Here is a 72,089-nt window from a genome sequence, read left to right on the forward strand (position 1 = left end):
AAAACCCACAGAAAACTGTGGATGCTGGCCATGCCATGAAAGCTTTTGACTTCACTTTCAGTTATATGGCATTCCCTCACAATTTCCTTAAAAGTAAAGGGTAGGTTACTTCATGGTGATTGTTAGCCTAGCTGATTACTTTTTGGACTTCATACTTTCCTTCCAGACCTGTAGTACTCCTTCTAGAATACTCTTCCTTAATGTGGTTTTGAGTTGTAAGCAAGCACCATACAAAGAATTGACCCTTTTAATGTTTTCTTTTGTCTTCCTTTTTACCAGTTTCCTCATTTGAGAAAAATTTCCTCTTCTGATATCAAGTGCTGTGCTGGAATTCCCTGGTGTTTCCAAAGATACTAGGAACAATTTGGGGCTTCAAGGGGCAAGGAATTTTTCATGTTTACCAAAGTAAACAGTAGTTTATCCTTTTCCTACACTCCCTTCTACACAGCAAGAGTGCTGCTAATTAGAGGAATAAAGGACCTCAAGCTTTAGCCTTAGGTTATCTCTTAACTCTGATTGTAAGCTTCCAGACAGAATGTTTGCTATCAGTTGTTTCCTGGGGAAAAGCATTACACACAATAAAAGCAAGACAAAAACAAAGATGAAATAAATCACCAGGACATCATTATGCCAACATTGTAAATCTCTGCATATTTTATTTGAGAGAATATGTTTGTTGTAGATGTAAAATATGTATTTTGTGTTTGTATTTCATGTTCAATGGCCAAAAAATAAATAGATACATTTCCTGTAGAAAGGCATCCAGAAGTGGAGCTGAATTCCCTTTTAAGTCAATTTATGGATTCATCAGCAGAAATCAGTGGTGGCATACATGCATACAACTGAAGCACATGGTCACTCTGACAACATTGATTCCCACATGCTGCCAGTGTAGACAATTTAGAAACTGGAAGGGGAATTTTACAGTACAAACATGGTAGAACTAGTGCACTGGCAGGAGGTATAAAATCAGATACTCTACAACACAAACACTTCATGACTCAGTCTGCCCTGCTTCCTAGCTCAGTTTGTAGTAATCCTTCCTAGCTCAGTCTCTGTGCACAAAATCTATTATTTGCTCAAATAAGCCCTGTGTGGTGTTGAAAACATAGAAGCATGAATGAGAACAGGAATGCCTCATCCAACCTACTCTTCAGATTGAATGGACAGAGATGTCCAAGTGAATCTCCATGTGCATAATCTCTATGCACATACACACATTTGTCTGTGTGAGTGTATGAGAGAGAGAGAGAGAGAGAGAGAGAGAGAGATCAGACAGGAGTCCAAAACACACTGCAGAAATAATCCATTTCACAACTGCTTTAACTGTCCTGCCTCAGTGCTAGGGAATCCTGGGAACTGTGGTATACTGTGGCACCAGAGCTCTCTCTGACAGAGAAGGCTCAATTTTTAACAAAATTGCAGTTCCCCAGATTCCCTAGCATTGAGCCAAGGCAGTTAAAGCAGCCTCGAATTGGATTATTTCTGCAGTGTGTTTTGGACCTAAATTGGATTAAAATCAACATAGGTTTGAGGCAAATTATTTGCTTCATTTAATTCTGCAATAACTGTAGTCATTTGAAGTGTCAGTGCTATAAGAACTACTGGGGCATTTTTGAATTAACATTGATAAATTAAAACTTATTTGCAATGGTCTAATTTTCCTTCCTGAAACAAGGAGTCCTGTATCTGCATATAATGTAGAGGAATTTTATTTCTTTTCAGGTCTCCAGATTGGGCAAATCCCAGGGAATTTTGGTGGTGATCTGTCTGTCTGTCTGCCTATCTATCTGTCTGTCTATTTGCCAATCTATCATTGTCTATCTATCTCCATTTGCCATTCTGCTGCCCCCCCCCCCCCCAAAAAAACTTCCAGTGTTAACCTCAACTTGTTATTTTTACTGTAGGTTTTTCCTCCCTCTTCTCCTGGAAGTTTCTAATAGAGACCAGGGTACACCTCTCATGTCTGTATCCATTGATTCAGTTCATCTCTCTATAATTTGGGCATTCTCACAGATAATGATTTGAAAGGAAAGAGATGGAGACAGAAAAACAGGGGCAGCCCTCTGTTTTCACTTAAGCTTTCAGATTTATATGGCCAAGAGCTAAAATTTCATGTCTATGTGATATAAGAACCAGGACCCAACTATTAATTGTTCAAAATGAAATATAACATTTTAATGTTTGGTCATTTTTGCAACTCTGATTTTAACTATGCTGTGATGGCAAAGCAACTAAAGCCCTTCCCCATCTTGGATTGGTTACCTAACAATACTAGATTCTTATGCTTCCATACCTCTTGCTCATTCCAGTGTGGAGCTCTGAGGACCAAGAAGCCAGTTAAATATTTTTAACCCATTAAGGACAAATTAAATTAAATTAAATACAGCAAAGTTTTAAAACAAATAAATCTCTGGGCCCTGACAGCTTCACAGTGGCATTTTATAAAACTTTGAATTAGAACTTATTGACCCACTGTATGATACAATTAACAGAATATATCTTGAGGAAAAACCAACATCATGGAATAATGCAGAGATAGTTCTGATTCTGAAAGGAGGAAAGGACAGTACAGAGGTATCAAACTATAGACCTATATCTCTGTTAAACATTGATGATAAAATCTTTGCTTTAATACTCGCTAGTAGACTGAAAAAAAATTATGACAACAATAATTCATGAAGATAAAAATGGCTTCCTGTCTGACAGACATATCAGAAACAATACAAGAATGATTTCGGACTTATTAGAGTATTATGATATTAATATAGATTTAAAAATTGTAGTTAATTTTTGTGGGCATGGAGAAAGCTTTTGATAGTGTGTCCTGAGAATTTATGTTAGAGGTGTTGGAAAGAATGGAACTGGGGGATAGCTTTATTAAGAACATAAGACAAATTTATAATCTACAATATGCCTATCTTAAATTAAACGGTGATAGATTACCAGAATTTAAAATAAATAAAGGAACGAGGCAAGAATGACCACTATCTCATTTGCTATTCATTCTAATCTTAGAAATCTTTATGAACGCAGTAAGAGCCAACACAAAAATTAAAGGTACTAAAGTAAAAGGTAATGAGCATAAAAGACAACTAATGGAATGAACTGCATGAAAGTCGAATTAAAAAGTCTTAAGATGGTAACAGTATGAAATGCAGGCAAATATGGCAATTCATAAAGAGGAAAATTCAACTATTGGAAGGACAGTGACAAGGAATTAAAAGAACCTCATCAGAAGACGTCAAGGTGGAAGTTATCTGAATGGAATATAAGACAATATTTATATTTAAGATAATAAGAAAATGAAGAAATTTAAGTTTAACTCATTCTTTAAGCTATATTGTTGTATTACTGTAATTAGGATATATGAAAGAGCATATTTTAATGTAATAGATTACATAGATGATTTAAACTGGGTGTGTGGTTACTTGTAAACATATAAAGATTAAGAATGAATGAATGAATGAATAACAGCAGAATCATTGCAACAGCAGTACGGTTTACCCAATATGCAATGAATTAAAATGTCATTAAGAATCAATAAACTGTCAGTTACACAAATTTGAAGTTCATCTGTTATTGATATGCAGAATTATTTTTATAGTTGGAAAAATGAGTGTGGGGTTTTGGGGGGGAAATTATGCAGAAAGGATCAATAGGAAATACAGCAAACAAAAGACTGCACAATTCTGTATTTCTAGAAAGTGCTATGACTGTTTCTTTTAAGTTTGACATTACCAAGTGCTGCTGTGTTAGAGACACAGTTCATTGTTTATCATATAATTTCAGACAAATCAAAAGCTTCCCAAATGCTATGTAAATCAGTCCCTTTTCTTTGCTTTCTAATATAGTCATTCAGCTTATGCACGTCTTCCTTTAATGATTGAAGAAGGAAAATATCAAAAGGTGTTTTTTACCCCCTTGGAAGGAAATGAATAATGTGTATTCAAAACATTTATATGTTGATTTCATGCTCTGCTGTTCAGTGCTGTTGGCTTTCTAGAAGCCCCTGGGAACAAGGCAATGTTATTCGTTTGCCCACAACTGACACAGAGTGCCATCTTGAGAATGGTAAATTAGTGATAAGAGATTTAGTATAGCATTTTCCTATGTATTATTGGGGTGTCTTAGAAGCATAATAAAGTATCTGTCTATGTACTGTTAAACATACATGAAAGGAAGACATCTCTAGAAGAGAACTTGTACAATTGCATTTTTTAAAAAAAAAAGAAAAAAGGAAAGACTATATAGAACTGGAGCTCTCTGTATGCTCTTCTTATCTGATAACCACAGATAAACACAGAAACATCAACTGTTTAAAGTAGAGCTGTAAAAGAAAGCAGGAGCAACACCAGGAGGTGTTTTCTGCTTCCTATCTATGCAATTAGCCTCTGCATGTGTCAATATTGTCAGGATGGTAAAAATTTACTGTACATACCATCCAAATAAAATTCAATTTACATATCATTCAATAACATAAGAAGAGTCATGGTGGATTGGACTGAAGGTCTATATAGTCCAACTTCTAGTTTCCCACAGAAGTCAATTGGAGCCCACTATTTCCCCCTGTAATTGTGGCTCCATCATCTTCTAAGGAGATACATCCAGGAATTCTGCTACACAGATGTTTAATGTCTCAAAAGATGAGAGCCCAGCTTCTCCACCCTGCATGCTAGCCTAAATTCAGGATAACGATAAAGTCATCTGGATTGTCCCAATAGGGACATTAGGATCTTGTAGGACCTTACTCTCCTTTATCTTAGTTCTCAGCCTGGTCAGGGTGATTGTGAAGGTTTGTTCAGTTTCAAGCCCTCAGGTTCACTTGCAAATACTGACACAACATGTAAGTTAGCCAGGCCCCTGTAGGGGCAGAAGGACTTTTCTTCAAGGTCTTTAGAGATGCTATAGAGGCAGGAGAAGGAGGCCTTCATACACACACAATTCCCCGACGATCCAGGGACAATTTACTCACGGTAAGTCTTAGTGTGCTAATCCTCACTATTTTGATTGTCCTGGAGAGGCTGGTTTATTCAGTCTGTGAGAGGCATGAGGAAAAGAGAATGGCAGTGTGATAGTCCCTGATACCTTCTCATAACCAGCAAGTGGTGTTCACAGTCATACTGCCCTGGATGTGTGTGTGTGTTGTGTGCCTTCAAGGTAGTTCTGATTATAACTTTAATAAGATAGCCTATGATAGTCCTTCATGCAGTTTTAAAGTCCATTTTGAAATATGATTGAATTGGTGACCCTCAGTACCCTTTCTGGTACAGTAGCTCCCTATAGTATATTATGAGCCAAAACAGATTGGCTCAAAATGCTGGCTTCCCTGAGGCTTGGGGGCATGGCAAATGCATGATGCATGTCCTGACATTGCCCCAAAGCTGCATGGAAGCCACTAGGCTGTCTAGAATCATAGAATCATAGAATCATAGAGTTGGAAGAGACCGCAAGGGCCATCCAGTCCAACCCCCTGCCATGCAGGAAATCCAGATCAAAGCATCGTCGACAGATGGCCATCCAGCCTCTGTTTGAAGACCTCCAAGGAGGGAGACTCCACTACACTCCGAGGAAGTGCATTCCACTGTCGAACAGCCCTTACTGTCTACACATGGGCCAGCTTCACCGCACTCCAGTGGTGTGGCATTTCCAAGCCACACTCAGTAGGAGCACTATAACATCTTGGCAGGGAGTAAAATACTGGCTTTTTGCCAGCTCAAAACAGAGTGGTATTTTGCTGCTTCTTTTTGGGTTAGCAAAAAGCCAGATTGGGGCCATGATATGCATTTGTCACAGCCCCAATCCAGCTCTCTCAGGGGCAGCTTCAAACTGCCACCTTTGGGGTGGTCTGTTTCAACATTTGATATTAGTAGAGGTAGTTTCTTTTAAATGTCCAGAGTGCCCTATCATTCAACATTGCTTGTTTAGACAAAGATTTCTACAGTGCTCCCTTGGGTTACGAAATTAATTCGTTCCGCGGCCGCTTTCGTAACCCGAAAAGCCTTCGCAAGCCGAAAACCCATAGGCGCTAATGGGGAAAAGCCGCGTTTCGTGCGAAAAAGCGCCGAAAAGCACCAAAAATTTTCTTCGTAACCCGAAAAAACATTCGTAACCCAGAACAGTTATTTCCTATGGGATTTTTTCGTATCCCGGAAATTTCGTAACCTGGGTATTTCGTATCCCGGGGTACCACTGTATATTAAAAGGAGAAAAATAAACCCTTCTTGACTATTTTGGCTACACTATAAATTATTTTAGATGACTCTCTCATGCTCCAAATATTTATCTTTTTTCTAAAACCAAAATATGTTAAGATTTCACAATTTTTAATGCATAATGTTTTTAATTTCTGAAATTGTTTAATTGGTTTTTAAAACAAGTTATGCTATGTAGTACTTTTGTATTGTTTTTAAAGTGTACTGTTTTAAATTACTTGGTAGCCACCTGGAGTTTTGATATTGGGAGAAAGGCATAATAATAATAATAATAATAATAATAATAATAATAATAATAATAATATAACCTTGACTGGTTTCTCATTTGCATTTGCTGAGTCCTGGTTTTGGTGTTCTTCAGGACTGGTAGCCAAACTTTATTTAGTTTAAGGGTTTCTTCTTTCCTGTTGAAGTTGTCCAAGTGTTTCTGGATTTCAATGGCTTCCCTGTGCATTCTGACCTGATAGTTGTTGGCATGGTCCAGAATTTCAGTGTTTTCAAACAGCATTTTGTGCCCAGGATGGTTTATAATGTGTTCTGCTACTGCTAATTTTTCTGGCTGACTCAGTCTGCAGTGTCTCTCATGTTCCTTGATTCATGTTTGGACACTGTGTTTGGTGGTCCCTATGTAGACTTGTCTGCAGCTGCATGATATATGTAGGGACCACCAAATGCAGTGTCCAAACAGGGTCAGGGGCTTTCCCAGCAGACAATGTTCACCAATTAGCAGACACTAATCCTCCTTTGCAAATCCTCCCACCCTGAGGCCCTGCCATCAACAACAGAACAATACACAGATTAACATGGGAATCACCCTCCTTACCCAGAGTAACACAGTATATATATACCCAAGTCTCTTCCATACCAGCATTCTCTGAAGATGCCAGCCACAGATGCTGGTGAAACATCAGGGATATATTCTAGAACATGGCCACATAGCCCGAAAAACCCACAAAAAACTAGTGAAATTTATACTTGGAAGTCTGATTCACATATCTCAATAATGGTGCCTGTCCCTTTTCTTTGGATGTCTAACTGTGTATCTCAACTGAAATTTTTAATTACTGCAATGTTAGAAATTTAAGGGTAAAGGAAAATTTAATTGGGAGGGCTGTGCCTGTTGAAGTATGGAGCAGCATGGGAAACATTCAGATGTGGCAGAGAAGCTAATGGACACTCACTGTCCTTAACCAGGAATTGGTTGCAGCTGTGGCTCCAGACAGCAGGTGATTGTCCAAGGTCGCAGAGTGTGCCAGAGAGCAGCACGTATGTAAATATGTTGTGTAATTTGGAATGGTGGATAGTAATCCAGGTAACACAGGAAATTGTACAGGAAGGGGTTGAGCTAGATTGCCACATGGCAAAAGTGTATATAAGCTCACATCATCATTATACAGTTTTGTGGGTTTGTAGTAGGAGGAGTTTGTCTGTATAGCTTTGTTCTCGCGTGTGTGTTTGCAACAAGAATAAACAGTGCCTCTTTGGAGAAAAGCCAGCCTATGGTGCTTTAATCTAGCGGCTGGTTTTTTTTTCCTGGCAAAGCTCAAGTCTGCCAGTTTGTCTATCTACTACTCACAAGCTTCCAAGATTACTCTGCATTTATCTCTGCATATTTTCCCAACAGCGCCTCCATCCTCCTCCCGCATAGTTACACCTCTGCATTACTGGTATCTGAGGCTGCATCTGCACTGCACAAATAATCCAGTTTTTTGCCACATTAACTGTCATGGCTCAATGCCATGGAATTTTGGGAACTGAAGTTTGTATTTCTGCAGTGCGGATGCAGCCAATGTCAGCATCATGCCCTCCATCTTTACAGTAGATGTGAAAATGGATAGAGTGGGCACAGTTTTATGCCTCTGGCTAGCTCCCCCCCCCCCCCAGCAACATGTTACATTCTCACAATCTAACATTGCATTATGGAAGTGTGTGGGATTCGAAAGCAGGAAAAGAATCACACTATGTGTTGAATTCGCAGGTATATCACTGAATTTCTTGCCATTTTGCATGCATTATAATAGACTCTTTAGTCCATGTGGAAGCAATTTTTTAAACATGTGCTGTGCATTAAATATCACATAAATATTCACCGAGGCAAAGAAAACAGATTTTAATGGGTATAGTAATTTTACACTCTCTGGTTTCTAATAAATTTTTACATCAGTCCTAAACCGCATTAGCAAGTTCCAGTTTATTGTCAAGCTTCTGCACAACATTGTTCAATGACATGTCAAATCTTTACCACCACTGCTGAACTCCTAAAGCTATCCTCCATTGGCAGGAAACTTGTCAGATTAAAGTGCCAGCTCTTGTCAAGTGAAGATATATATCCTGATATCCCTTGGCTCCTGATAAGACAAACAGTAGCATCAATTTGGGTAGAGAGAGAGAGAGAGAGAGAGTGTGTGTGTGTGTCACACTTTACAACCAGATACAGAGCTGGCCAGCCATCAACACAGAACAATACACATGCAAATCACTCCTGCATTCCCAGGCTCACACAGTATACATACACCCAATTTTTCCAGTCAAAGCATTCTCTGAAGATGCCAGCCACAGAAGCTGGTGAAATGTCAGAAAGAAACTCTGCTAGAACATGGCCACATAGCCCAAAAAACCCCCACAAAAACTATAGATACAGAGCTCATGGTAAAGGAGGATCTGTAATTTATTGACCACTTAAGATACCTGGTTCATTATAGATTTCTAATGTTCTCACTTCCTCTTGACTGTTTTGTATTCAGGCACATTTTAGAGGCCAAGGAACAGGCAAAGTATAATGGTTACTCTGTCTGAGATTAGACAGCAAAATGTTGTCAACAATCTCCACCTCCTTCTGGTGCACCTCTATATAATCATTTAGCTATCTACATATTTAGTATTTTCAGTATTTGCCACACAAGACTGCTACATCTTTCTGCTATTATTGGCAATAAGATTATCATGGCAGAATCTTTTGTGACTAAGCAAGTAGTATTTAGAACATGTGTTTTATTACATAGAATGAGAGCTGGTACAATGGGCCCTTTGTATCCACAGGAGTTTGGTTCCAGGACATTCTGTAGATACCAAAATCCTTGGATACTCAAGTCCATTAACTATAATAGCATAATAAGATGGTGCCTCTTATATAAAATTGCAAATCAAGGTTTGCTTTATGAAATTTATGGATTTTTAAAATATTTTCAAACTGTAGATGCTTGAATCCATGGATAAAAACATCCATAAATATGGAAGGTTGACTGTAGACTGTTTTAGCAAACAAAATAGGATTTTTTTTTTATTAAGGGGTTTATTTACATTTCAAAGTGCTATGTATTGTGAGTTAAATACTTTTATTTACTAATAATAGCACAACACTACACAGCTGATTTTTACATTTAAGCTTTCACTTTCAGTGTATTATTTTATAAGCTCCACAAGACTGAATCTATTGGCCTGTTGGCCATTCTGATTCAGTGATCTCAATGAAAATTTTAACTCAGCTTTGTTGCATTTCCCCCCCTGAATCTCAGATCTCAAAATTTCTCATACTTTCTGCCCAAAATATTTTGTGTATTTTGGTGCCCCACCACCACCACCACCAATGAACTGAAACAATATTCTCATTTATCTTTAATTCTGTTTTTGTTAATGAAGCAAATGTGAGTGTCAACAAAATGAGAAATCCAACTTTGGCTGAAATTCATGATTGCAGAATTACTATTTCATAACTGATTTGTATTAACAATCACCACATATTCAGTGGTATAAGGGCTTGTAAAAGTCCCCCAATCCTGACTTTGCAAGTAGTGATGGAAGACTATTCTCCAGGTAGTGATGGAAGACTAAACACCATGTAGCAGATTGACATTCCTGTCCTACTCCTGTGAGCAATCTCCACCACAAGGAGCAACCTGAAGAGGCATCCAACTTCTGACTGTTGTCCCAGAAAATGCTGAAGGAAGAGGGTTGCAAGACCAGTCTGCTGCACCCCAATCAATAGGAGAATAGATACCCATCACTTACAGCAGCTTCTGTCCAGTAAATCAGCCTGGGAGATGCTACTTAGCTATGCTGCTAAGGTAGTTATATAACTGAGTAGCATGTCTGGAATACCTGCTATTATTTATATCCCACTTTTTTCTCAGTATAACACAACATCAGCTAAAATCAATCAAAATAGAAAAAAATCAAAACTGTTAAATAAACTAATTAAAAACAGTTTAAGAGCATCTAAAATATAACAGATAAGGAAAAAAATAGAGCCCCTTCCTTTAAATACAGCAAGCAGGTAATGGCCAAAAGCCTGTGTTGTTGAAAAGATTTTTGTGTGCCAGCAGTGGGGCCAAGCTAAAACTCCATGACAACACATTCCACAGCCTGAGAGAACCACTAAAAAGACCCTCCCCTGTGCCTTCATCACATGTGCCTTGGATAGTGGTGGGATTGAAAGAAAACCTTTCCCCAAGGATCTCAAAACCCAAGAATACTCATAGGAGTAGAGTCAGTCTTTCACATAGCCTGGACTCTAGCCATATAGAGCTTATCTATATTTTTAAATTATGCCCAGAAATAGATTGGTAACCAATTAAGCTATTGTAACTAGGAAGCCAGGTAGTTCTTGTAACAAGCTGCTGTAATCAATCTGGCTACAGCATTTCACTAAAGTTTCCACTTTCAAGAAGAACATAAGACATATTGGTGCATGAGACAACAATGTTGCAACTCCATATGACCTGGAGCAAAATAAAACTTTTCAAAGAGTAATGAGACTTTGTTGATAATCCAGTGACATACACAGTATTGATAAAAAGTGAAATCACTCAGTGTAGGTAAAGAATATTAAAGAATACAGGTCTTGCCATTGCAGTAGATAAGTGATACTGAAAAGTGTTGCTTTCAGGACCAGTGTCATTCTCTGAGCCAATGGTTATTGGTCCCTGACAAGTTTTCAGGAAACAAAACAAAAAACACAACTGTACCGAGCGAGAACAAATTTGGTGCTGACTTACCAATGTGACTTAACATCCTGGCACATTGAAAAACACAGATTGACAGCCCTCGACATCAGATAACCTGAGAAGTAGTGTACTAAAAGATCACATGTTTTGTGTGGAAAAATGGCTAAAAGCTGTGGAAGTGGTTTTTCCTCCACTATTTGCCACAAATGAAACTTGGGATCTGTTTTTTTTTAAAGAGATGTGATATATTTAAAATGCACAAACTAATGTTACCTTTTTAAAATCTGATCTACATTGAATTACTATAAATATGAGCAGATAAGCCATATGCTACTACATCTGCTGGTATGAATGAATAAAGAGACTGTCCCCCTGCAGGGCTTACAAAATATGCATTAAGATGTTTATAATGTACATGATATTTCTGGACTTTATGATTTGTAGGTAGATAGACAAGACTGTGATCACATTATTGTTTTCATACTCCATGTCAGCTTTTAGCTTTAGTGTGAGTGAGCCATGATTATACCTAACTGTACTAATATTAACAACTATGTGTCAAGTAATTTGAAACATTCTTATGTAGGTGTGAAACAACATGAAGGTTACACATCAAAACGGTGTTAAAAAATCATCCCACTGTTTAGCACCATCAAAGTTATGAATCACACTTTCCTTGTTTTAAGTTGAGCTGGGGGTGGAAATACACACACCCTCTCTCCTAAATCTATCTCAGAGTGGCAAAACTTCCTCCAGAATTATACTTTATTTCCTTATGTTTTGCTAAATGTCAATGAGCAATGTTCTGCATTCATTTTTATCTTAAGGTTGGCTACATAAATGAACGTACTGAATAATACACAACATACTCTGGATACATCCAGAGTTATCTTAATGAAACATTCAAGCAGTATGTGAACTCATTATGTTGATTTATATAAAGGAACACAGCACTTCAAGAACAAGTATATAAAACATGTGTGAAACCCTTAAAAGACTCCATAGCATGTGACTATAGCACATCACACTACTTAATCTCTAGCACAGATGATTGGCCAAGGCTGCATCTGCACTGCAGAAATAATGCAGTTTGACACCATTTTAACTGTCAAGGCTCAATGCTATGGAAATCTGGAATTTGTAGATTGTCATAGCACCAGAGCTTTCTGATAAATAAAGTTAAATATCTTACAAAACTATAAACCCCAGGATTCCATAGCATTGAGCCATGACATAACTGCATTATTTCTGCATTGTAAATACAATCCAAGGCACTGTAAGATCAAATCTACACCCATACTGATACCTAGAGGTCAGCTATTCACTCCAAAACTTTATTTCTCTGCTGCTCCTAATGGTGTGGAATTCTGAGTGTGTTTAAACCACTCAGTTACAAGCGGTCAGACTTCATCCTGTGGAATCCTAGGATTTATAGTTTGGCAAAATATTAAGAATTTCCTGTTACAGAGCTCTAATACTGTACTACTCTAGTTTTCTGCACTACTGTATTTCTTTACGTCTCTTCTGTAGTGGTAAAGACTTATAGTGCTGCATTTTGAGGAAACAACAAACAATTATAGTCCAGCCCTACTCAGTGCCATCAACATTTTCTAAGTTCAGAGCAGCATTCTAATCACCCCCACCAAACTACAAATCCTAAGATTTCATAGGATGGAACTATGGCAGTTAAAGTGGTATCAAAGTGTTATCATTGTGTCAGGCAGCTAAATGATGCAGGCTGAAAGATGACCAGCCTTTTGTCCACTAAGATGCAGGGGTCTTGCTGAGATAAAATCTATATCAGATTTTATCAGGCCAGAATGTTAGCAGAAAAGAGAGACAAGAAGCATACAAATCTAAATATTATGAATTTCCCAGTGGACAATGGATTGCTAATTAAATAGACACAATCCTCCTCGCATATCCTCCCACCCTGAGGCCTTGCTATTCAACAACAGACCAGGACACAAATTAACATGTAAATCACTTCTGCTCTACCAATAGTCACAGAGTATATAGACCCCATTCACTTCCATGTCAGCATTCACTGAAGATGCCAACCACAGATGCTAGCAAAATATCAGGAATAAATTCTTCCAGAACACAGCTACATAGCTTGGAAAATCTATTTTAAAAAAAAACTGGGATGCATAGTTTCATGATCTATTTATCATTTCTTTTTAGAGATCCTGAGTGGCTCCTGAGACTATAAGTTAAATAAGTCCATCTGCCTTGGTCCGGGCCTCAGAGGGAGGGAAGAACCACTGGACCGCATTCCCTTTGCCACCACCATTCCCTTCTCCTTTTGTGTCGTGTCTTTTAGATTGTAAGCCTGAGGGCAGGAAACGATCGAATTAAAAATAATAACTGTAAGCCGCTGTGATAGCCTTTAGGGCTGAAGGGCGGGGTATAAATATCATAAATAATAATAATAATAATAATAATAATAATAATAATAATTTCAAGAATTCCAAAATATGCAGCCTTGACTCTTAAAATAGTACCAAACTGGTCTTCATGGGCCACATTCTGAAACAAAATTAGATATGTCTTACCTCCCTGCCATCTACTATCAGAGAAATTTCCCCCCCTCACAGTGGTTTGGTAAATGGCTAGTGGCCATGACAGTGTTTCATACACATCAAGAAAGGAAGAAGGAAGTAACAAATGAGATCAAGATTCTTTTGCTGCTACCAAAGTCTCCTCAGAGGTTAGAGTGTCCAATAAGCAGAGGAATAAGGAACAGAAAAATCTGTGAGAAAAGAGTTCTACTAGCACTGGGGTCAGAAGAAGAAGCACACTGTTGATACTGGCTGTTTGAGTTTCATAGATCACTAAGGTTCATATTCTGAGCCAAGGAATTATAAACTTCAGCAGCAGCAATAATGACAAGGGCATGATTTTTGCACACTCTAATCATCAGATCAACTTCTATTCAACAAGAGAAGAGCAGCATGCTGCAAAATATTACACTGAAAATGTGCCATGCCACAGTAGTAGACCAATTATTATGAAAGACAGAGACACGTTTGTCATGGAGACCATGATGTTTAGAAGTAGCCCAACATTTCAGCCTTGGCACATATGCTGAAACCTCCAACTAGAGCCAATTAATCCTCAGTTTGGTAGGTTTATTGGCACACTAATGACTATCAGTTTATTATGACCTTTTGATTCTGGTGGCGTACAATTCATGTTGGTTGAATTATGCACTGGATTCCTCCCTCGTACTTTGCTACTTCATATAAGACAAACTGTGTACCAGATTCCTCCTTGGCTTTACATTTCACCACTACTATGACTCCTGTTCTGAATCCTTGAGTGATATATCCAATAGGAACTAGTTGGAACCATCTGTTTAATTATTGGACCAAGCACACAATTTCTTCCAGCTTTGGGCCTGTTTATGAGTTGCCTGACAAGGGAAAAGGTAGCTGAATAGTTTCTACCTGTGTCTTCACTAAAACATCTCTACTATGGGTCACATTCTTCACTAGATAGTACTATTTTTGCACTGCAAGGATCATACTTCAAGGATCACAAGATCAACAATATCACTTGCACTTTACATTGATTAATTAGGGTTTTTTAAAAAATAAAAATATTTTTTATTTGCTGCACTGCCTATGTGTTGCTGCTTTATAGAACTCTTTTGTTGTAAGCTGCCTTGGGCATTCAAGAAAGTTGGACAGAAAAGCAGGCTGCAGATATCCTAAATAAAGGAAGAAATAATCAGAAATAACTGCCTCTGTTGCTTTTGCACTCCAGATATTGCTACAGTAATCAGTTAGTCTCTTAGTCATGCTGACTTGCTCCTGCTGTGTAACCACCTATCTTGCAGGGGAGTTGATGTGTTCACAACAGGCAGAATCCCAAGGCTTTAGAATTACCCAATAAACTGGGCATCCTGTTAAAAAAGAAAATGGCATGATTACCAACAGTGAGCTTTGGGACAAAGTAGCTCTGCATCTGCTGGTTTTTAATACAAATATTGCACTTGTTTTACAGGTATTGAGGTATGTTTTTTCCAAAATGAATCCCCAGTTATTTTCTTCCTGCTTCAAAAGCACTAATACACAAATGTAGTTAATCTTTTATTTTGCTAGATGTTAGTACCCTCCCTACTGGCCTTGTTGTCATTAGGCAATCATCTGGCAGAAAAACCATTTATGGATTAACCAAGCATAACTTAAGATAGTGGATATTTTGTCAGCTGTTCTGGGCTGTTGTTGTTGTTGTTCTTTTAAGCTGAAGTTCCATGAAATGAAAGCATATTAAACAGACCTAGCCTTATCTGCAGAAATACAAAAGCATGTCTCCCATACGCTAACATTGTCCAAACTGCACCATTGTCTCAAACACAGTTGCATCACTCAATTTCTCTGTCCATAAGAAAGAATCACAGTTATTCTATTAAATGAGAAGGTCAGAAAGGTCAAAAAGTAATGCCAGCGGCGGGGGGCAGCTTAAGGTTGGGGAATTGCTACACTTTTCTGGGTCTTCAGCAGGAGAGGCAAATTTCAAGACAAATAACACAAGAGGAATCATAGAATTAAAAGGGATCACAAGAGCTATCTAATCTAACCCCTGCCATGCAGGAATACACATCTAAAACACTACTGAAAGATAGCCATCCAATTTCTGTTTAAAGTCCTCCAAAGATGGATTATCTACCACCCTCCAAGGAAACTTATTTCATGGTCAAAGAGCTCGTACAGTCAAGATGTTCTTTCCAATGTTTAGGTGTAATACTTTTCTTGTAATTTGAATTAATTGATTCCTGTTCTAGTCATTATCTAGAAACCTCCTTTAATATGAAATGGCATTAAAGGCTGGACACTTGTCTCCATTTATTCCCAGCTGGTTACCTCAGCCTGAAGGTATTTGTATGTCTGTTGTGCTTGTACAATGTTAATGCACCTGAAAACCAAAAGCAAGGGAGGTGGTGGATGCATACATGTGGGCCCATCACACTATCTGAAGAAAGGCAGCAAGTGGGGTTCATCCCAGCTCGTGAATCTTCTCATTGTACAAGCCCTGAAGTAGGGAGGTACCTTTTGTACATTGTACAGGTTTTGGGTCTTTGGGTTAAGGTCTTGGCTCTGAGGCCTTAGTGAGAAGAGAGATTATGACTTTGCAACCCTAGAATGCATACAAGAACACCACTGAGAGCATCTCTAGAGCCAACAGGTTTATCCAGTCTCAGATAATTTCTAGGCTACAGGCTATTTGGCCTTACAGTGCTCAGTAGGAGCTGCTTAGAACTGAGTCAACCCATATTTGCTGACTGGATCCTTTTCTTGGTAGTTCTGATCTGTCTGTCTGTCTGTCTATCTTTCTAATCTGTTGCATTATCTCATCCTCTTTAACTCTGCAAGATTATAACAACTCTTTTCTCATGTGGTTTCAGTCCATGTATGATGACTTTCAGCAACAGTTGCAAAATATTGTAATGACAATGTGCATATGATGAACATTTTGTAGTTAGGAACACATAAACTACTTTGTAATGATATAGAAGATCTAATCCCCATGGAATTCAGGATATGGCATAGTCATTTCAGAAATGACTGGACAAGCATATTGTGTTTAACTGAAAACTGTAGTTTCCAGATTCTAAGTGGGTCACATGTCAATGTGGAAGTAGAATAAAGCAGAAGAGGTACCATGTTGTCCCTAGTGGTTCAGGAAACAGAGAAACTCTTGTACCAGGTTATGTGAGGTATCTGAGGGATCATTTTCTGTTCAGACTCTTCCAGCTATCCTGAAAAATAAGTGTACTTACTACTACTACTACTACTGCTACTGCTACTACTACTAAATAAAAGTCTTGCTGACATCTACACAGCAATATTTTCAGTGTCAAGTGAAGATCATTTTTATTTACATTGTTTTCAGGTCTTTCATTTTGTTTTATTTTTTAAAACAGAATTCAACAAATATATACCAAAACAAGCTATAATTCTCAGTGCTTTAAAAAAACTTTGCACTGCTATTATGTTTTATGTATTTATTCATCAGCTTTTTTCTAGGCTGTAACATTATATTTTATTACACTCTGATTTGATGGGTTTAGACTCTGTTTGGTGAAGTGCCCAGAGAGTTTAGGTTGGTGTTTATCTAAGTGTAATGAATGAATGTGTATGTGGGAGTCTCATACTGGAATCAGGATGATCCCTATGCCTTTGTATTGGAACAGATATATGTTTAGTGAGAAAGGGTATGATTTTTTTTATTTTAACAATAGATCCAAACTAAGAAGCCAATAATACACTTGCACAGACAAACATGAAGATCTGCAGCTTAGCTCAAAATGTGTATTTCAGTATATATATGTGTGTGTGTGTATATATATATATATATATTTGTTACATCAAATTTCACCAACTAAAGACAAATGTTATTTCCAAAAATAATCACATGCAGAATTACTTGCTGTTGTACAAATCACTTCTTGCCTAGATTATCTCTCTATGAAGCTGACCCCCCTCTATATATCCAAATACATTTGGATGCTCCCCTGTATGTAGAACTGTTTAACAATGCAATTTATGAGATTTTTCCCTGAGTAGATGTGTTTTTCCCAACACTAAGTACCATTGATAGAAATGATATTCTTGCCATAATGAATAAGATAAAAAGCAGCTGCTCTACAAGTATTCATTTTCTAAATATATACAGTTCAGTCCACTGATGATAATTAACTGCTAAAAGGGGATGTGGTGAGCAGATCTCAAGATAAATTGCTTTGGCTTATCATTAATTTATAACAGCCCTTTCCAAACTCCAGAAGTAGCTACAAGAGTCATATAACAAGCAAGTGTAAATATTCTGATCAAAACAACAGCAGCAGGTTAAACATCTCCACAGGGCTAAGTTAGCTGAATTGAAATGTCTACTCTCAATTGCCTGTTGCTGTTTTATGCTTTTTACTGGCTGACATGAGCAAACTTCTTTCCCTGACAAAAGACAAAACATTTCTGCCAGCTGAGGTGACATTGTGCTCATTCAATAATGATACAAGGCCCAGAGGTCCTCCAGCAAGATAGATAACAAAGAAAACCCTCATTAGCTAACTGCAGAAGAATGAAGGTCAACCCACAGAGAGTATTTCGTGCTTACATGTCAGTTGGAACATTTGTTCTTCATTAATTCTTTAAACCTAAGCTGGGATATCATCACATAGCATTTTAATACGCTAGTCCTCTGTTAGGACTCTCTTGGTGAGTGTTGTTTTCTTTGTACTCCACTTAAGAGGCCATTTTTAGAATCACTTGACTCCACATCATTGGGCACTAATAGTGTTTTAGAACTGTGACATGACCGGATTTAATGTGGGCAATAACTGTTTGGAATGTCAAGAGAGGAATATATAGCTGCAGTCCTCATTCATTTCAAACAGGTTCTTACATTGCTAAATAAATAAATGCTATCATTAAAGCTATGTTTGTTTTGTTTTGGTTATAGAGACTTTTAAAGGGCTTATGGAGGCATGACTCCAAAATAACATTTTCCTCACCCAAAGAGTCACTGCATCACTAAGGGCTCTTTCAGACTACAGCAAAGAGGTGAGGTCTTTTGCAACATAAAGTATCACTTAATAATAATAATAATAATAATAATAATAATAATAATAATAATAATAATAATAATAAGTTTTATTTATAAACCGCTATTCCGTGTTGATCATAGTGGTATACAGGTAAACATTGCAATATCAAATACAAAATACAGGATAAAAATTGCAATACATAAATAAAACTTCAATAAAAACATTTCAGAATCCAGACTAAAACCATTACTGGTTGTTATCTCTTGATATTGCTTTTGCATCCACTCTCCACTCCCTGCAGAAGCTACCAAGGAGGGAGGGAAGGTATAGGAAGTTATATGATATTGTAGACAATTTGACTAATCATGATTTATAATAATAATAATAAACTGTTTATTTATAGCCCGCTTTTCCTTTGCAGATCAATAATCATGATTTATATCTCATGACTGTAGATAATTCTAGCTAATGAACAGTCAGATCTCTTCAGTGTCTTTATTCATGATTGGCTCTGGATGTTATGATACCCATATGGGCATATCTTTTTTTTTAAAGGAACAATGTTATTAAAATCTTAATTTTACTTTAACAGGTGTTAACAGAGTGAAACATAAGTAAAAGGGAAGGCCAGATCGATGCTTGAAATCTATCTTGCCTTCTAGTCTCCCTGTTACCCCTAAAGAACCAGGGAGTGTGCCATCCATACCACAGAACCTTTCCCTGCTCTTGTGCAATGCCAAGTCAGTTAAAAACAAAACTCACATAATATACGATCTGTTATCAGAGGAAAATGCCAACCTGGCATGCTTTACGAAACCTGGCTGGGCACGATAGCAGTGTATTTGGGCTCAGGTCCTCCCTGCTGGGTATGCCGTCAAGGAGCAGGTTAGGGGAAGTGGGTGAAGGGGGGGAGTTACCATGGTCCACAAAAACAACTTTACTTTGAGCAAGATACCTGTCTGGAAAACAGACCACACTGAGTGTATTTACCTGAGCCTGAAGGCTAGGGATAGTCTAGGGATTCTGTTGGCATACTGTCCACCCTGTTGCTTAACAGACTCCCTAGCTGAGCTGACACATGTTGTCTCAGAGTTACTATTGGAGTCTCCCAGGCTTTTAGTCCTGGGAGGCCTGAGCATTCCACTTGAGGCCAGCTCTTCAAATCTGAAGAATGGTTTCCTGTTTGCATTTGCTGAATCCTCAGAGTCAGGGACTTTCCCAGCAGATAATGATCACCAATTAGCAGACACTAATCCTCTTTTGCATTAGCCTCCCAGCCTGAGGCCTGCCATCAACACAGGACAATACACATGCAAATCACCCCTGCATTCCCAGGCTCACACAGTATATATATACCCACTTTTTCCAGGTAAGCATTCTCTGAGGATACCAGCCACAGATGCTGGTGAAACGTCAGGAAGAAACTCTTCTAGAACATGGCCACATAGCCTGAAAAACCCACAAAAAACTATGGATGCCATACATGAAAACCTTCAACTTCACGTAGAGATAATCATTCCCAAGTGTCCTTTTCTGCCCACTTCTAACTGTGAATCTTGCTATTCAGAAGACCTTTGGAAAATGAAGTGGGCTGCACAATGACTAGAGTGCTGCTGGTGAAAAACTTGACTTTTATCTGACAAGACACACCATAGGGACTTTCTTGATTCCTATGGAGTGGCAATAGATGCAGCAAAGAAATCTTTCTTCTCTGCATGTATTGTGTCTATGAAGTCTTGTCCAGCTCAGCTATTCAGGGTTGTTAAAGAGCTAATACATATGCCTTCCACCCTGAACCCTCTAGTGGAGCCAACTAAAGCCAGCTGTGACACATTTAATGACTTTTTTGCAAATAAAATCTTTCAGATAAGAGCCGACCCGGACCCAGACATTATTGTAAAATAACAAGAGAGGTGTCATAGTAGCTCAGTGGATAAGGTTAAACTGGATCAGTTTGAGTCTGTGAGTACCAATGAAGTGGACAAGCTTCTTGGTAGTGTGAAAAAGACTATCTGCTCCCTTGATCCTTGCCCCTCATGGCTGGCCATCCAGGGAGGTGATGCAATAAAGGTGCTCCGATATATAATAAATGCATCCTTCAGGGAGTGATATTTTCCAGCCAGCTTGAAAGAAGCTATGGTTAAAGCACTATTAAAAAAAAACCTCTCTTTACCCCCTGGGCAGAATTAAATACAGGCTGGTTTCTCTCCTTCCATTTCTGAGCAAAGTGATCAAGAGAGCAGCTGCCATTCAACTCCAGGCAGTCTTGGAGGAAACCAATTATCTAGATCCATTTCAAACTGGCTTCAGGACAGGATATGGAGTTGAGACTGTTATGGTCGCCTTAACCAATGATCTCTTTCTGGTACTGACAGGGGAAGTGTGACCTTATTAGTACTTTTGGATCTCTCATCAGCCTTCAATACCATCGATCATGGTAACCTTTTGGAATGCCTGAGAGAATTGAGAATTGAGGGCACTGTGCTCCAGTGGTTCCGTTCCTATATCTCAGGCAGATTCCAGATGGTGATGCTGGGAGATAGTTACTCTTCTAAAAGAGAGTTAAAATCTGCCATCCCTCAAAGCACCATAAGACTGTGTACTATGTAATTATTTTAACTATTTTGATTTTTTTTAATCATAAGGATGAGAAGGATTAATGTAATGATTTACTGTGTTTTTTGTATTGTATCTTGTGTTGTAATTCTGCCTCGATCTGTAGGGAGAGGCAGGAAATACAAATAAATATTATAATTGTTGTTGTTGTTGTTGTTGTTGTTGTGTTGCAAGGAACTTCTGTGCTTCCTGCTGCTATCCATCAAGAAGGTGGAGGAACCCAGTATGAATCACAAGTTTTGAACTATACAAATCATTTAGGATGCCCCCATAACATATCTTGGCATTTGTTTTGAAAACATTTTCTTGGGGGGAATAAAATGTTATAGCTGGAGCCTGGAATTGCAACTGAATTTTCCAGGACAAGAAAAATGTTGTATTGTTATTTAAAAACAAACAAACAAAAAATAACCCAAGAACCACAGCAACAAGTTCAGCAGCCAACAGCAGCAGCATCTGAATATCTGCTATGTCTATTATTATATATTGTCAATCAAACCTAATTTTATTCAAAAGGACATATTTAATGCAGCATAATAGTGTAACAAGAAAATCACAAAGAAAAACAAAAGCCCAACCTAATATAATAAATGGTAGCAAAAAGTATGGGAGAAGAAATTTGATAGCTGAATGGAACATCTTCATATCATTTCCCATAGAACAAAATATGAACTTTATCACTAGAATCCACTACAATCTAATTTTAGTGTGATCTTCATAAATCTCATGTCTCCAGATGTGTAATGTTCAAAGTTGATTTCTGGGGTAGATAAACTGAAAGGAATTAGATTGTTTTGGAGTGGAAAAGTGAAGTAAATATAATGCAACAAACCTGCAAAATTGACAAAGCAGCCTCAATGGATTATTTTTCTCATATGGTATGACTGTTCACTACACTAGCTAACACTTTGCTTTCATCTAGGAGAAATGCCTGACAAGGACTCTTCAGTTCAATATCGTACAATAGTCCCCACTTTGTGAGTGAGGGCAACAACTCTATGGCAATAGTACACTCCCTGTGAAATGTCTTTGAAAATAAAGAAAGCAGTAATAATGATACATATCCTGCCCCTGCATGCTTGTTGTCACACATACATTCTGCTCTAACGCCCTGTCCCAGATGCCAATTTTATTTACTTTTAATTGTTTTCCTTTTCAAATACCGTCTAAATCTCAGTATTAGCTGAAATGTTGGCCTGTTACAGACTGCCAAAATAAAGCTGCTTCGGGTCTCTTTGGGGGTATGCTATTTAAATGATGCATGCATCCTAAGAATCCGGAAGCTGCACCAAAAGCTACCCTCCAGTGCTTAGGAATGGAGTGTGGCTTTGGTGCAACCTCCGGACTCTTAGGACCCATGCATCATTTAAATAGCGTACCTCCAAAGTGACCCGAAGCAGCTTTATTTTGGCAGTCTGTAACAGGCCATAGTATATTTTTGTGACATATCTCAGTGGAGAAACTGGGCACCTTTTCAGTGGCTATCTCTTTGCTGTTACCCTGCACCAAGGCTGAGTCCTATTTGTTTTGCATGGAGAATACAATCTACTTCAGGAAAAATGTCTGGTGCACATTTCTGCATTTTCTAAGGGTAGGCAGTTAGAAGCTCCCACTTTTCCCATATCAAAGTAATTTCCTTTCCTGAATTAATGATTGGATATCTTTAAGAAACTGGAGAACAAGATGTATTTGAGTGTAAATCCCATCCCATGACATGCAAACACTACAGTCCTAAAAGCTGCTAATACAGTTTTGTGACGTAGAGCCAGAACAGACCAGCTCTAAAAGCCAGCTTTCTAGTAGCTTTGTGGTGTGGCTGTTTACACGTGAGTGGCTTCAAGATGCTTTGGTGGCACGGCATTTATACACTACATGTCTCCAAATTCCTTGCAGATGGCTTCAAGCCATTGCAGGGAATGAAAAGCTGGGGAAAAAAGGACTAGACCTTTGCTGCTACTTTTTCAGCTGGGTAAAAGGCGGATTGGGGCTGCAACATTTGTTCGTCACAGCCCCAATCCATCTTCAGAAGCAGCTATTTAGACATATTAACTTTTCCAGTACTTAACAGTTTCAAGGTCAATAATATAACTAGTCTTTTTTAATCTCAGTGAAATGGAACTTCCAAAAAATGTACCAAACCTTTATTGTATTACACTATAAAACAACTTACAATTCACCATGTTACATGGTGTAGAGTTCACACAAGGCACTGATGTGAATGAAGGGGGATACAATTTTGATAAAGCTATATTTATAGATTTTTCACTTCTGTCAAATGGAATATGACCACAGATGGAACTGGAAACCATTGCTTGCTATTCTTGCTAACATTCAAAGGGAATGAATCAGTACAGGTTAATGGAATCATTAGAAGGAAAACTGAATCATTTATTTTGTAATAATTATTCTTATTCCAGTTTATATGTGGGCCCTAGTCATGTGCCTTAGTAAACCCTAGTGCTAAAGATGCCAAAGACTTCCCTGAAAGTCTTGGAGGAGGTGTGACCATGTTGCAACACAATTATCACAAACCTCCCAAGACATTTTTCATCCCTGTGGGTTATAAAAACTTCTGGGTATCTGGTATTATTATCTTTCTCAGCATAACTGTTGCAAGATGAATGTGTGAATCAGCATGACTGCTCCTTCTGTACCCAGGCCTTGAAACACTGTCTTCAAAGAACTACATGAGCATTTCATACAGCAAAAATAATATATCAGGGGAAATTCCTTTCCCAGTTTAAGTAAAATTTGTAATTAAATTGGAAAGGAATTATGTTTCTCCACAAAAAAATATTCACTCTTGTCAGTTATGAAAGCAAATAGGACAAGGTAAGAACCCCTTTCTAAGCTTCTTGTGATCTGAAACTGAGACATAACTAGCCCTTTTAGAAGTATACATATATGTGTAACAATTAGAAGTTCTAAATTTTATCAAAGTGTTTCTTTGGGTTATACATGATAATCCCAGATCATTATTGTAGGGACATGCCACCATGCATGTTTTACAGCTGCAGAATTTAGATAAAGAGAAAAGGGCAAACAACCAAAGGATTAATACACATTAAACCTCTCCTCCCAGTCAAAGAATGGTTTCTTTACTATAAACTACATTATAAGAGGAGTTATATAATATATTCTTTAGAATTAACATGCTTGTTATCCCACTAAAATCTTTCGACACTAGGCCCTTAGGAGACTGAGAAAATAAATGCTGCAATCCCAGATTTATTTGTCTAGGAGCAAGTTTATTCACTTTGGATGGAAAGAATATTAAAAAAAATATCCAGAAAATGGTCAACAACATGGTTTTCCAGTATTTAGAAACCCTGAGAAGAAAAATCCTGGACTGATGAGAATCTTCACACAAAATTCACAACAGGTTGATCTGCACAGAAAGTAGCACTTCTGCATAGAAATTAATATTTCTACATTGAAATATTATTTTTATGCATAACATTCTGCTTTCTACGCAGAAAATGTTGTTTTCTGCACAAAACAACCACATGCAAATTTTGTGCAAATGAATCCTGAACTGCCATTCAAGACAACAGAACTTGAGCATCCACATGTTTTTATATCTGTGGGGGGTGCGGGTGGAGGGTGGAACGAATCCCCTGCAAATATTGAGGGCCAACTGTAAATGGGAACAGTAATTCATTAACATCTGAAGAGCCAAAGATTCCCCAACCCAGAACTAATATAAGACAGTAGAAATTTGGGTTCCTTTCTTCCTTGTAAATGTGAAGAATTAACTAATCCATATCCTTTCTCTCTAGTATACCCTCATGATTTTCTCATCTCATCCAATTCATCAATCTAAGTCTATTTACCTAGAAGCTATCAAAGCAGAAGAGCTACCAATTCTTTGTGTTTAGTCTTCAATCTACATTACATTTGAACATCTTGGCTGTAAATGATTTTAGCTGTTGTTCCTCCCAACCCAAGGAAATTAATCTCACTGTGAAAAATAAAGATTAATATGCTTCATAATCAGTCTTTTCTGCTAAAGCTGATTGGAATATAAGGGGAACAGAAATTTGTTCCAAATGTGACATTACATAACTGCAAGTGCCTAAAAACACTATAACTCTATTTGATATCATATCCATAAGAATGATACTAGCAACATGCTTGGTTACTTCCTTTTCTGGAATGGCAAACACAGTATACATTTTGCTATTGATTACTGTGTTGCAGTCAATAAATGTCTTTGTGAAATCTAGTTTTTGGAAGAAGAGACAGTGATAAAGACAACTGGGTTAATCAAAGATGTATTTCTATGTTTTAATACCATTTAGTCTTACTGTAAGAAGTCTGTAGTACAGAGTGTGGAGCTAATGTAGACTGATGGCAGATCCATCAGTGTGCCATGCTATTCTCTTAGGTGGGATACAGATCGCCCCAAAAGGGTGGTCTGCCACCGCCTCCATTTCCACCAGCGGGAAGCCTCAGCCTCAAAACGGTGAGGCTTCCTGTCAGCAGAAAAAGAAGCCGCAAAAAGTGGCTTCATTTTGCGGCGGGCATGTGATGCTGCAGTGCGCCATTGGCGCACTCGCGACGTCACCTGGGCGCCGTGACGTGCAGATGCTAGGCGTCCATTGCATCAAAATGGCGGCGTCTTTACATCAAAACAGGGCACCACCATTTTGTACATACTCTGTACGTACTAGGGTTGCGGGCATCTAAAAGAGACTGCAAATTGTTAAGTAGCATTGTCAGGATTAGAGTTGGCTATACCACCCACAAACATGCATACAATATTCCTGAAATCAAAATATCACCCTGATTACTTTTACATTTTGTTCTGAATTTCAATTGTATGAGTTCTAAAAATGTCCTGAAAAAAATTATTTCCTAAGTTGCTTTCACTGTGAATCTGTGTCCAGTTAGATTTCTTATTTTACTCAAGGGCATGTCCATCTATTTATTTATTTTTTTTCATTTTATCAGGTCACAGATCATATAGTTCATATATGCACATTTCAGTTTCAATAACCGTTCCACACCATTGCATAGAACACAACTGAGTGATGGCTCTGTGAAAAGCCCGCCATTACAGCTCTGTCAGAGTCAGAGTTTAGCATTGATCTGGAGGTATATGCCTTTTCCCTGATAACAAGTCAATACATTTCCATCTGCCACTTTTTTCTGCTTTAATTTAAAGCTTGTAATCATTGCTATACTGGGATAGAGTGAAGGAATGCATACATCCACATCTTGATAATGTTCTTTTGGCATCCAGTTATCTGCCTCTGCATCTTTTACAAAAGAAACCTGCATCTTTTGTAATAAGATAGGAGTATTGCAGACTAATCTCTCTTGATACTCCTGCTTGCAAGATGCTTCACTTAATTTTGCTTGCTCAAAAATAGCAACAAAGATTGCTGCACACGCTCTATTTCCTATAATTTAGATAGCTGTGATTACAAGCAATGCACCAGCCTGTGAGACACATGAATATTTTACTATTTACAGCATCTGGCATTTGCAACACATATCTTCCTAATTTATGTCACATGAACTGGTTTCATCTCCCATAATCTACAACAGTGTATAAGCTACCTTGTTCAGTAATGAAAATGTGTTTGTGCTCTTTCATCTTAGGAAGCAGGCAGTGTCAACATTCTCTTGTGACTAGATCTTCCTACTTTTGGAGTTACTTGCAACCCTGCCTCACCTCATACCAGAATTTTTCAATCTAAAGTGAATGATATTGGTGGGTGATATTTATAAAACACCGATCACCTAAGCAAAAGGGCACAGCACTAATTTAAAATGTCTGTTTCTAAAACAGACTTCCACACAGCACAAACAACTTTGTTCTGTTGATATTATCACCCTTATAGGTCAATAACTTATCTTTCCTCCCGGTCTGTGTATACATTGTGCCTCCCCGCAACGCAAAAAAACCCCTAGATTTCTCTCAGTAGCAGCAACAAAAAAACTCAGAATTCTGTCTCAAATAAAGTGGAATTCCATGATTTGTATAAATCATGGAAATGAACATTATTGAGTGGGGAAGTGTACATGATTTATTCTGTTTCTGGGAGTGAAGGTGGGAAAAGCAATGAGCAGAACACTGAATCATCTGAAGTCTTACTAATCCTCTTCTTTTTGAAGTCTTGCCCTATTGATCATTTAAAATCTTACCTGTGCTCTCTTCCCATCTATAAATGCTCATTTTCAATAAGGAAAACAAAAACATACTAATGTTTTCAGCTAAGCATTAGTTATAAAAATCTCCAAGAGCACAAACAATTTGAAAAACTTAACAAGGTTTCTCTTTTTGTCCTTGTGGTAGTGTTGTTGTCTTTTTGGTGGCTAGTACAACCTTACAGGGCCAGGATTGTCCTGTACATAGTCACTGAAAAAAAAGAAAAGAGAAGCACTTAAATGGGCTTACCTTGGAAGTCCCAGTTTGTATCTAATGTTTCTCTCTGATGTTATGCCATCTCTTTGCAATAACAGGGGTTATAGCATTATAAAAGACCTGAGGGCATGAGTGCCCTTAACCCCCAGAAAGTACCAATGCGAGTTTTTGCTTTTTGTGGAACAAGAAGAGGGGGAAAAATGCAAGATTTATAAGCTGACATCCACTGGAGAAGTGTGTTTTTATGGGAAAGCCCTTCCTTCGGCCTAGTAACATTATGCCATTTTTGGCCTTTTGATGGAAAGAATAACCCTTCTTTTGCAGAGGCCTCTAACCTAACTTCTGTATATCTGCAGCAGCCAGGAAGATTCCATCTTCCTATCTGAGCTCTTGGGATCACAATTTCTACATGGCTAATGCCAAATGCTGAGGAGAATGACTCTCTGAAATCCCATATAGCTATGTAACAAGGTGTTATTTTGCATTCCTGTTGAACGGCACATTTCCATGCATCAGAAATATTTACTGTGTGTATTAATATGGGGCTCTAGACCAGAAGATAATTTGGATTGAAAACATCCTGCAAATATTTTCTATCTCTTTGAAACTTCTGGGAAGCTGTGACCTGAGATTTCAGGGGAAGTATGAGAGTTAAGCAGCATTCACAAACTCACATTCATCAAAAGAGCTCCTTCCTTGTAATGTTATCTGAAGGCTGAAATAATAAATTGGGGGCAGGGGCAGGGGGTATTACATTCTGAATCTACAAACTGTTATCACTTAAAGGACATGTCCTCAGTACATGTACCTCCTATATGCATTATTATGTCACAAAAGGTAACAAGATGATCCTAAACATGATATTCTGGTCATCCCAAAAAGCCAGGCAGCAAAATGTTCTTCGCCCTCCACTGCAGTGTTTTCACCCCCTCCCAAAACTGTTCTATGGGTTTCTCCAGCACTCTGAAGTAGGGTTTTAGGCTGCAAAACATGATGGGTGAAGCAGTTCAACGAGGAAAAAAACACCTATAGGGTCTTGGCCTTGGGCAGTCACAGAAGGGAATAACAAATATATTTAAAATGAGCATCACTATTAAGAATACACACAAACATATAAAAAAGGGGGCAAGAAACAAAATAGAGATGAATCATTAAGACAAAAAGAAAGACATGGAAACTTGAAGAAGAACTCATTATAAGGGTATAAAGAAGGTTCTGCATTACTCAAGAGGATTAGTCCAAGAAAAAGAGAGAAATAATATGGATAAGGCTGCAGATGCATTAAGCAGAGCTGAAACTAGTGAAGAAGAAAGAAAGGGTTATGTTCCCAGAACACTAAGATGAATAAATATAGTACCAAGGATGAGATAAAATGTGCTGTTTTATGGATATCTGCTCAAACGTGGCAGAATCACTGAACTATTTATAGCATTAAAATGGATCTAATATAAATAGTTCAAAGTCTTTTCTAGTAAATCACTTGACTGTCATTTTAGGCACTCAGATTTCAGTTGCAGAGATGGCTATCCATAAAATTCAATGATATCATGTCCTTGATTTATATGAGCTAGTGCCTTTCATCAGAGCAATCTTCATTTTAAGATTAACAAACATAAAATTTCAAACATTACATTACTATATTTTAAAAGCATTTTTGGTATCTAGCATCTCAGTCATGACAACACATAGTTGGATACATGTGGCACAGCTATGAGTGGCATGCCACTTCCAAGAAACCACTGGGATTCATGGTTTAGTAGTGTAAAAGTAGTAGCAGTTTTCACTGTATCAGGAAAAAGACCAGGATCCATATTCTATATTGTCAAGTGAGATCCACTGCATAGGCAAGAGATTTTATCCATATGGTACAAAAGTGTATTGTAAAGTCACATTGGTATTTATAGTACAATTGTTTTGACCCCTCTCTTACTGCATGCCAGACATAGATACAACTTCTAAGTACTAAGGAAATACATTTTTAAAAAACAGCAACAAAAACACAACAGCATCTTTTTCAGTATATTAGAGGAATTTCATCAGATGAATGAATGAATGAATGAATGAATATCTCCCCCAGCCATTTTCAGGTTTTTGTTTTCTATTGTGCTTGGTTTGCAATACCAGTCATCTGTAATCATGTATATGTTTGATTAGACCATAAAGCTTTTTCACATTAGATTGTGTTTGCATATAGGAGAAGGGGAATGGAATTATAACTTTGCTTATGAACTATTTTAATCTTATATTATACATAATATAAACATTAACAGAGTTTTATAGAGGCATCTCTAAACATTTTAACTGTCATATTATACATAATATACACACTGTCTAAACTAGTGTCACTCTAATCCCTGAAGAAGCAGCATATGTTACAAAGCATATGTGAATACAGCACAACATTTCCATCTATGCAAAATCTTTGCAGTAAAAGTGCTACCAGAAAAAAAAAAGGGGGGGGTCACAATTGCACTATAAATTCATAATGCTGCTTCCCATTTCATGAACAGCGTTTTTATTAATGCCATCGACGTGCTTCAACAGGTGACATTTTTATCCCCTCAGGCTGTCCATTATCCAAATGATAGGCCATCTGGAAAGGGATTCTGTTCACTGGAAAACGTGACAGGGCTGATGGTTTTTTAACTGCTAGTCATCTATGATTGCTAGTAAGCACAAGAAATTAGCATTGATCCCCAAAATGGAAGAGGCTAGAGAATACTTAAGACAGGGCTTGTGGAAACACCTTACCAACAGATGTGCCAGCTAATTAATAGCTGTCGTCAGTAACCTTTCCTCATGATTTGTAAATTAATACCAATTCTGTTTTCTAAAACAAACAGACAAACATCAGTACAGCTGGGAAGCAATCTGTAAAGGCCCACCACCACAGCATATGTGAACTGGGGAAATGAGGGGGACTCTTTCAGTCTCAGTTACTTGACTACTGTCTTTAATACAAAACTATAAACTGAAACCAGAAACTCAGCTTTTCAGTGAAAGCAACACCACCACCAACAACAACAAAAAATACAACAACAACATTACAGTGGTACCTCGGGATACGAATTACCCAGCTTACGAATTTTTCGGGATACGAATAAATCCCATAGGGATTTATTGTTTCGGGTTACGAACGTTTTTTCGGGTTACGAAAAAACGCCGGCGCTGTTTTAAATGGAGCCGCGGCAGAGCCGCGGCTTTTTTTCCCATTAGCGCCTATGGCAATTCGGGTTACGAAGGTTTTTCGGGTTACGAAATTAGCCGCGGAACGAATTAATTTCGTAACCCGAGGGAGCACTGTATAGCCAAGATGAAAGGCTGTCCCTATAGATTTTATAGAAAAACAAATTCAAGGCAAAACAAAAGGAGGTACCCCCCAAAACCTACCAAAAATAAAGGACAAACACTGAGGTAAAAACATAGGAACTGTCAGAAACAATGTATACAGTGCAATTTCCTGGACTTTCTATGTGAATGTGCAAAATTGTTCTGATGTTGAGCAAGACTGTTAAATTACTCCTTTTGTTTCTAGAAAACAAACTAAAAATAATGAACTGCTTTCAACTGATGTTACTTTAATATGATACTTAGTACCATCACAGGTAGGGATGTGGTGACATAGTGGTTAAGATGCCAGTTCTGATGCTCGGAAGATTGGCAGGTTGGCAGTTCAAGGCCCGAGTGCTGCATGATGGAGTGAGCTCCTATCACTAGTCCCACTTTCTGCCAATGTAGCAGTTCGAAAGCATGGAAATGAAAGTAGATAAATAAGTACTTCTTCTCAGTGGGAAGGTAACAGAATTCAGTGCAGCCACATGACCACCAGAGCAGTCTTTGGACAATGCTGGTTCTTCAGCTTAGAAATAGAGATGAGCACCACCCCCTACAGTCAGTTATGACTAGACATTCATGTCAAGGGACTACCTTTACCTTTTTTACCTTTACCTTTGCTGGTTGTTCAGCTTAGAAATGGAGATGAGTACCGCCCCCCTACAGTCAGTTACAATTAGACATTCATGTCCAGGGACTACCTTTACCTTTACCTTTACCATCATGTGTAGACACTATTGGGGTCCTTTTGAGGCTTGCACCTCAGGAACAAGCCTAGTTCCAGTCTTTGTGCCCTCTTTCTCTTCCTCCTTCTCTTTTTCTTTACTATTGCTGCCTGTTCACCTGCTTCTTCTAACTTCACAAACAATGACATAAATTGCAAAACTGCATGTGATTTGGGAAGCTTCGACACTGGCTGCTCTAGGAGTACTTTGGCCCTGAAGCTGCTCCAAATTCCCTTCAGTTACCTGGACATTCCACAGCAATGAACAGCTGTCTACCCAGCTCCCTGTTGTACCACCCACTGCCAGTGATGTTGGCATGGGTGACTCACTCTAAGGTTGAAAATGAGGCACCCAGGGTCAATTACATGGCTGGGCACCTCATTTTGATCTCAGAGAGATTGCCCCATGCCAGTGGCAGCAGCAGTTTGTAGCATAGCCACCCAGCATTTTTGAAGTTCTCTGGATCAGAGCAAAAGCTAAGTTTTTAAAAAGTTTTAAGGGAGGAATGGCCCAGATTCAATGTCTTCCTATGTGAGGACAGTCCACCTCTGAACTGGGGCTTTGGCCCCACATCATCTGGACAGGGTGATGTAAGGGTGGGGGGGAACCAGTTTTAATGGCCCCTGTGGTTCTGTGGTTAAATGCTGATACTGCAGCCACAATATTGTAAATTCAATCCTAGAGAAGGGCTCCCAAGTCCACTCTGCCTTCCATTCTTTTGTAGGTAGGTAAAATGAGTACCCAGCTTGTTGGTTACCAATTGTAAACCACTTACGGAGGGCTAGTTCACTGATAAGTGACATAGATATGTACTTACTATTGCTATTGTTATTACTATTTCTGTGCAGAAAATATGTTTCTAACATATAAAACAGCATTTCTACACAGAAAACACCAATTCTGCATGGATAACAAGTTTCTTGCACAAAACTAGCATTTTCTGGACAGAAAACATTTCTGCAAAGAAAAAAAATGCTTTCTTCACTGAAAACAGGAAAAAAATGTTTTCTGAGTATAAATGTTGTTTTCTGACCAGGAGTAACATTTTCACACACATACACACACACACACACACACACACACAACCCCCCCCCAAAAAAAAACACCAAATGGATTTTGTTTGCATAGAATGTTTCCTAAATATTGTATGTAAACTACACATATTTCAGTGCCTTTCTCGCTGGAGAGAAAAATACTAAATTTATTTCTTTATGCATGCAAGAATTAAATCTGTAAAGCTTTATATACCTACATGTGAATAATCCCTATAACAACTAAATTTCTGTATCTGAGAAGGCATGTAATCACTCTGGCATTCATTCTGAGGACTTATAGGCCACTTTTCCACTTCAAAGGCATTAAGGCAGCATCCTCACATGTATTTCTATCCATGGAAGTACCTTTTTGTCTATTAGGTGATTTAATTGCATTCATTTATACGGGGGGGGGGGGAAATCCTTTAAAGCATCTGTGCAAAGGAGAAAATCCCATGCTGCACATGAGCATGAGTCACATCTGTCAAGGCAAATCCATCTTGACCATATCCTAACTTTTAAAAACTTGTTGACTTTCTTTGATTTTTGTCTCAAAGCTCATTCTAATTTGAATATGCCTTGAAAGAATATGGGGTTTTTCTTCTTACATGGAATTTCAGGACAATACAGATTCTGTGTCTCCCTAATCTCTGTATAAACTCACACACACAGGATGCATTTTTCTGTGCTTTTCCCCAAAATATACATTTTTATCCATATTTTCTTAAAGCATGTCAGCATACATTTTTAAAAGTCTATGTATTTGTCCCAGTGTTATTTTGTAAAATGCAGACCAAAAAAAATTCTCACCCAACTGCAGATTTTTTTTCCATAATACCTTACACATGTTAAATAAAACCAATGGTTTTTATTTCCCTGTAATCAACAGTTAATGATGTCCAAACTTTGGGATACTAATGACAGATTCGTATTTTCTACTAGAATTAGTTGTACTGGTGTCTTCATGACATTTGAAAAATATTTTTTTCCAAGAGCATCAGCCTTTTACCAGCAAATATCAATATTAAAAAAACTGAAGGAAGGAGGAAATTTGGAAACAATTTTGACATTTTTAAAAAAAATAACAGTTTTAACTTAATGTGATTTATGATGCAGAGGTGAAACAGAGGCAGTACTCATGACTATGTTCTCAAACCTGGTTTTGTCAGCTTTGGTAAATCCTTTGACAACATTTCAAATCATGTGTTTTGAAAGAAAACCTGTTTCATTTCAGGATTAACAATTTAGTTAATCTTGTTTGTCACAGCTTTATTTTTATTTTATTTTTAAGAACATGATGTCCACTGTGAGATAAAAAGGATTAAACTGCCTGATTAATCCACTAAAAATACAAGACAGTTTTCACAGAATTTTCAGACAAGTCACAAGATATTTTAGGCTGTAGCAGACTGTCCATTCTGCTGTATCCATGTGTGATGCTACCCTTTAAAGTTAATTAAAGTTCATTTCTGTTGTGGTGTCATGCAAGGCAAAAGCAAAGACTGAGGAACTGTGAAAGCAACATTATTATTATTATTATTATTATTATTATTATTATTATTATTATTATTATTATTTATATAGCACTGTAGATTTGCACAGCGCTGTACATCAAAACAATAAATATAAGAGTAAACTTGCCTATGGCATACAATCTAAGAAATAATAGGATAATACATATAAAATACATAGCAATACAGGAAATGATTCAGTAAAACAGCCAACAAAAGAACATCAAATAGCAAGTGACAATCATGCAATGCCTGGGAATGCTTCTCTGAACAGGATGGTCTTCAACTCCATTTTGAAGCTGGTTAAAGAAGTGATGGCCCTTGCTCATGGGGGAAGAAGGTTCCAGGAGTGAGGGGCAGCAAGTGAAAAGGGGCGAATCCTAGATGGGGCAGAAAAAATCCTGGGCTGGGACAGCTGACCTTGACTACCAGAACGGAGGGCCCAAGTGGGAAGGCGAGGAGAAAGAAGATCTGATAAATACGGAGGGGCCAGCCCATGGAGGGCCTTAAACATTGACAGCAGAAGCTTATACTGAATACGCAAAGGGACGGGGAGCCAGTGAAGGGATGCCAACAAAGGAGAGATATGGTCAGAGCAGTGGGCGGATGTGATAATGCATGCAGATGAATGCTGGACAGAAATTAAAGGACGGAGGTGAGAAAGAGGAAGCCCAGCCAGGAGGATGTTACAGTAATCAAGTCATGATACCACTAGGGCATGGACCAGAATCTTGGAAGTAGAGGCAGAGAGTCGGATTTTGGCAATATTGTATAAAAAGAATCTACAAGCTTTGGCTGTGGTCTGGATCTGAGGGATACACAACAGAGAAGAATCAAAGATAAAACCAAGACTGTGGGCTTGCTGGACTGGTTGAATAGAAATGTTGTCCACAGAGACAGAAAAGGAGTGTTGAAGGGTGGACTTAGCTCCGTCCTGGACATGTTGAACTTCAAACGCCAATGGCGTATCCACTGCGAGACACCTGTGAGACAAGACGAAACTTGCTGTTCAAGCCTTGGAGAAAGGTCGGGGGTGGAAAGATATAACTGGATGTCATTGGCGTACAGATGGTAGGAAAAACCAAAATAGCTAATGAGTTTACCTAAGGACAGTGTGTAGAGAGAAAACAGAAGGGGACCCAGAACAGAACCCTGGGGCACTTCAACAGATAAGGGAAGAGAGGACGAAGTCTGACCACCTGTGACCACTGCAAAAGATCTGTCTAAACCAATTGAGAACAGAGTCTGAGAACCCAAGGTCAGAAAGTATATCAACTAGAAGACCGTGATCAACGGTGTCAAAGGCTGCAGACAAATCAAGAAGGATGAGAACAGAGTAAAGGCCATTAGCCTTGGCCCGTAAAAGGTCATTTGAGATCTTAGCGAGAGCTGTTTCTGTAGAATACTGTGGGTGGAAACCAGACTGAAAGGGATCAAGAATGGAGTTGGCTTCAAGAAACTCAAGACAGCGAGAATAAACAACCCGTTCCAAAACCTTCGAAAGAAAGGGAAGAAGAGAAATTGGATGATAGCTGGAAAAAGAGGAGGGGTCAAGAGAAGGTTTTGTCAGAATTGGGGAAATGAGAGCATGTTTAAAGTCCGAAGGGAAGGAGCCAGCAGAGAGAGAGAGAGATTGAAGATATGGAGAAGCGAGGGCAGAAGAGAGGGCGCTATGGAAATTAGAAGACTAGTAGGAATTGAATCAAGAGAACAGGTTGCAGGTTTGGAAGAGTTCAGAAGTGTAGAGAGTTCATCCAAAGAAGCAGGAGGAAACACAGAAAAATTTTTAGGCGAGGGCAATAGAAGATTATACGCAGAAGAAGAATCAGGAGGGACTATTTCAGAGCGAATAGTGGTAATCTTTGAGATGAAATAATTAGCAAAGTCATTAGGAGAGAATGATGAAGAGACAGGAGGAGAGGGAGGTTTAAGCAAAGTGCTGAAGGTGGAGAACAAACGCTGTGGGCGCCTCTCATTGGTGGAGACCAATGATTTGTAATAATTCTGTTTAGCTATAGACAGGGCATGAGAGAAGGAAGAAAGAACACATTTGTAATGAATAAAATCAGCCCACTGTTTGGATTTTCTCCAAAGACGTTTGGCAACTTAATGATGGGGGTAAGCCAGGGCTGGGCCTAGTCACAGAGGAAGACGTGCATACAGAGACAGGGGCAAAGCTGTCAACAGTCGAGGAAAGAATGGAGTTAAATAAAGACATTGCTGAATCAGCAGAATCCCCAAGATTTAGGGAAGAGAGAGATGAATCCAGGTTCTGACCAAGATGGTTAGACACAGGGAAGTTTATTGCACTGGCCCTGAAACGGGCCCAGTGTGTTCTAAAACATGGGCCTGCGGAGGTGCGCATGGAACGGGATGGGGCTAAGAGCCCCATTTTACCGCACGCTGGAACACTGCCTTTGCCGCCGGGCATTCCAATTGCATCCCCGTTCTGTTCCAGAGGGCGCCATTTCTGAGAACTGTTCTAAAGCCTTCTCAGAAATGGCGCCCTCTGGAACGGAACGGGGGCGCAATTGGGAATACCCAGCGGCAAAGGCGGTGTTCCAGCGTGCGATAAAATGGGGTTCTTAGCTCCTTCCCATTCCGTGAGCGCCCTCACACGCGCACGTTTTAGAACACACTGGGCCCGTTTCAGGGCCAGTGTGATAAACTCCAGGAACTATACTCCTCTCCCTCCAGGGAGTAGTAGTGTCACTGGGTGTGTGTGGGGGATATGGGCCGCACTGGGTGACACCCCAGAAAAGGGAGTGACACCTGGTTGGCCCCTGCACCCTGAAGGCACTCCTTGGGCCTCTGTTGGTGCCCCTTAGAACAGTCTGAGTGCCATTCTGGGCCCCTGGGGGTCTCTGGGCCTTGGGGGATCTCCAGCCTGGGAGGGCATCAGGTGGCTGCAACTCGTTCAGCTGCTTACTCAGCCCACATGGTGTTTCCCCAGCCCACCTGGACATTTCTCCCTCCCACGTGGCTGTTTCTCCTGCCTGCATGACACTTTTCCCAGCCCCAGACATCCTGTTGCCCAGTATTCCCTCTTTCTTGCATCGAGTGACACCTAGTGTGGGATCCCCACTACTAGGGAATCTCACAATTCAGCATCAGCTCAGGACTGGGGCACCATTATTGTCCCATTAGGATTTGCTTTCTTTTGCTAGCCATAACTTCTTTGGGCTAGCGGTACTTGACTGCTGCATCCACAGTGAAGAAATAATTCATGGCTCAATGCTATGGAATTCTGGGGACTGTAGCTTGTTGTGTCACCAGAGCTCTCTGTGAAGGCTAAAGGGCTCACAAAATTACAGTTCCCAGAATTCCATAGCACTGAATCATGGCATCTAAAGTGATACCAACCTGGATTATTTCTGCAGTGCAGATGATGTGTCTTCCTTCACATATGTCTGAATTCAGGGTTTTCTGGAATAGTTTTCAAACTAAAAATTATTTTCAGTCAGTCAATCCCTAATTAATGGACCAATGGGACTTTGCTATAATAATTCTTAGAGTACATAATTTATGGCAGAATGTTGGGACAGGATGCATGGAAAGTAGATTTGGATCTCCTATTGATTCTCTGTGCTGTGCTGTCTGTTGGCAAGGGTTTCTGTCTCTCAGTTGAGTAATAGCCTAACCAAAATTAATCCCTGGCTACCCTGATTGAATGACAGAAATGAAGAGAGCACAGGGAAGCTAGAACTGAATTTTGGTGTGGAAAGACTGTGAGCTGTATTTCTTGTTGGTAGTATTGTTCTCATGTGCCTTCAAATGGACTCTGACTTGCAGTGACCCTATGAGTGGCGATTTGAACCTTGGTCTCCCAGAATGCCTGGCTCACTCACAGTTACCAATTAATTAATTAATTAATTCATATTTTTGTCTGCATAACTCTTCATTCTAGATATGTGTGTTTTGTGCCTGGGTGTCAGTGGTGGATCTTGGTAATCTAGAGAAGAAAAAAATAAGAAAGTAAAGGAAAAAAGAATGCAAAGGATCACAAGCCTGAAGTCTGCACTCCTGGTTCATTTTCACTTCCCTGTCTTGTGTGGATATGTTTCCTGGCTGTTTCTACACTTCTGCCTCATGCTACACAGAAAGGTAGTTTGCTAGCTGCACAGCTTGCTTTGTTTCCTTCCCTGTTGTCTTCCAGGAAGCTTTCTTTATGGCAGACCTCAGTTACAGCATGGAGCAAATACTTTTTTTCCAGCCTGCTGTACAATTATGAAGAACACCCTGGGTGTCTTTATAAACCTGCATGCAGTGTCTCTTTTCTGAACAATGGCTAGCTTTACTAGCATGACTCATTCATTTCTTTTTTTCTAGAGTGTCCTTACATGTTATTTCTTTTCTTTCTAGGGTGTTTTTATGTTATTTTCTTTCATTTATGTTCATTATGTTAATTTCTTTCTAGAGTGTCCTTACACATTAATGTCATGTTTTGTATAGCCATAGAATGTATTGGGGATTTTTTTTTGGGGGGGGTTGTGTTTTTTTTTTGGTTGGTTTTTTTTTTTTTTTTTGCTCTAGCTTTTATCCCTATAGAGTGTGTTGCCAACCCAGAGCAGTATTTCTACCACAACCCCACTACTCTCTCTCTCTCTCTCTCTCTCTCTCTCTCTCTCTGTGTGTGTGTGTGTCTGAAGTGGGCAACTTTGTAGAGTCTGTGACCATATTTCTGCCTTTGACCCACTTCATCAACTGCATATACTGCCCAAAATGTCAACGATTGAATGGGAAGAAGGAATCTATTTCCAGTTTTGTGAGGTTTTTTTTTTTTAAAAAAAATTATACATGCAGGGAGAGGGTTGCCATTCCTTGAGATTTTTGAGACAGGCAATTTACCCTCTTTATTTGCCGGTGGGAGGGGGAAGCATTGTGAGATAAGGGGTAGCAGAGGGACCACAAAAATAACCTTGGAGCTTAACCTTTTTTCATCCATGCTTCCACACCTTGATGCTTAGAACTTTTGCCCCCCTGGATCTTGACTGTAGGAGGATATTCATTCCCTATTTCAAAGCTGCAATGAAAATATATAGATAACCTCTATGCTCTAACACCTGGGCACTGAGTGTGCTCCTTTATAAACCATCTCCACCTTCTCCCCAGCCTCTTTTACTTTCTCCCTCTTGTGAGTAAAATTGTGAGTAACTATTTGAGGGCATGTGAGGGATGCAGTGGTTACAATGCCAGTTCTGAGATTGTAAGATTGGAAGGTTGTCAGTTGAAGGTGAATGATGGGGTGAGTTCCCATCACTAGTCTCAGCTTCTGCCAAACTAGCAGCTCAAACGCATGCAAATGCAAGTAGATAAATAGGTACTACTTTGGTGGAAGGGAACAGTGTTTGGTGCAGTCATGCTGGCCACATGACCATTGAGTCATCTTTGGACAACACTGGCTCTTCGACTGAGTAACGGAGATGAGCACTGTCCCCTACAATCAGTTATGACTAGACATTCATTGCAAGGGACTACCTTTAACTTTATGTGAGGCTAGTTAGTCAGGGTCAGATGATGATGATGATGATGATTATTATTATTTGGTGTATCCTGGCTGACCTTTTTTGCATTTTTTCCTGTTACTTCTTACTGTGAGCAACTGAAGAGGCATTGTTTTATTTTGTTGATTGGCTACTTAGTCTTGCTGACAACTGCTTATCTGCTGGTGAACAGCCTTGGAGCACCTGGAGAGTGAAGGGCAACTAATTCAACTTACCTTTCATCACTGAGTGATTTCAAAACACAGAAGAAAGGACTGAGCCATAAACAATGCAAGCTTTTGTAAACTAAATAGTTGCTTGGATCAGTGTGCATGATTACATACCTATATGTGTAAAAGAGTATATGGCTACAGCCTCCTTTGGGATAAAGTAACCATTACACCTTTGTGAATGTGGCATTCTTACTACATATTTCATGGTTTTAAGGACTCACAATTCAGGTGCAGGGTAGTTTTGTAAACATTTTCCCCAAAGACTCTGAAATTTCCAGATTTCCAAAAATCGTTTCAATGGAACAAGTAGAAATACTTATGAAATTATTATACATCATATTAAAGAGGCATGGGGCAGTAAAATATCTTCATTGTCCCTTTAGAAGGAACAACAGCAGACTATTTTTCCTTGCCTTTTGTTCTTATAATTCAGAAAAGATTTCAGCATGAGGTAAAATATTGTTTTAAATATTATGTAGCTTCTTATTCTTCTAAATATGTCCTTTTAAAGTTAGCCCCAAAAAAGGTATTCTCAGAATAACATGGTTGCAGCTCTTGGTGACATTTGGCCATATTCCTACCTTTCTCTGCAAACAGACATGATATTATCAGCTGGCCTGCTTGCAGAACATTGAAAAGAGTTCACAGCTGGATAAAGGCGTGAATAATTCAATAAAGGAAACACATTGCATCCGTTGGTTGTGTGAAGAGGGAAAAAAGGAAATATTGTGAAAGGGACAGCTTTCAAAACTTGTCAACAAATAAAATGAAGGACTTTGTCACACCACAAGACACAAAGCAGTCTTAATTTTTAAAACACTGCTCTGAAGCACAGAACAATCAAATTATTTGATTGCTTGTCTAACATGAAAGCAGTATTATCAACAGACATCCTGCAGCTGCAAGATAAGATTGCAGGAAAGCAATACTGCAAAACTACTTTCCCGTGCAACTGACTGTGATTTAGTGATTTAACATCTCAGGCTGAATAAAAAAAAGCTTTAAAAAATCTTCAGACTCATGGGATGTATTTACACTATAAGAAGTGTGTGTATGTTTCATTATTAAAGTTCTCTTTTCAAAATGAAGTGACTGTATTAACCATTTGGGATTGCTTTTAAAGGAGGTTGCACACAGTTGGCACAAATATAAGAGAACCTCTTAAAGATCTCTGGTGTCATTGGGATAGTCAGTGACATGCTACTTGGTTTTCAAAAACCATTCATATGAACACCACTATAACCAAACCAAGTAAATTACTAAAATATAAAATAATTGAACATATTTAGAGGCAGCAACTTTACCATGCCGATAGTTTATGTTGCTAGTTTGCATGTATTTCTATCAACTTATCTGCATGGGCTAAATGTGTACCCCAACTTCATGTCCTGTTCAGACAACAATACCCTGGTCCCAAACCTGGCAAACTGGATTATGATCTGGGAGTCCTGGTCCAATTTCAGTGCAAAGTGGCCTTAGCATGGGTCAAAATGACCCGCCATTTGCTGCAGAGTTTCTCAGAAACCCCACTCTAACCCATGGCAGACCAGGTAGCCTCATGTAACCCTTACCTTTCTTCACCATTACCGCTACTGAGAGGACCCATGTCACCACATCTGGCATGGTAAGGGGGTGCCTGGCCACATGGATGCATCCAGGAGCCCTGTTTCCAGTCAGATATGGTGATGGGAGTCTTCTCAGTAGCAGCACAGTGGAGGAAGGTAAGGGGCATGTGGTGGTAGTGGGTTCATGATGCCAGGATTGGCGGGTGTGTAAATACCCATCCATTCCCATACCAGCCCAAGGACTGATCCTGGTTAGGATCCTCATCAGGATAGCAAGGGCTTGGCCCATGCTATCCTGACCCTTCTGCTCTGTCCCTGAGAGTTTAGGCATGGCACAAATTCATGTCTATTGGCCTTAGCCACACCCTGTCTCTTCCTGCATTGGCTAGTCTATGGCTAGTGTGAGATTATTCAATCTCCATTTTATAATCTGAAGCACTCTCTCTTGTTCTCTTTTCTCCATTTTTGAAGAGTATTATGTTACAGAGCCTCTCATCATGCGATGTCATGAAACTTTTCATATTTTTAAGTAAGCCTAATTTTTTTATGAAGATGATTAAACCTGCTTTATTCCTCTTGTCTCCTGACTGATCAAAAATATTTTAGGCTTATTAGAAAGAATCTAAATTGAAAAAGGGCAAGATAGAATACATATACTATAATTACAGTACTAATGGAAAGAATATTCAAAATCTTCCCAAAATGATCAAAAACATGTTTCTTGCATGTCGAGAAACTCCAACAAGAAGAATTCTGGACTAAGAGGAATCTTCACAGTTCAGGACTTACTCTACACAAAATTTACGTATGGTTATTTTGAACAGAAAATAACAATATTCTAATAAATAATTTAAGATGGTGGCTGAACTCTTGCATGGGTGCATGACATTGTAAACCCAGTTCTTTGTCCTTCTATCTTCTGCCAGTCCATAGGACCCCAGTTTCTGCCACTTACTGGTGAGGATGGATCAGAGAGGTAAGGTGATTCAAACCACAGAAAAGCAGATAACCTTAGCTTAATGAGGGTAAGCTAGACATAAGGGTTCACTCTCAAATGGACTGTATCCTCCTTTTCCTTTGCTCAAGAGCTCAGAGCACCTGGCTCTCCATAGTATGAATCACTCCCTCCCTTTCCCCCATCCTTCTGCCTGGTAAGAAAGAGCTGCAGCAGCCCCTCCTGGAGTTTGACAGCTGCTGAATGTCAGAGATTTGGGGCTGAAACAGAAGATGAAGAGAATAGTCCTTTGTGTCCTTTGTTATGTTTAGGTCACTAACAAGATATTGGCTAGGATCGATTAGTAAAAAAACTCAGTTGAAAACTAATGGGGGTAAGATTACCTATGTATTTGTGTGGCTCATTTACAGTCAGTTCTCTGTATACATAAATCCTGTATCCACAGATTCCCCCATCCATGGATTTAAAATATTTTTCAAAAGGCAAATCTTCATTTTGCCACTTTATATAAGGGACACCATTTTATTGCACTACTGTATACAATGGGATTTGGAGCCAATCCCCAGTGGATACCAAAAGCTTACTATACTTGGCAGACAAAGTTCAAAAACTAGGTAACACAGGTGCTGTACAGACCAGCACTATGAGCTGGCATCGGAGTGGAGTGGGGGCATGACAACCACCCACTGCCCATCCCGACTCCATCCCAAAGCGATGTCATGCCGCCCGCCCACCCACCTGCCCAGATGGTGGGTGGCATCACAATGTTTCCTAGGCACAGTGTTTAGACACACGGCATCAAAGAAATGGGGAAGGGCTATATGGTGGCAGCAAGAGCGGCTTTTTCCCACCCCAGAAAGGAGCTGCGGCTTCTTTTGAGGCTGGAAAAATGCCAGATCAAGGCTGCAGCTTTCAGTTGCTGTGGCCTCGATCCAAAAAGCAAAGGGGTGGTGGCAAGCCACTCGTCGGGGTGGTCTATTTTGCCCCACAATGATCAGGTTTCTTCCCAATTTCCCTCTAACGGACAGATATGTTTTCTTGTATTTTATCTCATATATATATATATATATATATATATATATATACACACACACACACACACACACACACACACACATATATATATATATATATTTCAGTTAAGGTCAGTAGAACTTACTCCAAGATCTGTGTGCAAAGGATTGCAAACTAAATCAGGTGATGTAGAAGATCACCAGAACTGGAGAAACAGAGCTGTTAACTACCTGACGATGGGTGCTAGTTTATGGTAGACTAACAACATTGTTTTACATTCTGCTGCATCAGTTATTGGACAGCAAATACGTGCATATAAATACATATAATTTTCTAAGAATGTGCCAAGTTAGCAATTGCTATCATTTACAAGAAATAGAGAACTTTTCTTATAGAAAATAGTAATCTGTGGTGCAAAACAGAGGCACAGGTGCATGAGTTTTCATCTCACAACCAGCAGTGGCTTCAATTCTTTTCTCTCCTTTTAAAGCAATAGACCAAGAAATCAAGGTTTGATGAATCAAGCATGGAATTGGCAAAGCAGAATAAAAAAAAATACAGAGGCAAATTGGTTCCTGTGAAACTATACATTCAGTTTGAAACTGAAACTTACAAAATTCATAGCAGTTCTAGAAACTGGCATCTTCTTTTTGTTTCCTTGTTTTTTTTGGGGGGGGTAACCCACTACGTTCCATGCTTTAGTGACAGGACATCACATTAGTTCTGAGACCTCAGGGAGGCAAATAAATTGCTAACAGTGCATATGGGGCTATGAATGAAATTACTTCTGAAGAGATTGATACATTTGCATGCACAAGATTTGTGAAGACAACAAAATGAAAGAACTGTATAGGGCTTGAATTACAATGGCTACGCACAAACATTTTTTGGGTGGAAGAGGGCTTATCTGTACAGTCTCAGCAAAATAGTGTAAAAGAGAGAATAAGAGAGACAAAGACAGAAAAAAGAGATATTTTTAAAAGCTAGTGTTTAAGACATTCCTGAAATACAAAAAAAACTTTCTTATTTCAGAATGATAAAGGTATTCTAATCAGCCAATCCTTGTTTTAATCAAACATCAAGTTTTAATCATTTTAAGGGGCAAAGATATTATATCTATCAACCTAAGAGTTTCTGTTAATGAGAATATGTACCACAACACAAACAACACTATATAGGATAGCAGAATGAATGACCTCCCTCAGTATCACCAGCAGGTCAATTATTTTCCCAGCCAGATACCTGAAAATATGAAATGTGAAATAGAATTGCCACAAAATAAACAGTAATTGCTCAGCAACATGCAAAGAAATTAAATTATTCCTGCCTCAGAACTACACTCCAACTCCGTCCCACTGGGATATGTCGTGGTGAGTTACTTTTCATGGACAGTTCTTCAACTCTCACCATTGAAGCAGCTGTGGGTTTTTAAGAACAATTTCCCCAGGGGTCTTTTCTTCATTGCTTTCCACATCAAACTTTATGAAGCCTGGATTCAGCTGATCTTTGTCAGTTGAATTCCATCCAGCATGAGATGAGATAAAGTTGACTGTAATCAGTTTAAGGTATAGCCTGACAGAACGAAATGTACATATTAATTCTGTCTTATGGAAAAGAGCATGTGCAAAGTCAGTGCTGGAAGTGACAGACATGAAACCATATTCATTCTAGGGGTATCTGCAAGATAAAACAAGCTAACCATTGCCCTCAATGGACAAATCAATAACATGGTGACTATACACAATGAATAGAACCAGGAAGGGAAATATTGCCAGGAAGAAAGAAAGCAGACAAAGATGTTTATCACACAATGCTCTTAAAGAGCTACCATTCCAGTGTGACTCCTCTAGCAGCCTCCTGTTGCATGCTGGGATTGGCAGTTTTAAGGAGCTGAACTTCTCTGCCTGAGAATTCTAAATACCCCTCCTTAAAACTGCCAATCCCAGCATGCAACAAGAGGCAGCTAGAGGAGTCACACTGGAATAGTACCTCTTTAAGAGCTCGTCTGATAAACACCAAAGTGTGTGGAAGTAGTAGTGGAATACCCCTGCCTATTGTATATTCATGTGTTGATTGAGTTTCATTCAGCTTAGATTGACTATAGAGGATGTACATAGAAAAAAAACAGGCGAGCCACATTTGTCTACTCTCTCTGTTGATGTGATTAATAAATTTAATCACATCAACAGAGAGTAGGTAAGTCTGGCACTCCTGATTTTTAACCTATATACATCAACTCTAGTCAGCACTGTCAATGATGAGGAATTACAAGAAGTGTGAAAACATCTGGAGGGCCAATGTCCACCATTGCTATACAGGAAGTTATCAGTTTAGGCTGAGTGAAACTCAGTGTATCTTGAGGCAACTATTATCTAGTTTTTCATTCACACCCATGCTGGATGGTAGATTCAGTTAAAGAAAGCCAATAGCTAGAGCACCAAGTAACACTGTGCATATGTCCAGGGAAATGTATTACATAATATTTTTCCATGTGCACAAATTTGATTTGCTTGATTCATATCAGATTATAATAATACAGATTGGGTTAAAAACAAACTGTTATGCATTTGCAATTTTGTTTCCCCACCCCTTGCAACTAGTCAAGTAATAGTTGAGTATTTGAGATGGCACTGATTTTTTTCTTCAGAAGCTATCAAAATGATAGAGAGTACACTGACTATGAAGAAAGGAAACAGCCACTTGGGATAGGCAATCTCTCATATAAAACCAAAAACAGGATGGAAATTGGAATAGTTATCAGAGCTTGCCCAAGACTGAGGTGAAGGACAACTTGATGCCCACTCTGAATTCTATATACCTAAGTTGAAATGAGTAACAAAGGAATCTTATAGTATCCATTATCACAGGCACAGGCAAAAGACTAGATCATACCTTCTTGGTTTCTAACACACTAGACAAGTTGCTGAATGCATTATGGGCAGTAGTTGTAATGACTCTTGTCAAGTTCAGGGATGGAACAGATTGGCCTCTCCAGTGAGACTGATGACACCAGTAGCCTTGACTTGGAAACACATAACATTTGGTACGGAACGCATAGCTCTGTTCTCCAGTATATGATGGCTGTCTTCTTTCCTGCTGCGTGTACCTCCTAAGACAACTCCCACTTACTATCTAATGAATGAAGGGATAGTGGGATTGGGTGGGTAAGAAGTCTGAAATTTTGAAATGGACTGCAAAGAAAGGAAGTTTGTTAAAAGACAAAGTGTTTTTAAGCACCTTGAAGAAAGTGAAATAAAGTAGCAATATCAGGGAGGAAATTCATAATGTAAAGGATGATGGAGGAAACAGAGAAGTGGTAGAGAAAAGAAGGTGAAAAACTTTCTACAAGTGTTTTTGTGGGTTTTTGGGGCTATGAGTTTGTTTCTAGAAGAGTTTATTCTGATGTTTCACCAGCAGGTGTGACTGGCATCTTCAGAGAATGCTGGCATGAAAGAGAATGGGGTACATACACTGTTGGTTGAGAGGAGGTGATTTGCATGTTAATCTGTGTATTGTTCTCTTGTTGAATGCAAGGGTGTCCATTTAATTAATGATCCAATGTCTGCTGAGAATCCCCTTCACCCTGGGTGGTTTTCATTTGCATTTACTGAGTCTTGATTTTGATGGTTTTAGGAGTGGTCACCAAACTTTGTTCACTTTAAGGGTTTCTTCTTTCCTGTTAAAATTGTCCAGGTGTTTATGGATTTCAATGGCTTCCCTATGTATTCAGACCTTATAGTTGATGGTATGGTTCATTCCATGCCAGCATTCTCTGAAGATGCCATCCACAGCTGCTGACGAAACTTCAGGAATAAACTCTTCTAGAACATAGCCTCATAGCCCAAAAAACCCACAAAAAACTATGGATGCTGGCTGTGAAAGCCTTAGATTTCATAGTTCTACAAGTGAATGTAATAAAAAATAAAAATAAATGTCATCACCACCAATGCCATGATCAAAAGGAATCAAAACAGAAACCTATTAAAATTAACAAAGCAAATTAAATCCTAATAATGGCCATTTAGTGATTGTCATTTTTCTTCCTTTTCATGTTGCTGGTTTTTTGGTAAAGCTTGTGGTGATCATAAGAGTTAGTAATAATATTTAATGGTTTGATGTGAACATCCAGACTTTTGCTGGGTGACTGCATAGTTATAACAAATTTTGGAGTTATAAAACTATGATCTGAAAATTGCCCAGTAAGTATTTTTTTTACCAAATTAACATGTATAGTGAAGTGTTTTATTCAAGAGAAGTGGAAACATTTCAAGTGGACATGCATCTGATTTTCACAGTTTATTCCCAGTCTCTGGGAAATGCAGTTTTAGAGAATATTTCACATTCCATTCATGTTATCTTTCCAAATAATTATACTTAGCAGCAAGTCCCTTTGAAGTCCTATTTTGTTTGAACTCAAGAGATTTAAGCACATACTTATCTAAGTCATTCAAATCAATGAGAAGTGCAGCATGATCCTAGGCAAGTGAACTGAGAAGTAAGTCTCACTGAGTTCAATTAGATTTACTTCTTAGAAAGTGTATGAAACTATGGACTTAGGAAAGATTAATTTTGGCATGATCATACTCAGAAATAAGTGTTTTGCATTCATTATTATATATTTAATAGTCTTACACTTATATGCATTAGGCATAGTGAATTTTCTATTCCCTGGACTCCTTGGTGGCCTATGATATTCATACCAGTGCAGCAGTGCGTCCATCTTGGGTTTTAATTTGAAATTTAAAGGAGTTGTCTCAGATGATAAATGCACGCAGCACATCAGAAATCTCTTTTAAAGTATGACCTTCTTAAAAAAACAGATTCATCATCCCACTGACAGTAGTCCACCAGGGGAGATCCACTTACACTGAACTGTTTAGAGTGGACCCTTATTATACGCTGGGATTTGGTTCCAAGATGCCCGGTGGATAACAACATCCATGGATGCTCAAGTCCCATTAAATATAATGATATAGCAAAATGGTGTCCCTTATAAAAAATGGAAAATCAAGGTTTGATATTGGAAATTTATGCTTTTTTGAATATTGTCAAATCATGGAGGCTTGAATCCGTGTATAAGAAGGGCCGACTGTACAACCATGGCTTTGATTTAAAGAAAGAGTTTCTGTAAGGTGGGGCAAACAATTTTCTCTATCTCTTCCACATAAACCCTGAAAACCAAATTCCACACTGTTCTGAAATATTCCCTTTGACAACAGATAAGAAGACACGTAAATAATAAAAATAATAATAAAAACTTATTTATATTTTCCCCCTTTCCCTACGGATCGAGGTGGGGTTAAAACCTGATAAAAGCATACTGTACAAAATACAATATTAATATCCAATTCAGTACATAATCTCAACGATGATAATATCAATTAAAACTAATTTATCATAGTACAGAGTTATATAACAGTGGAATAACACAAAATCATCATTAAAAACTTCAGTGCCGTGTGAGTTAAGCTGGCCACTTTGGGGCCAGATAAGAATTTCCCCCCTTTACCAGTGCAGGCGGGTGCGTACCCCCACACTGGAGATTTGGCTACAGTTGTGTCCTAAATAGGCTCTTATATGGCATGTTATGGGAGGCAGGGGAGAGAATTTATTAGATCTGTGTACACCTTGGCACCATTTTGGTGAAGGGTTGGGCTCTGGAACTGCCTCTACAGGTTATACAACATGGAGAAATGAGTCCAACCTGGGAGTTCACTCTTGAAGTCTTGAGATGGAGGTGGAGGTGGGTTTCCCTTCCAGGAAATTAACTGGCCAGGCAGCAATAGTTTTTTGCTTGCCCACAGGATCTAGTGTTTCACTCAAGGGAAGGGTGGGGAGCCTTGTTAAAGGTTGACACCTGAACATCAGCCAGACCCACATCAGGCTGTTCCCCTGTTTTGCTTATCTCTAAGTCCAAATTCAGTTAAATAAAGTATAGGTGAATGAAGTAGCCCTTAGTCAACCAATTTACTTGTCTCTGGTCTCATTATTTCATGGTTGGTCATCAATGCTAGTGGTTTTCCTCCACCCTTAAGTGAGTAGTCTGTGAAAGACCCTCACCATAATAATAATTTTAAAATGTTTATTTATAATGTCCTTTCTACCACCTAACTGAGCCATCCTGAATGGTGGAAACAGTTGGACCGTCTACATTTTGCCTTTCATATACCCATTGTAGTAGATCCTGATGCCCATATAAACCCAATCATCATCTGTCATCTTTTATTTCTGGGTGTAGACACAACCCCATTGTGAAGCAGTTTGTACTATTAAGCCTTAGCATAACGTTGATGTAGCTGTACTGCAATATTCAATTACTCCTGGAACAAAAGAAAATCCAGAATCCTTGCACTATCCATAGTATGCTTCTAGTCAATTCATCTTTAAAAAAGGAACAAAGAAAGCTTACAACAGTTGGTGATGCTGGAATACAAAACGCTTCCCTCTGAGTTACAACAGCAAGCTGTACAAGCATAGACTAAAAAACCATGTGGGGTGATATTCATTCCAGAGCTGTTAATCTTAGATTGGTTTTCATATATAATATACACTGACAATTACTCTATTATTATTCCATAGTATCTTTCTATTCATAATTACAGTATTCCAATTATTTCCTCACAGTAAAATTAATGGTGTGAGTAGTCTGTTTCACTTCACTGGGTTGGGGACACTTATTAAGAAGTATTAGCCTTGTAACCTCCTGTTAAAATGCCACAAAATGTACAAACTACATGAAAATAATTCAGCACCCCTACAGGACAGATTGGCATATGCTTTATATGACCCCAGAGTGAAAAAAAAATAAACTGAAAGATATAAAATTATTTTCCAATGAATCCATTCATCCTTAACATATAAACACACACACACACACACACACACACACACTCTTAATAGAAGAACAAAAGGGAACACTGAGTTGCCTGGGATCCATGTGTTATTTATGGTCACTTTCACTTTAAGACTCCTGCTCTCCCTTTCCTGCAACTGACCATATGAGCTTCTCCCAGTGAAAGCAGAAGTGATCAGAATGTCGTTTCCATTTGTATTGTTGTTGTTGTTGTTTTTAAAAACTCCTTCATTTTTGCTATAATAAAGTGTGGAGGTATACCTCATTTCTAATATTTCTAATACATATATTACAAATGAGGCATACCTCCACACTTTATATATAATATGTTTAATCTCATTTCTAATATTTCAGTTATCTTTCAGTCAAACTGCATAAGCTTATCCAGAGGCAAGCATGTACAGGTTTTTTAGCAACAAATTGTTAAAACAAAATCAAAACAAAACAAATTTTATTCAAACCCAGCCAGGGCCCATTGCAATTATAACAAATACTGTCATATAAAATAAACAAAAATCCTACTTAAGGTTGAGTCTCCCTTATCCAAAATGCATGGGGCCAGAAGTATTTTGGATTTCAGATTTTTATTATTGTTACTATTTTGGAATTCCTGTATTTGCATATATGTACATAATGAGCTACTTTGGAAATGGGACCAAGTCATCTATGTTTCATATATACCTTATACACATAGCCTGAAGTTAATGCTTTATATAATGTTTTTAATATTTTTAATAATTTCATGTATGAAGCAAAGATTGTGTGTATACGGAAACATCAGAAAGCAAAGTGTCATTGTCTTAGGCACTCATGAAAAAACAATTTTTGGAATATTTTGAACTTTGGAATTCTGAAGGGAGACTCAACCTGTAGTACTAAAACAAAACATAACACATGCATCTTTCAAGCTTGAGGTGTAGCAGATCTCCTGATAGAAAACATCTATTTGTCAAAGAATAAAAAAAGGTGAGTTTTAAAACAAGAAATCACACAAATTAAGCTAGAAATTGTAAAAAAAAAAGATATAGAAAGATTTGACTTATGCAAAAGTATAGGAGAACATAGTAAAAGAAAGGAAAGATCAATAATTTTTCTGAAGTTCTCTATGGCCTGGAACAGATGGGCCGAATGTGCCATGCCGGCGCTGATACTAGGGTTAGGGACCGTGCACCAACTACATGGTCCCTATCTCTAGCATGGCGTGGTGGCGGAGTAATGACGGTGTTCCATCCATACAGACATCGCTGCCTGTTGCTTACATCATGAGTGCACCAGTGGCGCACTTGCGACATCACTCCAGCACCGCAAAAGAACCCAGTTCTTTTTTACTCCAGAGGGACGGTGCGCAGTTTGGGGACTGCACCGTCCTTCCGGAGTTAAAATGGGTGAATGCAGACCACCATTTTGCAGTGGTCTGTACTGCACCTAAGATACTATTGAAAAGAGTCTAGCCCATACCAACTGAAAAGATCTGCAAGTGAACAAAAGAAGAGGAGCAGAAGAATGTCTCTCTTTTGGATTCTTCTTTTTCTTGCTTTGCATATCTTCTTTGGAATATGGTGTGCTGACTTCTCTCAGAAGAGAGAGAGAGGGAGAGGCTGCTGTGAATTCAACATAAACTGAGGTTGCAATACTCAACTTCTAATGGGCCTGAATTGGGGTTGCCATACTCAGTTTTCTAATTAGAAAAGACCATAGTGCTGGGAAAGGTTGAAGGAAGAAGGTTGAACAAAGAGAGGAAGATGGCAAACCAGATGGCTGGACTTGCTAAGGGAGAGCAGCGGAGGACAGGGAATCTTGGAGATGTCTCATCCGCAGGGTCGCCATGAGGGCAACTTGAGGGCAGTTAACAGCAACAACAACAACAATAACATTCTGCACCTTCTTTGAAATCCTATTAACTATGACAGAACCTAAAGTTTTGCCATACTTACTTCATACTTACTTGAATAATATGTGATAATATTTTGGTGACACTTACAGGCCATTCTGGTTGCTGTTTGAAGTGGAAGCTGTGTACACAATCTTGTAAATAATGCAATTGCCAGAATAATCCAAGTAATGTTGGTATAATGTCTAAACAGCATTCTAGTCCTTGAATATCTGACAGTTTGTAGAAAGTGCATGAAGATCCCATAACAGAATAATAAAAGAAAAAAAAGAGATCCTCTTCTTTTCCAGGCTAATTAAAACACCACAAAATAGCATCAGTAGTGCGTATCTAAGAGCACAGGAAAGGGGAAAATTTGTTTTAAAATTTTGAAACTAAGAACTGTATTTAACTTCTATCATTCAAATTTCCTGCCTCCTTTGGCAGAATTATGACATTTTTACTGTTGTACAGAAGCACTATTAGCCAGTAAGGAAACTGTTGAGCAGGATTTTGTTGGTAAAATACAGTATGCTGGCATCATGCTGGCATTGTATACTTTAAATGCCATTACAAAAGAAGATACTCTGTATTGCTACAAGCAATGCCATTCCCCTGCTGTGGAAAAGCAGCCAGTAGACCTCCAGATGAGACTTCATTCTCTCTACAACGCAGTACAGAGTGCTAAAAAGAGGTGCCGGTGAGGCGCCTCTCCTTGCTCCGTAGCAGCACCGTAGCAACCAAATTGCATGGCACTGCTGCGCAGCAATAAAGGAGCACGCTATTTGGACACTCTGCTGCTGGCACGTCATCGCTGTTGCACCATCTGGATAGTGCCGTGTAGCTGCAGCATGCCCATGACATGCTAGGGTTGCAGGGTGTATGCATGCCCCACCCCCCAAGCAACCCTAGCAAGTCATGGGTGTGCCACAAAGGGCCCATCTGTACCAGGCTTACATTTGATCAGCTGTGAGGATGTGTCCAGCAAGTTAGGACATTATAAAATATTATAAAATATTATAAAAATATAATTAATGGGTTTTGATAAAACCAAATGAAAAGAATCCTGGATTCATGCGAATCTTCACAGTTTCGGACTTATTCTGCACAAAATTTGCAGAAAATTTTCAACATTAGAGAATAGCATTTCCTGCACATTGACCATCATTTTCTGAAATTGCAGAAAATGTTGTCTCCTCCACAGCAAATGCTGTTTTCTGCACAAAGCAACCATGTGCAAATTTTGTGCGGAATAATTCCCAAACTGTAAAAACTCATTGAAAACTGTACAGTTTCTGAAAACTTCCTCACAGTGAGAAGAAAATTGTTAAAATCACCTGTTGATTTTCTTTGGATAGAAAATCAGTGAAGAATTAACTTCCTCATGCCCAGGCACATTTTTCAGAATCAGTTGGTTGTTGAAGCTTTATCTTTTCTTTCAGATGTCCAAAGCAGAAACAATCTACCCATATTTATAGACCCCAAAACCTGATCCATAGCTAGGAAAATATGTGTATTTGTGTGCACATGTACATACCCACACATAACTAAGGCATTATCTCTCTCTTTGTTGTGTGCCTTCAAGTCCTTTCTGACTTATGGTGACCCTAAGGGCGACCTATTATGAGGTTTTCTTCACAAGATTTGTTCAGAGGAGGTTTGCCATGGCCTTTCCCTGAGGCTGAGAGCATATTCCTTGCCCAAGAGCATCCAATGTTTTCATGGTTAAGTGGTAAATCAAACCCTGTTCTCCAGGATTGTAGCTCAGCACTCCAACCACTATGCAACCCTGGTTCTCAAGGCGTTCCCTAGCATGTTACAAGTGATTATACACATCCTTCAAACAGACATGAGCATATGTGCAGAGACAGGCTATCATGCACTCAACATTGACAGTAGTGATGATGTAACAACTATTTGCTTTCCTATTTTGACCTGCATATGTAACCCGAACATTGAAGTAGATGTCTGTATACCTAGTGGCGGGTTACAAACGGCCCTCAAGGGGCCGTTTCCCCGCTGCCGCCATTCTCTGCGCAGGGAAGCCCCAGCTGTCAGACCGCGAGGCTTCCCTGCGCAGCAAAAAAGGAGCGGCGAAATGCCGCTCCTTTTTTTGAACGCGGAAGTGGCGCCGCGAGGGGTGGAGTGCGCCCTCGCGACGTCACTTCCGCCACGACACGTCTGGACGCACAGCGTCCAGTACGTCAGCATGGCGGCGCCCATGTGGATGGGCACCGCAAAAAAGTACGCGCTCCGCGCGTACTGGGAAAAAGGGCCGTCAGGAAGGTAAGAACCTTCCTAACCCTAATACGGCCCTTCCTAACCCTAGTACGCGTGGAGCGCGTACTTTATGGCGGTTTGTAGCCCGCCATAGTTTCCTATAGTGAAAAGAGCCTCTCCTCTTTTCACTCAAAAGAGTTCAGTGTTTGATAAAGAGGAAAGAGAATCCTTAGTGACGAACATGGTAGAAAGTGTGTACTCTGTTTCCACTCCTGCCTTTGCACATGCCTTCCCTGTTTTCCCAAGGATGGATACAACAAAGCTCTATTGAACATCATATGCATCATTCCACATATTGCACTTGAAGCAAGAAATCTGTCTTAGAATCAGTGCTCCCCCCTCCACACACACACACACACTTTCTGGAACCAAAATTAAATTTTGTTACATCCACCAACAAGGAATAGAATTAAAGTAGGTTTAATATATTTCCCTCTAGAATGATAAGTAGAAGCCGACATCTGCTGACAAGCTGCCTATAGAGACCTACCTGAAGAATGAATGCAGTTCAAGCAAACAATGTAAGTGAAAGAGACTCTAAACTGCCACTGGAAAGCTGCTCTGTCATACACTAGACCAACAAAGCCCTTTCGACAACAAGTTATACATAATAATACAGAAAGCATTCTAGTATTTTTCACTTCAAAAAGCTGTGGTGGGTATGCTGATTTTGAAATAGATTTTCTATAAAAAGCAAATACCAGACATGTTCTAAACAAATGAAACTTTGAATTGGGAGAGATTCATTTAAATATATTTTCTTTGGTTTGTTTTAGTAAAGCTACATAATTTAATGCATAAGTAGCTGATTTTTTTCCCCTCCCATCTGAAGACCACTTATTGAGGAGCTGTAAGTCTTTTCTTCATCAGCCTATTGTGCTTTACCTGCTCCATACTATTGGTTCACCATTATGCATTGGATTGAAGTTTTCTAAAGCATTAAAATCAATCAAGCATCTCCTACCCAAGCTGAGAATAAATTTGAAATCATTATTACTTAATTACTTCTGAATAAAATGTGCATAGGTGTTTGTGTAAACAATAGTGTTCAAGAAAGGAAATAAGACATTTCCCATTAGCACTGCAAAAGTAAAGAAAAAATATCACATTGGAAAAGAACCTGGACAGCCTTGTCACTAACATACAATGTTGCAAAACTACAGAGAAGAGGTGTTGCTGTCATGGCCAGCCAAGAGCAGGACGAGGAGGAGGCCGTGGCTCCTCAAGTGCAAGAGGAGATTGAGTCTATACCAGGTCCCAGTTCTGCCCTGCCAGACTCCAGCCCTGATCTCGCAGCCCCAGGGGTTGAGGCTCAGCTAGGTCCTAGCTCTGTGGGGTTCCCTCCTGAGGCTCAGCAGCTTAGTATTGACCCTGTGGAAGAACCAAGCATGGAGGTTCCTTCCTTTAGACAGAGGAGAGCTGAGAGTTCTTGCATGCGTCGATCCAGGAGGCTTGCAGAGAGGCAATCTGCAGATAAGCCACAGCTGGCACAAGGGAGGGCGTCTCTCATTTAATCAGCTGGAGAACGCCGACCCTTTGCCAGAGATTATTGCAGAATCCTTCATTGAGATTGCTGTTGGCACTGGCTCCTTGTTTCCTGAACCCTTGTCTGTCTTGAATCTACAACTTTGGAATGAACTGGACTGCTGCTATCTTCTGGCTGCCCTGACCATGGACCGAACTGACTTTCGTGACCTCTGGTATCCTGACCTTGGCTTTGTTTGTGGCTTGCTTCTCTCGGATTATAGAAAGGTCTGTAGACTAGTTCCCAGCTCCTAGTTAGCTTTCTTGCTGAGCCATCACTATCAGTGTTTGTTTGTGTGTGTGCTGGTCACAGTCCAGGACAGTTGCCCCCATGAAGTTTAAATGTTTGAGCTCTTCTGAGAGTCCATATACATCTTTGTTAATATGGTCACGTCCTGTTTCATTTTAAATATCTCCCAGAACGATTGAGAATTATACCAGTTAATATCTTTATTTTATGGTCTTTAGCAACTAAAACTGTAGCAGATCTTGGAAGTGTAAATAGCTAATTACTTGTAGTTGTTCCTCTTCCCATTAAAGGTAAAACTGCATGATATTGCATCTGCAACTGAATTAAATATAATGTAACTCATTTTGCAGGGTAAATGAAATTTTCAATTATTTTATAGTTATAGTTACTTTTATAACTATACTCTAATAGTCTTATTAAATGGTGGATGAAAGACTATCACATAGTTCAAGTGCTGAACTATGATATGTCTTGTGTGTCTGCTTCATGCTTGAAATGACAGAGGGGAATTATTTTTTCAATCAAATGCCAGATAATTAAAACATTCACTTGAGTTTTTAATGTTCATCATCATCATCATCATCATCATCATCATCATCATCTTTAAAAGTCACAGAAATAATAATTTTCAGTTAGTTTTGACAACTATGTTAGTAAATAATTACCTTGGCAAACTAACTACAGTGGTAACTAACTTGTTTTGTGGTAAGAGGCCTTGGAAATATAACTGTAACTGATCACTTTTAAAATAACTTAACTGGGTTATATCTGGAACTATATGTTAGGTTGCCATCCCAAGCAGAACTGCCATTGCATCCCTTCTATTAAATTCAGTGGTTAAATCAAATATAAATGTTTATATGTTAAAGCCCATTGAAATAATTAAGCTTAAGGTCACCTAACTCTGATGGGCTGCAGCCACGTGGTCTTTCTTCTCAATAAATATTTCAGAGCCAGACTGTTGTCTTACTATATATTTTCATGTTTTCACCCTTGCTGTTTGTGCTTATAATGAAAAGCTGCCAAGCCGTCAAATAAAAATGCAGTATGTTTCCCGTTAAAATGTGTTCAACAATAAGGAAATCAATAGTGTAAAGCTGGTTGTGGTTATTTTTCTACTTCTTTGAGGCTGTTTGTTGTTGTTATGCTAGGCATGAGAGGGGAAAACAGAATGAAAAAGGAAGCAGCCACTCAATGCCACAAAATGCAAAAAAGCTAAAAATAAATGCTGAATTGGTTACTTCAGGAGGGACCAGTCCAGCAACCAGTCCAGCAAGCCTGCAGTCTTGGTTTTATCTTTGATTTTTCTCCGTCGTGTATCCCTCAGATCCAGACCACAGCCAAAGCTTGTAGATTCTTTTTATACAATATTGCCAAAATCCGACCATATCTCTCCGCCTCTACTGCCAAGATTCTGGTCCTTGCCCTAGTGATCTCACAACTTGATTACTGTAATGTCCTCCTGGCTGGGTTTCCTCTTTCTCACCTCCGTCCTTTAATTTCTGTCCAGCATTCATCTGCACGCATCATCACATCTGCCCACTGCTCTGACCATATCTCTCCTTTGTTGGCATCCCTTCACTGGCTCCCCCTCCCTTTTCGTATTCAGTATAAGCTACTGCTGTCGACGTTTAAAGTCCTCCATGGGCTGGCCACTCCTTATTTATCAGACTTCTTTCTCCTCACCTTCCCACCAGGGCCCTCCGTTCTGGTAGTCAAGGTCTGCTGTCCCAGCCCAGGATTTTCTCTGCCTCATCTTGGATTCACCCCTTTTCACTCGCTTCCCCTCACTCCTGGAACCTTCTTCCCCCATGAGCACTTCTTTAACCAGCTTCAAAACAGAGTTGAAGACCAACCTGTTCAGAGAAGCATTCCCAGGCATTGCATGATTGTCACTTGCTATTTGATGTTCTTTTTTGTTCCTGTTTTATTGAACCATTTCCTGTATTGCTGTGTATTTTATATGTATTATCCTATTATTTCTTAGATTGCACGTGACAGGCAGGTTTACTCTTTTATATTTATTGTTTTATGTACAGCGCTGTGCAAATCTACAGTGCAAGAAGAAGAAGAAGAATTCTTACTCATTCCTCATCACACTGTCTTACCTTTGTTCTCCTTTCCCTCCATTCTGAGGGGTGGTAAAGAGATAAAGATATATAGTTAACTGGATAGTTGAATAACATGTATAAGCTCACAGATACCCCAAATAGGTTTGTTTGTTTTTTGTGGGCTTTTCAGTCTATGTGGCCATTTTCTATAAGAGTTTATTCCTGATGTTTCGCCAGCATCTGTGGCTGGCATCTTCAGAGAATGGAGAATTTTCAGAAGAAAATTGCTAAAATCTGAATAGGCTTTGTTTCATTGGCTTACAAATTGTAAACATATTTGGCCTATTCAGTCTGCCTTTCTTGAAATGTTGCCTTATCATAATAAATTTCATCAGTGCAGAGGCAGAACATATATTCTCCCTTATTGATGCATATAACTTGGTGTTTAAAGTCCTCATTCTGAAAACTTAGATAGAGGAGTCTACACAGGAAGATGAAAAGAAGCAGTATGATAAATATATGCCAAAAGTGTTTTGGGACTTTAACTATTATTTCCCCCATCCACCCAAGAAAAGTAGGGAATATTCCTTTCTGACAACTCTTCCTAGAATCATGAAGAAGTCTGAAACCTTGTCTCCTGTAGTCAGCTTCATGTCATGATTATGTATCTAGCTAGCACACTCATCATGATTACTGTGGTACTTGCACAAAAGTACACATGATGATGCTAAAATGCATAAACTTTGTTGAAACGTGAAATGGAAGAAGAACAAAAAAAAATGTAAAATAAAATGGGCTAAGAACTTTTGTTACAATATACAGATGGGCCAATAAGAAAATATGTGGTCAAAGGGATTAAAATTTACATTACACTACAATCTTAAAGGGAATTTTTACAAAATGATGTATCTGTAGTGGATGGCCCTAGAGAAATTGTCTAGAATGTATCGAGAAGTTTCTAATGATGCTGGAAATGTGAGCAAGATGAAGGAATGTTTTAGCATGTGTTGTGGACCTTTGAAAAGAGAGTAAAGCATGAATAACTATATGTATGTATATATAACCACTAAAAGGAAGATTGGAAGTAAACTTTTTCCCTCTCTTTTAATTTCTTTAATTTCTTTTGTTTACCGGTTTCTCTTTCTAATTTTTGTAATTTTTAATGTACATTTAAATTTTTGAGTAAAACATAATAATGAAAAAACAGAAATAATATTTAGCAGCACAAACTGTGCATCCTGTTTGCTTTTAAAATGAGCTACAATTGGTGGGGCAATCTTTATTTCAGGCTTACATTGGTTTTCATCCTGAACTTGGCTTTACAAATTGGCAAGTATTTGTTTATTTATGTATTTACTTTCATTCTTTCTTTTTATTGGATCAACTTATTTTTGTTTAAAATCATTTGAACCACACTGGAAACCCACTATTTTTCAATTGCTCCTCTGAAAGGAAATGAAAATATTGTCCATGCTTAAAAGAGGAGAGATGTTTTCCAGCTCTCCCAAGGATTAGCATAGTTAGTGACATGCTTCCAAGTGAATATTTTTCTTCCTTGACAGAACAAATAGCTCACCTTTCAAATCAAGTAGTAAATTATCTGCCTTTATTTTTTCATTAAACATTTCTACTTCACCTTACATCATGGGATCTTGGGGAGATACAAATAAAATCAATTTAAAACATTTAAAACATACTCTATATAATATGGATTCATAATGGCTCTTGGGAAGTTTCTGTTGCCTTGGCAAGCAATTATGTGAAAGCTCTGGCTGATCTCTGGAATAGAGCAATGGCTAGAGTAGTGGACATGATTACCTCTAAGTGTTCCCTCCATGATGTGAAGCTAAGCAACCCTCCTGATTCACTAGGGAGCTGTTGGTGATGAAACGAGTGGGACAGATTAGAGTGATGGCAGATGAAAACTTGGGGTGAGTGTGACCAAATGCGGGCTAGAGCTCATTGGAAGGCTTTTGCTATGGTGATGGTGGCAGCAAAGAAATTATATTTCTCTATCATCATTGGGTCTGCACAATGCCTTCTAGCAAAGCTGTCTCAAGTGGTCAGGGCCCTTTAACAATCTGGACCACAAGATAGAAGAGATAGAACATGAGTCAACAGTGTGATGCGGCATCTAAAAATGCCAATGCAATTTTAGACTACATCAATAAAAGTATAGTGTCTAGATCAAGAGGAGTAATAGTGCCACTCTATTCTGCTTTGGTCAGGCCCCACCTAGAATATTGTGTCCAGTTCTGGGCACCACAATTCAAAAAGGACATTGAGAAACTGGGGCATGTCCAAAGGAGAGCGACTAAAACGGTGAAGGCTCAGGAAACCATACCTTATTAGGAACGACTCAGGGAGCTGGAGATGTTAACCTGGAGAAGAGAAGGTTAAGAGGTGATATGATAGCCCTGTTTAAATATTTGAAGGGATGTCATACTTAGGAGGGAACAAGCTTGTTTTCTGCTGCTCCAGAGGACAGGACCCGGGACAATGGATGCAAGCTCCCGGAAAAGGGATTTCACCTCAACATTAGGAGAAACTTCCTGACAGTAAGGGTTGTTCGACAGTGGAAGACACTCCCTCGGAGGGTGATAGAGTCTCCTTCCTTGGAGGTCTTTAAACAGAGGTTGGATGGCCATCTGTCAGGGATGCTTTGATTGAGAGTTCCTGTATGGCAGAATGGGGTTGGACTGGATGGCCCTTGTGGTCTCTTCCAACTCTACGATTCTATGATTCAATGAAATCTATGGTTGAAATAATTTACATAAGGGCATATAACTAGTTACAATAAGTTATCAATTAAGTTATATTTTTATAATGAAAAGAGAAAGCCTTTTAATAATATATATAACCTTAAGACAGGTAGTTATTAATTTGCTTTTGAAATGAACTTGTTTGATAAATGAAATTGAAGTGTTGGACTTGCACTTGAGAGATTTAGGTTTAGGTTACCACAGAGTCATGAAACTCAGAGATTAATTTAGCAGCACACACTATCTCTCAGTTTGATCTTGTTCATAGGGTCATTGTGAGGCTGAAGTGGGGAGGAACGCATGCCATACATGCCAGTTTGAACTTACTGGTGGAAGAGTGACACAGGAATGTAAATGATTAGGTAAATAAATATATATGTTTTAAATAATATTTCTCATCTTAAAAACAACTTCAAGATAAACCCAAAGCAGTAATAATTGCAAGTACAAACCACTTTGTCTAAATGGCAATTGAATGTATTGTCAAACCAATTAAGAAATTATATATTCCTCGGTTCCAAATAATTAATTATACCAAAGGAGAGAGGGAAGGAGGAGGAGAGAAAGGGCCAATCCTTTTTTTTAATTGTCCATGATTTGAATTATGGTAATTTGGTTAATTCCAAGGTTTTAATGATTTAAGCAGATAGTAAGGGCAGCTAGAAAAAGGGCTGGTTTTCTTTCCATTCATGTGGTCCTCCCATGTTCTACACCAAATACAATACAGAAACTCCTCATCTGTTCCAGGAAATTTCATTTTGAAGTTCTTAAACCTGAGACTTGGTGGGATACATGTGGGAATCAGTAAGCTAAAGAAAGGAAGGGCAAGGAAAAGTGATTACAAGGAAAGGAGAAAAGGTGAGCAAGAAAAAAAATTTTGCCCATGAGATGGATGAGAAATGGAGTTTTCAAAAACATATGCAGCTGTTTCTTTCCAAATTTGAAAAGGGGACAGGAAAAATAAAATGATAGACCACTTATTTCAGATTCATTCTCCTAGGTATCAGTGCAGGCAAATTTAAACCACAATTTAATATAAAACCATTAGTTTATTTTTTCCATACCAGTGCAGATGTAATTAAAACAGTTTGGGGGGAAATATTAAGAACAATTCACATGTTAACCTCTCCTGCTAATTTTCCTGTCTCTGCCCATCCACCTTCTAAAGGATATTGCATAGCTAGACAAAGTGAAGGATAGAACAATCCCAATGATCAAAAGGGCAGAATTGTTTTTATGGGAAGTATTAAGGACATTGACAACAGTATATTATCTTTTAAAAACAGGAAAACAAGGAGGGCATGACATACAAGAATATATGATTACATATCAGAGGCAAGAAAGTGGATATAGAGAGGATATGTCTCCTTCTCTCATAACAGTGGAAGCTAGGGTCACCACATTTTACATTGTACTGTGTATTTTCATTAGGAAGAAGTGCAACTTTAAGATTTTATGGGTTAGGGATTAGGGGCTGTCAATCAGCTTACTTAAGCCTCTATGTAAGAGTCATACAGTATAGAGTATTCTTTGACTGATATTTAACTCCAGCACAATTAAATTGAGTTTATTCAGCTAATAGCTTTAAATGCTGTAATAATAATGGTTCTCAGGCAGATCTTTATCATATGTGGTGGGTTTGTCAACATGCCCAGAGTTATTGGCAGCAATTATTGGTATAATTTAATGGATTGTAGACTTTCATGTGGAGCTTTTACTCTTTGGGTACTCTTTAATGTTATTGAATCAAATGTTACTAACTTAGATGTTATTAGTTAGGTTATGACATTATTAAGAATGTTTAAAAGAACAGGGACTAGAATTGGGGGGAAACAGTAATCTACAATTAACAAATGGCTCATTGAATGTCTGTACGTAGCAGCAATGGGAAAAGTGGCACAAACCTTCAACTAATTTTTTTTACGAAAGCCACATCTCATCAACACTACAGATAAAATGGCCAGTTTTGACCATCAACATGTAGCACAATTGGTTAGAAAGAGTTATGTGTCTCTTTATAGAAAGTATTGGTTATTATTGTTTATATTTCTTTATTTATTATTTATAGTTTGCTTTATATTATTTCAGCTACAAAATGTATGGAATGAGCCAAATTCCTGGAGAAGTCTGCCCATAGCCTTTAGTTAGAATGACTGCATATTTACGCCAGCAGCAGAAAAAAAAAAGTGTCTCCGAACATCAGTTGATTAACAAGAGTTGGAGAGTAATATTTATTTAGATTTTTACTTAATTTGTATCCCATCTTGTCCACAAAATGGAATTAAAGGAATCTTACAATACTTTTAAAAGATCCAGCTAAAACAGTAACTTACAAAAGTTTAAAGGGAATTAAATAACAGTATTATTAGAATAGCTAAAACACTTTAAAACATATTAAAAATATAATTGCCATAAATTATATTTAAAAAATACTGCATACCACCTACACACACACTACAGCTCCATGGTCAAAATTCAGATGCCTAAATAGAAATGTCTTTGCCGGCCAGTGGAAAGTAAACACATAGAAGGCCAACTGGACCTGGGAACACTCACAGAGAAGGCTCTTTCCCAAGTCCTTATCAACTGCACCTGCAAAGGTGGGACTGACAAAAAAAGCCCTCCTCTGCAGATCTTAATGCATATGTTGGTTTATATAAGGAGATATGGTCCTTCAAACAGTTTGGAGCCAATCAGTGTTAGGCTTGAAAGGTCAAAACCAACACTTTGGATTCTGTCCAGAAATGGACAGGTAGCTGATGCAGCTGTTTCAACAGGAGAGTCACATGGTCCCAGTCAACACCCTTCCTGCAGCATTTTGGAACTGCTCAAGTTTCTGGACAGTTGCAAAGGCAGGACTACTTAGAGTATGCTACAGTACTCCAAAGAGAATGTATAATAATAATATAATAATAAAATTTTATTTCTATACTGCTATTCCAGCGATCACAGCGGTGTACATCAAAGAGTAAGACAATCAAAACATTAGCATGACAATAATACAAAGTTAACAATTAAGAACAGTAAAAACTAACAACACCCTATACAAGTGGTTGTGTAGAATGGAAAACACAAAAACATTGCCAAGGGGAAGAGAATGACCACAAGGCTCATGGGGGGAAAGCCTGGCGAAACAAAAAAGTCTTCAAGTTCTTCTTGAAAGCATCGAGGGAGATGGAAGTACAGAGCTCATTGGGGAGGGAGTTCCAGAGCTGAGGGGCTGAAATAGAGAAAGCCCTCTGAGCTGATACATATCGAGCGTCTGGAACTCTTAAAAGATGTCTTTCACCCGACCTGAGAGTGCGGGGCGGATTGTATGGGGAGAGGCGGTCCTCCAAGTACCCTGGGCCCAAGCCATTTAGGGCTTTATAGGTGATAACCAACACCTTGTATTCGGCCCGGAAGCAAATAGGCAGCCAATGGAGATCTTTCAGGACTGGTGTTATATGGCTGGCCCTGGAACATCCAGTAACCAGCCGAGCAGCCATATTCTGCACTAATTGAAGCTTCCGGGTTTGGTACAAGGGTTGCCCCATGTAAAGCGCATTACAGAAATCTAATCGAGAGGTTACCAGAGCATGTACAACGGTTTCAAGGTCCCCCCGGCCAAGGAAGGGTCGCAGTTGGCGTATCAGCCGAAGCTGATAGCAGGTGCTCCTGACCGTCACATCCACCTGAGCAGTAAGATGAAGCAACGAGTCTAGAAGCACCCCCAAACTGCGAACAGAGTCCTTCACAGGGAGCGTGACCCCATTTAGGACAGGTGGATCAATTTCCTTACCTGGGCCAGGGGAACCAATCACCAGTACTTCCGTTTTCTCTGGATTCAGGCTGAGTCTGTTTTCCCTCATCCAGCCCATTACCGACTCCAAGCAAGCATTAAGAGGAGAGATGCCATCCCTAGTTACTGCATCAGTCGGAGACACAGAGAAAACTATTTAGGTGTCATCAGCGTACTTATAACACCACGCCCCGTGTCTCCGGATGATCTCTCCCAGCGGCTTCATGTAAATGTTAAATAGCATAGGGGACAAAATCGCTCCCTGAGGGACCCCAGATGTCAGGGCCCACCTATCAGAGCAACAGTCCCCCAGCTCCACCATCTGGAATCTGCCCGAGAGGTAGGAACGGAACCACTGCAAAGCAGAGCCCCCGATACCCAACTCCCTCAAGCGACCCAGAAGGATACCATGGTCGATGGTATCGAAGGCTGCTGAGATGTCCAAGAGCACTAACAGGGACACACTCCCTCTGTCCTTACCCAGACGGAGATCATCAACTAAGGCGACCATAGCAGTCTCAACTCCATAGCCCTCCTGGAAGCCGGTTTGAAATGGGTCCAGATAATCTGTCTCATCCAAGATCCCTTGAAGCTGAAAGGCAACTGCCTTCTCGATCACCTTCCCTAAAAATGGCAGCAGCGAGACAGGCTGATAATTGTTCCGAATTAAGGGGTCAAGGGAAGGCTTTTTCAACAAAGGTTTAACAATGGCCGTCTTCAAAGTTGATGGAAACTGCCCATCCCTGAAGGATGTATTGATAATACGGTGCAACATATTAGTCACAACCGTTCCCCCTTGAGCTATCAGCCATGAAGGACAGGGATCGAGAGAGCAAGTCGTCTTCCTAACACTTCGAAGAATCTTGTCCACATCCTCAGTACAGACAGACTCAAAGTGATCCAGTTTAACTAAGTCCACGGAGGCTCTGGACACCTCTACTCTAGATTCTGAACTAATAATGGAGTCGAGATCAACCCTTATCCGAGAGATTTTATCTGCGAAGAAGTTGTTAAACTCGTTGCAGCAGGCTTTCGATGGTTCCAAAATAGGGTTCAGGGGAGGAGGGAGTTGAGTAAGCTCGCTCACTACCCTGAACAGCTCTGCCAGACGCGACTCCGCAGACGCGATATGCGCAGAAAAGAACGAGTTCTTCGCTGCGATTATCGCTACTCCATAGTCCTTCAAAAGAGAGTCCAGGAGTGTGTTTTCGGCTAAGGCCTGATGTCTCCGCCATTTGCGTTCTAGTTGTCGCAAAGCCCGCTTCCTGGCCCAAAGATCTTCCGTATACCAAGGCCGTTTTTTGGAAGCAGGTCTGAGAGGACGCTTGGGAGCGATACTGTATATAGCCCTGGAGAGATCAATATCCCAGATGTTAGTCAGAGCATCAACAGAATCGCCATCATTTCCAACCATAAACCCCTCTAGGGCTTCTTGGAACCTTTTGGGTTCCATCAGCCTTTGAGGGTGGACCATCCGAATAGGTCCGCCACCCCCGGGAGGGATCTGGGTAGAAGCCTTGATATTTGCCTCGACCAGGAAATGGTCCGTCCATGACAAGGGAGAGACATTAGAAACCTCTGCCCACGGCGTCTCCATCTCCGTACAGAAGAGAACATCAAGTGTATTACCAGCCAAATGCGTAGGTCCTGAGACTAATTGGGACAGGCCCATGGCTGTCATGGTAGCCATGAACTCCCAAGCTGCACCAGTTGGATCGCGACCGGTCTCGAAAGGGATGTTGAGGTCCCCCAAGACTAAAAGTCTAGGGGACTCCAACACCAGTTCTGAGACCAGCTGTGTCAGCTCGGTCAGGGAGTCTGTTAGTGCATGGGGTGGCCGGTAGACCAACAAAATCCCCAAACTGTCCCTGTTCTTCAGGGTCAGGTAAATACACTCAATGTAATCTGTCTGACGTAAATGGTTCCTGGTCAAGGAAAGGGTGTTCTTATGTATCAAGGCAACACCCCCCCTCGCCCACCTAACCTGCACTGGTCCTTAACTGAGTACCCAGCTGTGACAAATCAAGTCATTTGTCACAGTAGCCAGAGCTGACTTCTCAAGGAATGGGCAAAACTGGTGTGGTAATTTTAATTGTACAAAGGAACCCCTGGACACAGCAGAGACCTGGGCATCCAGGCTTGGATCTGAGTTCAAGAACACACCCAGTGACATCATAGATAAGATATGGCCGCCGTAATGTGGGGGGGGGTTGGCTGGCTGAGGGAGCTGAGAGTCCAGTCTGGCTTGGAACCAAGCTGTATTCTGAAAATAGGACACTTGAGTGAACAAATCTAGGGGTTCTTATAGGTGAAATCTAGCCTCTGGTGATGAGCTTAATGGGTTGGCCAAATCCTAGACCAGTGAGTCTCATCCTTGGGTCCTCTACGCATATTGGACTTCAGCCCTCAGAATTCCTGATCATTTGGGATAGCTGGCTGAGGCTTCTGAGAGTTGAAGTCTAAAACATTAGGAGAGCCAATGGTTGAGAACCACTGGCCTAAACAAAGGTGTTTGATTGCCTGGGCTTTGTTATGCTGAGGTGTAGGGTGGCCTGGTCAATGCAGTTGGGCTTGACACAATTGGAAGAAGACAAACAGGTAGATGGTTGGGTCATTGATTTGATCACCGGCCCATTATGTGTGAGACTGAAAACAAACAGTCAGCATTGTGTTGGCTTTGGAGGTGATGGCTCCCTCATTAGCAACTGTCAAGCTATCTTTGGGGAATTTCCATGTGTATTTTTTTCTAGGGATCCTTTCTCCTCCCTTGCAAGTTGCCTATCTGGTCTCCTCACTTCGAAGAAATGGCGGGTCCTCTAGGAGGTCAGTTTGAGGTCAGAGTGAACTCCACACACTCCAAAATTTTATAAAAATGTAGCTGTACTAACAAGTGGTATGGGAGAAGTTTCACAACTTCATACTCCTATATTGTTTTTCGATGAATTTTTGACAAAAAACAATTAAAAGCCTATTAATTCAAATCTGTCTTAAAAAAAGGTCACCCCCAAATTAAAAAGAACACAATACATGATTTTTCCATAGAAACAACATAGTAGCCTAATTATTTATCACATAACAAACATGTACTGTTGTATTACAAACATTTAAACACTATACCTTTACAAAAACCAACGTTTTTTCATTTCTTATTGTAATGAAAGCCCACAAGTCTCTCCTATGATGGACAACACCTTTCTGTCCAAAGTTTGGTAGCGTAGTTTGACTGTAAAACACAGGCCAAGTATTTGTTCAAACGCTAACAAAAGTTTATTGTAAAGCAGGAAAATAAAGTGTATCTTGGATTCAAAGTTGTCACTGTTGACTTGTTAATAATGACTTGGTCACTTAGTCACAAGCTGTTATTTAAAATATTAATATAAGCTCCAACTTACTCTGAGTCTCTTACTATTAGACCCTTCACACCTAACACCGTCCCACTTTGGACTTATCAGACCCTTTCGTGGTCTATATTCAACTTTAATTGGTTCCCTCAGGAACTCTCGAACACAGCCTCTCTCAGGCTTAACTGTTCCTCCAACTCTCTGTTTAACTGTCCTCTTGGAATTTTTACTCTGCCGAGTCGGCTTCTCATTGGCGGGTCAAACGCAGCTTCCTCATTGGCTGATAAGCAGGTCTATTCATCACACTTATTTCTTAAGATGAACTGTAGTTGCAGTTTGTCCTTGTCTTTGCAAACTTCATAAAGTTCTTGCATCACTTTAATAGCTCTTTCTGTGCACTGATTACTTCTTGGTATTTCTATAACTGATGGCTCCTGATCACCTGTCTCTCCCAGAAACACCAGGGACCAGCAGAGAGACTCTGGAGGCACAGGAGCCCAGCTGCCCCCCCCTCCATGGTTCTAGATCATAATGTTTTAAAATTGTGTATCATTTATATTGTTTTTAGGATTGGGATGGGGGTTTGAGAATGGGGATTATTTCCTATTTTACTTGTTTTGTTCATTTATTGCTATGTATAATTTGCTTTGTTAATTTTATTGCTGCTGTGAATTGCTATGTGTTTTTTGCTATTTATTGCTATTGTGAATTGCTTCATTATTTTATTGTTATTGTTTATTTGCTTTGTACTTTCTTTATCATTGTAACCCACTCCGATTCCTTGTGATTGGGCAAGCTGTAAATAAATCCTTGTTGTTGTTATTATTATTATTATTATTATTTCCAATGATTCATCAATGTTTGCAGAGCTTTATTCTAAGGTGCCAGTACTGCTGACAAGTTTTCAAAATCATTTTCATTATATATTTATTCTCTGAACCAATAATCCGCCCTCTCATATGAAATGAGTCTGCAAACTTCCTGCAAAGTAGGTCTTGTTGATGGCATTAAAATAAATGCCAGGATAGCAAGAATTGCTCTTGAATTCCACCTGGCATTACTGATGTTCATGGTTTTGTAAAAGTTGATGAAAGGAAAATTACCTTCTTCTTCGTAGAATCGGCAAACCCGTGTTAAATTAAACAAAAACAAATCGTCTTGCCATCCTAATATATCTACAGTTTTATCTGTATCATTAACAGACTGTGTTATCACTTCATCATACTTCTGTAACAGTTCACCTAAAATCGGTATTCAATATTTGGTGATTATGTTTTACCACCATTTTTCTCATCCATCTTCAAGCGAAGAATTCAGCTGAGAACCTGAAGTTGACAACTAATAAACTGTGATTTTGTGGCAACTTTCTCTAGAAACAGTTTCTGCAATCTGACGATGACTCCATTCTTTTTCCCAGTGATAACACTAGTTGCATCAGCAATAATAATCTTAAATAAGTTGTATTTATTGAAAACATTTTCAATGCCTTCTAAAATAATTTCAGCCTTCCAATTTTTTAAGCACAGTGCATCTAACTTTATTTCAGTTCTTTCATTTTTAAGTACTGCCACGAAATATTAATTATCATCACTGAAGAGTTCCATACCTGGCTGTATTGCTATTAAAACATCCATGAAACATCCCTGAAATGTGGAAGAAGCGCGCATGTGTGGAAGCCAGGCATGCTTTCTCAATCGTCATGCAATCGTCACTCCCTCTTAGTGTTCCTGAATCATTCCAGGGGAGCTGATTTCTTATGAACATGCACTTCTTCCATGTTTCAGGGATGTTTCATGGATGTTTTACCAGCGATTCAGCCAGGTATGGAAATCTTCAATATGCTTACGATCAAATGTAAGGACCACTGTTCCATCTTTACATTTTCAATAATTTCATTTTCCAGTTTAGTAGCCTTTCTAAATGTTGTCTTATAAATCGCTGACTGACAAGGAGCTGGAATATCAATACCATCATTTGACAACTGTTCACATATTTTAGTTGATTTTCTTGTTAACACACCTGCAGATGCTACTAGACTGGTTACAATTTTGCTTCTGCTGTATTTCCTAGGCACTTTTGACATATTCTCATCATCGGTTCCACGTTGCTTTACACTGTTAGAGAAATATTTTTTTAAAAAAGTTTTAAATATGTTCTAAACCTGTTTAAATCATGTTTATAAAGCTCAAAATTGGAGTTGTATAAATGTATAAATTGTAAAATTATGAATAATTGAATATAATTGTGTATATTGTATACTAGTATAGTCAGTTATACAATATATACTACACTACATAATATAACTTGGATGTACTAATACTGTAATACGAATTAGGGGAATTAATATTTTTATTTGTTTTTAATCAAAAATTCATCAATTTATGGTACAGGAAAGTTAAACTGCTGTATCAGTTTAATTGAACTATTTAAAATAGTTTTTATCATTTTAATTATATATTTTTAACTAGATCATGAATTGTGGTGTAGTGGTTTGAGAATTACACTACAACTCTGGAGATCAAGGTTCTGTTCAGTGCTTAAGCATAAAAAAATCCTGGATGACTTTGGGCAAGTCACACTCTTGTGGCCTCAGAGAATAGCAATGACAAACCCCCTCTGAAGAAACTTGCCAAGAAAACCCCATGGTAGGTTTAGCTTAGTCACAAATGACTTGGAGGCACACAACAACAAGATTAATTGTTTTAATATTGTAAAATTTTAATGCTATTTTAAAGTGCATGTTTTATATGTTTTATTTATATTGTTTTTTTAAATTGTCAGCCATTTTGAGTCCCAACTTTTTAATAATAATTTTAATCATCATCAACAACAGCAGCACCAGCATGGGGAACAAAAAAAACTGAGTCCAGAGAGACACTGCAGGATAAAGCCAGAGTCTGTAATAGGCTTGTTTCAGCACCACCTTCTCAGTCTGCTCCTCCAGGAAAGACCAGAGCCATTGTAAAACAGTGCTACTGTGCCCCATCCTAGATAGCTGACCCAGAAGGATACCATGGTTGATAGTATAGAAAACCACTGACAGGTCTAGCAGAATTAACAGGGACACACTCTCCCTGCCTAATTCCCTGCATAAGTAATCTAACAAGGCAACCAAAGATGTCCTTGTCCCACAGATAGGTTTAAATACAGATTGAAATTAATCCAGATAATCCAGGAATGTTGGAGTCAGGAGGATGCCACATACTCCACCATCTTGCCCAAAAGCGACTGGCCAATAGTTCTCCAGGATGGTTTGATCCAGAGACGATTTTTTCAATTATGGCCTCATTACAACCTCTTTTAGACAAGCCAGAAACCAGCCTGGCTGTAGTGAGGCATTTACTATTGCCTTTACGTATGCTGCCAGTCCTCCTGTGATTTTTTTCAACAGAGGAAGAGCATGGGTCCATTGTGAATATGGTGGGTCTCACCTCTCCAAAGATCCTGCCCACATCCTTAGGTTTCACAAACTGAAACATATCCAACAACACTGGGAAAGCAGGGCAGGGTCACATCCACTTGACCTGTATAAACTACAGCATCCAAGTCAGAGAGGATCTGAGCGATTTTATCCACAATGTGCTGTTTTCTGGTGCTAGACTTCACAGAGGCATCTAACTGACCACTTCAGGAAAAGAATGCTGAATTAGCAAGCTCTTTGCTCTGATGCAGCATACCTCTTCTAGTGTTCCCATGTTCTCATAATGTTTCAGCTGATGTTTACTGAAAAGTGTTTTTTCCACTTTTTCCACCAAATGTTCCCCTATTGGAAGAATGCTACCATGTTTCCCTTAATTTTCTCTTCTTCAAGCTAAACACACCCTG

Source organism: Sceloporus undulatus, chromosome 2 (genome assembly GCF_019175285.1).
Source record: "Sceloporus undulatus isolate JIND9_A2432 ecotype Alabama chromosome 2, SceUnd_v1.1, whole genome shotgun sequence".
Lineage (NCBI taxonomy): Eukaryota > Metazoa > Chordata > Lepidosauria > Squamata > Phrynosomatidae > Sceloporus > Sceloporus undulatus.